The 68,099-nt window shown below is 35.7% G+C and overlaps 10 protein-coding genes and 2 pseudogenes across 15 annotated transcripts in view; 8 read left to right on the forward strand and 4 right to left on the reverse strand.

Moving 5' to 3' along the window:
• The first annotated feature begins 10,821 nt into the window (after nt 1-10,821).
• On the forward strand, nt 10,822-12,614 carry LOC104700028 (uncharacterized). Its single transcript, XM_019226971.2, has 5 exons — nt 10,822-10,939; nt 11,265-11,472; nt 11,595-11,701; nt 11,830-12,090; nt 12,201-12,614. Exons 1-5 carry the CDS (start codon nt 10,850-10,852, stop codon nt 12,543-12,545), a joined length of 1,011 nt encoding a protein of 336 aa, XP_019082516.1. The 5' UTR covers nt 10,822-10,849; the 3' UTR covers nt 12,546-12,614.
• A 279-nt stretch (nt 12,615-12,893) lies between these two features.
• Nucleotides 12,894-16,155, forward strand: LOC104700029 (uncharacterized protein YNL011C). 2 transcript variants are annotated; one of them, XM_010415475.3, is made up of 13 exons: nt 12,894-13,187; nt 13,460-13,576; nt 13,664-13,796; nt 14,164-14,260; nt 14,388-14,431; nt 14,519-14,675; nt 14,840-14,911; nt 15,013-15,096; nt 15,242-15,343; nt 15,418-15,465; nt 15,533-15,658; nt 15,746-15,838; nt 15,921-16,155. In XM_010415475.3, exons 1-13 carry the CDS (start codon nt 13,016-13,018, stop codon nt 16,008-16,010), a joined length of 1,335 nt encoding a protein of 444 aa, XP_010413777.1. In that variant the 5' UTR covers nt 12,894-13,015; the 3' UTR covers nt 16,011-16,155. The 2 variants fall into 2 exon arrangements, 1 of the variants encoding a protein (XP_010413777.1); XR_015562372.1 differs by having other exon boundaries at nt 12,922-13,187; nt 15,010-15,096.
• Nucleotides 16,156-19,996: 3,841 nt separating this feature from the next.
• LOC104700030 (senescence-specific cysteine protease SAG39-like) lies at nt 19,997-21,895 on the forward strand. 3 transcript variants are annotated; one of them, XM_010415476.2, is made up of 2 exons: nt 19,997-20,544; nt 21,032-21,895. In XM_010415476.2, the coding sequence occupies exons 1-2, from the start codon at nt 20,088-20,090 to the stop codon at nt 21,613-21,615; spliced, it is 1,041 nt and encodes a 346-aa protein (XP_010413778.1). In that variant the 5' UTR covers nt 19,997-20,087; the 3' UTR covers nt 21,616-21,895. The 3 variants fall into 3 exon arrangements, with proteins under 3 accessions (XP_010413778.1, XP_087312838.1, XP_087312839.1); XM_087456712.1 differs by having other exon boundaries at nt 21,059-21,895; XM_087456713.1 differs by having other exon boundaries at nt 21,062-21,895.
• A 2,290-nt stretch (nt 21,896-24,185) lies between these two features.
• On the reverse strand, nt 24,186-27,724 carry LOC147940765 (uncharacterized; annotated as a pseudogene).
• A 3,801-nt stretch (nt 27,725-31,525) lies between these two features.
• On the forward strand, nt 31,526-34,751 carry LOC104700031 (protein trichome birefringence-like 37). The gene is made up of 5 exons (XM_010415478.2): nt 31,526-31,976; nt 32,070-32,241; nt 33,661-33,842; nt 33,970-34,128; nt 34,213-34,751. Exons 1-5 carry the CDS (start codon nt 31,621-31,623, stop codon nt 34,499-34,501), a joined length of 1,158 nt encoding a protein of 385 aa, XP_010413780.2. The 5' UTR covers nt 31,526-31,620; the 3' UTR covers nt 34,502-34,751.
• A 37-nt stretch (nt 34,752-34,788) lies between these two features.
• Nucleotides 34,789-36,875, reverse strand: LOC104700032 (peroxidase 19-like). Its single transcript, XM_010415479.3, has 3 exons — nt 36,520-36,875; nt 35,896-36,096; nt 34,789-35,589 (listed from the first exon to the last, which is right to left on the reverse strand). The coding sequence occupies exons 1-3, from the start codon at nt 36,775-36,777 to the stop codon at nt 35,011-35,013; spliced, it is 1,038 nt and encodes a 345-aa protein (XP_010413781.1). The 5' UTR covers nt 36,778-36,875; the 3' UTR covers nt 34,789-35,010.
• Nucleotides 36,876-39,835: 2,960 nt separating this feature from the next.
• Nucleotides 39,836-41,614, forward strand: LOC104700033 (uncharacterized). Its single transcript, XM_010415480.3, has 4 exons — nt 39,836-40,252; nt 40,341-40,420; nt 40,505-40,563; nt 41,111-41,614. The coding sequence occupies exons 1-4, from the start codon at nt 39,947-39,949 to the stop codon at nt 41,413-41,415; spliced, it is 750 nt and encodes a 249-aa protein (XP_010413782.1). The 5' UTR covers nt 39,836-39,946; the 3' UTR covers nt 41,416-41,614.
• Nucleotides 41,615-41,627: 13 nt separating this feature from the next.
• On the forward strand, nt 41,628-46,833 carry LOC104700034 (apoptosis inhibitor 5-like protein API5). 2 transcript variants are annotated; one of them, XM_010415481.3, is made up of 17 exons: nt 41,628-41,923; nt 42,059-42,159; nt 42,338-42,499; nt 42,697-42,796; nt 42,891-42,956; nt 43,160-43,251; nt 43,693-43,767; nt 43,865-44,014; nt 44,589-44,654; nt 44,742-44,807; nt 45,095-45,205; nt 45,348-45,437; nt 45,523-45,629; nt 45,810-45,924; nt 46,015-46,080; nt 46,188-46,294; nt 46,377-46,833. In XM_010415481.3, exons 2-17 carry the CDS (start codon nt 42,070-42,072, stop codon nt 46,582-46,584), a joined length of 1,671 nt encoding a protein of 556 aa, XP_010413783.1. In that variant the 5' UTR covers nt 41,628-41,923; nt 42,059-42,069; the 3' UTR covers nt 46,585-46,833. The 2 variants fall into 2 exon arrangements, with proteins under 2 accessions (XP_010413783.1, XP_087312978.1); XM_087456852.1 differs by having other exon boundaries at nt 41,770-41,923; nt 43,865-44,053.
• Nucleotides 46,834-47,271: 438 nt separating this feature from the next.
• LOC104700035 (sodium/calcium exchanger NCL-like) lies at nt 47,272-49,757 on the forward strand (annotated as a pseudogene). Its single transcript, XR_015560996.1, has 8 exons — nt 47,272-47,703; nt 47,806-47,978; nt 48,119-48,161; nt 48,248-48,429; nt 48,516-48,655; nt 48,763-49,024; nt 49,123-49,416; nt 49,508-49,757. The product of XR_015560996.1 is annotated as a sodium/calcium exchanger NCL-like (transcript).
• A 9,446-nt stretch (nt 49,758-59,203) lies between these two features.
• On the forward strand, nt 59,204-61,916 carry LOC104700036 (sodium/calcium exchanger NCL-like). Its single transcript, XM_087456851.1, has 7 exons — nt 59,204-59,802; nt 59,886-60,070; nt 60,163-60,220; nt 60,304-60,485; nt 60,583-60,722; nt 60,814-61,411; nt 61,506-61,916. Exons 1-7 carry the CDS (start codon nt 59,373-59,375, stop codon nt 61,752-61,754), a joined length of 1,842 nt encoding a protein of 613 aa, XP_087312977.1. The 5' UTR covers nt 59,204-59,372; the 3' UTR covers nt 61,755-61,916.
• Nucleotides 61,917-62,057: 141 nt separating this feature from the next.
• LOC104700037 (protein SPEAR2-like) lies at nt 62,058-63,860 on the reverse strand. Its single transcript, XM_010415482.3, has 5 exons — nt 63,200-63,860; nt 62,946-63,056; nt 62,769-62,854; nt 62,533-62,680; nt 62,058-62,408 (listed from the first exon to the last, which is right to left on the reverse strand). Exons 1-5 carry the CDS (start codon nt 63,569-63,571, stop codon nt 62,229-62,231), a joined length of 897 nt encoding a protein of 298 aa, XP_010413784.1. The 5' UTR covers nt 63,572-63,860; the 3' UTR covers nt 62,058-62,228.
• Nucleotides 63,861-67,688: 3,828 nt separating this feature from the next.
• LOC104700039 (RING-H2 finger protein ATL39-like) overlaps nt 67,689-68,099 on the reverse strand; it is a 624-nt gene continuing 213 nt past the window's right edge. The window contains exon 1 of the mRNA XM_010415483.3: nt 67,689-68,099. This exon is cut by the window's right edge and continues 213 nt beyond it. Coding sequence (XP_010413785.1) covers nt 67,791-68,099 — 309 coding nt within the window. The 3' untranslated portion in view covers nt 67,689-67,790.

Below are 68,099 nucleotides of genomic sequence, written 5' to 3' on the forward strand. Positions count from 1 at the left end.
CTCACAAATAAATTTGGATGCCTCACGGGTTTTCTCTCACTAGCCTTTGACTTGGTTTTTCTCAAACTCTTGCTCTCTTTTTGGTGAATTGTGTTTGTGGGATCGCTCATGGTGTTTGATTCCTTCTTTTTCTTGAGAATCAACTGATCTTGATAAACTTCATGAGGAGTCAACGGAACTAAGATGATCTTTTTGCCTTTGAACTCAAAAGAATAACGGTTGGTGAAACTATCATGGCTTATTCTTCGGTCAGATTGCCATGGTCTTCCCAGAAGAATATGACTAGCTTCCATATGTAGAACATTGCACAACCTTCATCTCACCATCATCATCATTAAGCCATTGTAGCTTATATGGCCTTGGATGTTTCTCCATAGTTAGCCCAAACTTCTTAACCATTGTCTCACTCGCCAGATTAGTACAATTTCCGCCATCAATTATGAGACAACACACCTTATCTCGGACATGACACCTTGTATGAAACAGATTTTCTCTTTGCTAATGCTCCTCAATCACAGTCTAAACACTAAGTGATCTCCTTGCCACCAATATCTCGCCTTTTGCTGGAATTTCTTCAAGTTCTTCTAGTGAGTCAGAAACCACCTCTTCATTTTTTTATTTGATCTTTCCATTATCCAAGAGAATCATGGTTCTTCTGTTGGAGCATTCATGTGCATAGTGTCCTCTCCCATGACACTTATAACACGTCACATCACAAGCTTAGGTTCTGGTAGCCTCAATTTTGTCCTTGGTAACTTGATTGGCAACAAATGGCTTTGCTTCAACCTTTGGGAGAGCAACTGACTTTTCTCCCTTCTGGTAACTTGGTTTTGGATTAGATGAACTAGATCCATAAGTTATATGTGTAGTACTTCTACTCTTAATTTGTTTCTCCACCAAGATTGCTTTATGTAACATATCTTTAATCTCCACATAATGCTCCATCTCAAGCCTATCCTAGATATCTCGGTTTAACCCACTCATGATTCTAGCCATAGTCGCTTCTCGGTCCTTAACCACATCAGCTCTAATCAAAAGAATCTGCATCTCTTGATAGTAATCCTTCGCACTTCGACTTCCCTGAATCAGTCTCCTTACCTTTTTATGCAGATCACGATGGTAATGACCGAGAATGAACCTTCTCCTCATTATAGCCTTTGAAACTTGCTTTCTTGTGTGATGATGATGGATGATATGATATGATGATGAATATAGAGATGGATGCAAGGTGTTTCAATTATCCTTATGTAGTTGTAGCATAAAGGATGTCAAACCATAATGAGTGTGATGCAAGCAATCAGGATGTGAATACTCATCTAAGTCAAGCCAAATATAAAGGATGTTTGTCACTAATAACCTAATGATGATAATGCAGAATGTTAAGCTACTAAAACAAGATGCTAGATGCAAAGTAAACATAATGATCAAAGCAGTAATAGAATGAAACAGGAACAAGAACAGAAATTATACTAATGCTAAACAAGTAATGCCACATGATTAAACAAAAACTAAATGAATGCAACAGGAAATGCAACTAGAATGAAACAGGGAATGAAACAGAAAGATGCAGAACATAAAACAGGAACTCTGGAATGAGCTCGAACAAGCACTCGATCGGATGCTCGATCGAGTGGATGGTCGAGTTGATGAGCGAATGTCAGAAACATAGCAAATATTGAAACAGAGCAAGCAACAATCAATTAACAGGATTTAAAACAGGGAAATCAATAAACAAAGAAAGGTCTTAAGGATGGATTCATGGGATGGACTAAAGCTATGGCTATCTAAATTGGTCAACAAACCTCAATCAGCAATGAGCTATCTCTAGACAATGATCTTCTAATACATGTTAATCCATTCTCATGACAATAACAATCAAGCCAAGATACTTCTTAGACCTAATTCTCACTAGCTATTACATATCAAACCAGGCATTAAACAACCAGATCATCAATGTCAAAAATCATAGTAAACATCTAATCTCTTAGCATGCTTCATGATAATCTCTAGTATTAGCCTTATCTAACAACTTAAACATTGGTGTGATGCTAAGAAGCTTAAGATCTACCCTTACCCTCTCAATATAAGAATAGCATAGAGCATATCTAACCCAGAAGAGATATTAAGCAATCAATCTTGACCAATCCAAACAACCATAACCTTTATCCACCCTAATCCATCCTCAAGATCCTAAGCCACTACTCACAATCACAAAACATGATGAACAAAGTCATAAACCCAGAAATCAATGAAACTTGCATGATTATAAAGATGAGATGAAGATCTACAATATTGAAGAAGAAATCAAACTCAAATTCTTAATACTTTGAAAGTTATGGAACCAACAAGTATCAAAGATTTCTTAAAAATAAGCAAAAGTGGCTAAAAGATCTAAGCAATAAAAAGCAAAAAGGAATAATTCCCAAAAAGGTAAATACTAGGTCTAGAATTGTACTCTAAAAAGTCTCTCTCCTTGTGGCTGCAGGGTACAAGGCCTTTTATAGGAAAAGGAAGGGAAGCCCTAGAAATGCTAAAAGACAAAATAGGTGGGCGGCTCGGTCAACTCGACCCGGTCGAGTCCTTCTCCGCACACGGTCGAGTGCGTGGTCGAGTGGACTTCCGGACCTTGATTCTTCAGCTCCAAACCCCTTGTTTCCTTCTCTTGACAGCTCCAATCTTTCTCAGCATCACTTCCATGCTCCTTAGGATCCAAAATCACCTGTTTATGCAAGAAACTATGCAAATGCAATGCAAATCTACTCTACTGCATAAACAGTTCTAAAGCTACACATTAATGGACAAATGAGATAGAAAATCATGCAAAATATGTGAATATGCTAAGGGAAAACAAGGTAAAATATATGAACATCAGCCTTCATCTCGGCCCAAGTCTCGATCGGATATTCACCATTACGTCTAGGTGAAGTCACCAACTGATCCCACCAGCTGAACGCATACTCACTAAACTCAACAACCGCCATTTGCACCTTATGATCTCAGAATAATGCTAAAAATTGAAAACTTTTTCTACCTTCTTCTCCCACTCCAAGTAGACATCTGGATCATTCTTCTCGATGAATGGTGGAATTTTAAACTTTAGTCTTGCAATGTCGTCATTGTTTCTTTCTCTGCTTTCTCGTGTCTCCTTTGGCCTCCTTGAGATGAGTTTCCACTGCGATAGTAGTATTCTTCAGCTCCTTCATCTCTTGGCATTCTTAACTGCTCTCCTACTCCTCTTGGTTGATTAAACAATTTTTGTAGTTGCCTTTGTTGCACCTTTTCTTGCACTCGGTCCATCCTCTCATGTACCGCATCCATCTCAACCCTCATTATCCTCCGCATTTCTCCCAACAATGCCTCCATATGGATATTTGGAAATCTCTCAAGCTGTTCTACATCACGTCGTCATTTCTCTGTCAGCCATATTTAAACCTTGCAAGATGGTCAAACTCATAAAAAAGAATCCTCACAAGTGTTTACTCTCAAGTGTTTCACTCACAAGTGTTTACTCTCAACCCCCAAAGTGTGTTCTACTGATTCTCAAAGGTTCTTTTAGAATGGAAACCAATCAAACCCAATGTGTTTTCTCCGAGGCAACCTCAATAGATTCAAACTCAATAGGATACCAAAATGGACAAGAAATAGAATGAAAAAGATAATATAGAAATAGATAGACCGAAATAGAATAAACTAGAACGGTTTCTTCTCTCTTTTTTTTTTTATTTTTTTTTTGAATAAAACGTGTTCTTTTTTTTTATTGAATAGAACTGAATGCAAAAATAAATAGATGAAGATGGAAAGATAGAAGATGAAAGAAAGAAGATGAAAGATAGAAAGAAGATGAAAAGATAGAAAATGATGGAAAGAGTATGATAAAATGATAGAATGATAGAATGCCAAACTCAAGGGTGTACTCTGATACCACTTGATATGATTTTTCCAAGGAATCGGCACATTCGAGTTAGTTGATAGAGACACATTGATTCTAAGAACGATGAAGCCTCAAGAGTAAGGATGGTGGAACGAATGGTCGCACAAGAGTTGCGGTAAGACTCTTGATATACCAGTCTGATCCTCTAAGCCTCGCCCCAAGAAGATCAGATCTCTCAGTCTCGCACCAACAAGATCGGTTTGTTGACTGTTGGAATCGCACAAAGCAGTCGGTTTTGATTGTTGGAATCACACCAAGCAATCGATTTTGTTCACAAATAATAGAAGAGAATCACTCTCACAAAAGAAAGGTTTTGATAAAAAGTTGGTTGTTTATTTCATTGCTCTTACACGAGTTTATAAAAGAAAAGAAAACTTGAAAATAAAGCTAGATATTAATTATTCTTGAAAACTAAAAACAATAAAGATAGATAGTTGAATGAGAATTTAAGTTTTGGTGTTCTCTCTTCCTCCAAAGTGACTCTTGAACACTATTTTCGCCACTCTCTTTTGACCATAAAATAAAATGATTATTTTGGGATTTTTTGGACTTGAATTAGGCTCAAAGTGGGTTGAGCTTGATAGACATCATTCCCAATATAATTTTTCATGCTCTTTCTGGCAAATAAGCTCTTGAATTAGCCTATTAGGTGCATTCCTTAGCTGTTTAGCCTTCGCTCAAGTAATTGATCCTTCAAATACAATCAATAGTTTCTCAGTTACAAACTCCTTGGATTCAAATTCAGGTACAAATTATTCATGTTCAAGCTCAGCTACAAACTCCTCCTACTTAGCTCTATCCACGGTCACGTCACTTTACTAACCCTTTTTTTATTTTATTTTTCTCTAAAGACTATGATCGTTTTTTCCGAAACCCAATTGTCAAAACTAATCTTGTTTAATTTTGAATTATTATAATTTTCCTCGCATGGTTTTCTTATCTTAACTCAGTAAACACACATTTGATGGAATTATAATTATTATTACGGTTTTGTTTCCCGAGGCAAGATTAAAATAAAAATAAAATATTTGAGGCATTTGGCTGGCAGTCCGCAATAGACTCTCCATTGGAGATCGAATTGCGCAATGGTCTCGGGCAGACATGGGGGAATATGTCTTTTGTCACAACGCAAGGGAATCCTGAGATTACCTGTTTTTCTCTTATCACTTTTGCTCTGAGGTGTGGCAAGCTACTGCAAGGAATATATACAAGTCCCGATTCTCCACGAGCTGGAATTCGGTGGTTGCTGCAGCATGTAGCAACTGGCAAGATCGAAAGGTATGTTATCTAGCCCGCTCTGTTATACAGGTGTCGGTGTATACATTATGACATGAGCAAAATGGGAGGAAGCATGGTGAGCCACCGAACCCTACCTCTCGCTTTATTCAACGAACAGATAAGCAGATCAGAGATCAACTTCTTGCGATAGGTCTCATGGTGATTGGCGTTACGACGATGGATTACTCATATGGCTAGGCTTTAGAATTTGATATTGTATACTTATTTAAACCCATAAAGGAAGTGCTGCACTAGTTGTACCAAATTTTTCTTTTAATATAATTTACCATTACATTAAAAAAATATTTTAGGTAGACCAAATACAGCAATCAGGCTAAAAACACCAGCTTAGGCGCAGTGTAAAACGAGCCCGTAAGAAAATGACTAGTTCGGGAAGCCCATGTTAGAGAACCCATAGCTTCATTCTGAATATTAAAACTTAGTAAAACCGAAGGGATATATGTTGTCATTTTGTCCAAAATAAAAACAAATATATGTTGTCATTTTTTTTTTACTTGTTCTTTTTAATTTTGTTTATCCAACTTACTGATTTTATCAATCTTTCTATATATCAGAGTCAGATGGCGAGTATGTCAATTGCTTCGACAAAATGAAGCAACCAGCGTTTGAAAATCATATGTTTCAGTTTCAGGTATTATAATTTTCTTGTTTTTAAAAATACTTTAATTTATCATCGATAATCAATATAATTTATATTTCCACGTTAATACATTTTTTTTATCAGAGCTAACATTATTTATTTTAAAAAATACAGGAAGTGCATCAGAAATTCATAAAGCGATCGAAACGACTCAAAAAGGCAAAAGACAAACATGGGAAGCTTATATCAGCATCTGCATCGCCAAACGTCCGGAAGGGATGCAACCCGCCGACACAAGTAGTTACCACACCGGGCATGAGGTAATAATTTTGAAACATTACATTTTCGCCAATATATTCAATCCCCAAAATCGATTTTATTCCTATCATGTTAACAAATTAAACCTCCTTAATAACTTATTAACTATCTAAACAAATAATATCATCTTAACTATTCTTTTTGATTCTTAAGATCGCTTGCAATATATATTCACCGATCACCATTAATGTATTTATTTAACGCCGATCTCTTTGGTTTACTAGCCCAGTAACCCATCAATGGCCATGTAAGTAACTAAACTGATGTTCTGACTTGTGACAAAAAAATGAGTCGACCAAACCAAACAAAACGACATTTTAAACTGATTATACTACTCTATCTACGTGTATTTACTAACCATTTAATATTTTACTAACTTGATTGGTATGTCTTTCTATCTCTGTGTTTCTTATAACACAAAAAGTGAGATAGTTTTACAAGAGAATAGATTATTTTTATCTTCTAACTAATATAACTAGACTGATCAGAAAGCATCTCTAATGTACCATTTTTCTTTTTTTAAAGATGTACCATTCTTATTGATTACTTTGTATATATGTTTGATTATTACATTATGCGATCATGTGTACTTTGCAAACCACACCAAAGTTATACGGAACAAAAGCGATAGTGAATGTCTGGGATCCGACGATAGAAAAAAAAGCAGAAGAAATGTCTATATGGCAGATTTGGATTGCGTCGGGACAATACAAAAGTGGTGATCTTAATACTGTTGAAATTGGTTGGCAGATAATTTTAAAAGGGGTATATATATACATCTGATATTACGTTTCATATTAGTTTTCTAAATTTTAGTTTAAGCAATAAATATATGTATGTCATTATAAACGAGTAATAATTATTCAAATATGTAGGTTCTGCCGACGTTGTATAAAGACAACAAGCCTAGATTATTCCTGTTTTGGACGGTAAGTTTGACCATTTTTTAATTCACCATCAACTTTAACTCATATGATATGAGTTATATGTTTTACGCAAATCATAAATAATAATTATTAATAATCTGAAATTATATACATTTATATTATTAATCTGAATTTTAAGTTCAATACTTTAGACTCACTTTAATACTATTACTATACCTATTATTTTATTTTTATTTTGGCAGTTATTAATATTATACCTACTTTATAATGAGTAATACTATATAGAACTTTAAATAAAAGACTAGTTTTTTTTTTGGAACAAAAGAGACTACTTAAAACATAACTGTATAGTGGCCTCTCTAGAAAACCCACTCAGTTTTTGTCGTCCTTACAAATTTGCTTTTAATGTTTCAGATTTGAACTTTTCAATTTCTAATTTCCTTTATTCAGTCATTTGTTTTGGTTAACTTTTACTTATGTTTTGCTTAATTTTTCCTTAAGTTTTGTTTAATTTTTACTGAAACCAAGCCGTTTCTAATTTCAGTATACTTGAATTTGAATATAATCTTAGGACCGAAATTGCAAACAAACTTTGATATTATCTTCTACTCTTATGTTTACTTATGTTTGAAACAGCCAATTTACTTATGTTTTAAATCAATCTAAACTTTGATATTTAAACAAATAAAAAACTTAGAGTTTTTTTTTTTGGAGAATTTGAAATGTAGCTGCTCTTTTTACTAGATATAATTGGCTGTTTCAAAGATACTTACTAAAATCATCTACCACAAAATATTTTGAAATAGTTTTTTCACGATAATAGCAAAAATGTTAATTTTATAGAGTAATGCATACAAACTGGATGTTATAACATCCGATGCCTGGATTTTATCCAAATGACTAGTAGTACTGTATAGGAGGATCCATTACTCCTATTTTTTCCTTTTGGGGAAGCCAGTTTGAGATTACCATCCACGTATGGAAGGTTAGTTTCTCATCGTTTTCAATTGATAAATAAATTACAGGATCAGAAATATGGAAACTGGTGGCTAAGTTTAGGGTCCAACAACATACCAGTGGGATACTGGCCAGCAGAGATTTTTACGACATTGGCTGACCATACGAGCATCGTACAATATAATGGGGCGGTAAAATTGTATATTCGCACATATGAGATCCAGCCACTTGCCCAACGAATACTATTTCTGCAACTTGGATTGAGATTGTAGAATGTAGATATCAACAATCAATTCTAAATATTACAATGTGAATAATGGAATAGTCATTTCTTTTGTGGGGGCCAGGGTTTAATCGTACGCATTCAGGTGTCGTTCCCTCGGCATATGGTTCAACTTCCATTGTTTTCTTTGTAGTTCTTTTTCTTATCGTTTAGTATTTCCTCTATATGCTATAATAAGTCTTGGTTATAAGAAGATTTTTTATATAATGAATGGGTGGCTTTCGCATGGTAAGTTTGAGTATCCCAGTAGGTTAGCAACTAACAAATATGATTTTGTTTTACCAAGAAAGAAACAATCCAGTTAAAAGTCAACTAATTAAGCAATGCAAACATGATACATATTTTTTCTGTTTCAATGTCATCAAAAGTGGGGACTTCCAAAAGTGATAAACACTTGTTCTCCTCCTCAATGCATTTGATCTTGTCTAAGCAAAGTGGAGATGAGTTTAGAAAAAGTACTCACACTCTCATCTTGTCTGAACTATGTGTTCAAATCGTTTGGATTCTTAGTTATCTCCACTAGTTTAGTAACTGGAACTTTGAATATCGTCGCAAATTAACCTCACTCAGTCATAATATGGCCTTCAATTTTCACTTTTGATCCTATTATTTGGAGGGTAGAGAGTATTAGGAAGCACAAAAATATTGTGACTCTATATGAGTTAAGAGGATTGCTAGTAGCCTAGTAGTCGAGTTTAGTTTCAGAGTATCATTCATACAATAATTGATCGCTTGTCAAATACATACAATAACACATCCCTGTTTTTGGTTAAAGTTGAGCTGATGGTATTCACCGCTTCACTTTAAAATCAAACGGTTATGGGCACATCCGCACATGGTTCATATTTGAGCTCAGTCTCTCTTTAACATCATTAATAATGGTCGAAATGTGAAATTTCCTTTAGAATTTTCCGTAATGCGAATTTCATTTTTAACTTGAACTTGGTTTGGAGAATCTTTGCGCTTCTGATTTGTAAGATAAATAAGAGTAATACTGAGGTTCACCCCTCTTCATTCACCCTCTTCTAAAATAAGGAAATAAATTCTGTACATATTTATTATAAAATTAAAAACTTAAACCGCTCTTTTATAAACCCAAACCGATATATAATTTCGTTGTAATTGTAAAATCTAAACCCTAACCATCTCATTTCTAAACCCAAACCGACATATACTTTCGTTCTGATTGTTAAATCTAAACCCTAACCATCTCATTTGTAAACCCAAACCGACATATAATTTCGTTCTAATTGTAAAATCTAAACCCTAACCATCTCATTTGTAAACCCAAACCGACATATAATTTTGCTCTAATTGTAAAATCTAAACCTAACCATCTCATTTGTAAATCCCAACCGACATATAATTTTATTTTAATTATAAAATCTAAACCCTAATTCTCATTTATAAACCCAAACCAAGACAATATTTAATTTTCTTTAAATAAAAGTATACAAAATTTGTTTCCTTAATTAGTTTGGCTTTTTAATTTAATTTTGATTTATTTTTTAATAAAATATTATATATAACATTCTGATTGGTTGAGAGTGGAGGGGGTGAATACAAAGGTTCACCCCTACGGGTGAACCTAAGTATTTTTCGATAAATAACCAATTTTACTATGAAGAATACTTAGGGGTGAACCTTTTTGGTCACCCCCTCTTCTCTCAGCCAATCAGAATCTTCCATCTAATATTTTATTTAAATCAATAAATCAAAATTAAATCAAAAAGCAAAACAAATTATGTATACTTTTAATTAAGGAAAGTTAAATATTGACTTGGTTTAGATTTTTAAAATTAGAACGAAATTATATGTTGGTTTGAGTTTACAAATGAAGTGGTTAGGGTTTAGATTTAGATTTTACAATTAGAACGAAATTATATGTCGGTTTGGGTTTATTAAAAAGCGGTTTAAGTTTTTAATTTTATAATAATGTATACAAATTTTATTTTCTTATTTTATAAGAGGGTGAATGAAGAGGTTCACCCTAGGGGTAAACCCAATTATTGTTCTTTGACTATTCGCTTTAATTTTTTTGGGTTAAATTTATTTATTCTTTGTTTAATTTTATCATACAAATTTGTTATTTTTTCATTGTTATTAAAACATACTTAATGTTATATTGGCAAATCCTATTCCAATGTGTGCAACCGAGACAAGGAAAAAAAAGAAGAAAAAAAAAAACGTCCAAATCCTATGTGTTATAGAAATCGTGAACTCTAAAAAAAAAAGGAAAAGAAAACAAGTTATAATAAACCCAACTCTTGTTTAACCTCTTTTTCTATCTCTCCCGACTCCAGTTTCTCCAAATCAAATCTTCCTTAATTAGAAATTCCTCGCGTTTGTGGTTTCGTTTTTCAATCGTAAGTTTTCTCTTAGTGATCTTACAAAAAAATTCAGACACATTCGATCGTAGTTCTCGTTCTTATTAGGGTTTCCACGATCCACTCCTCTTTTTTCGTCGCTTACAATATAAAATCAAGGAGAATCTTTGTTTTTGCTAACTAATATTTAAGAATTATAGGGGACTGAATTTTTGAAACTCTCTCACACAGGGTTCATTCGGTACCAATCAGTTTAGACGGAAGAAGATGGGAGGCGTTGAAGATAGCCAATGGGTTGATAAGTTTATGGATGGAATCGGATTGGCGTTTACCAAGATTGACGAAACGATACAGAAGGTCAGTATTGTTCTTCTCCTAGTTAATTTGGTCTTTATACGATGTTTAATTAATGCCCTAAAAATTAATCAGTTTATGGTTCTGTCTACACATTGTGAGCTATAAATTAGCTAAACCTAAATAGTCAAGAGAAGAGTTATTTATAGTTTTTTCTAGCTTAGTCCCATCGTATATTGTATGAAACATAATCACGGTCTAATCCATTAAAGAAACCAGAAGTACTATTCAGCTGATGATGGTTAGATACTTAGATCTCTCCAAAAATAGTTTGAGAGATTGTCAAAACTTTAATTCGATTCGGTTTTGTTTTCTATATATTTTGCAGGGTATTGAACTCTGGACAGAATTGACCAGAGTTGACGACCAGCCTATCCAAGACTTGACCGGACAGCCAAAAAGTGGTGAATCTGGTGAAGAAAATTCCTCTCAAGATCCTGCCGCTGAGGTCAAAGAAAGAGTACCGGTTCAACATTGCTGGTCTATGTGCCTTTCTGAGGTCGAAGATAAGCCGAGCCAACATTGGGCTATGCGTGGTATGTATTATATAATATAAATATTACATAGTCTTATTGTAAGTTCCAATTAAAGTACAGCTACAACATGAGTACTTTTATGGTTTCTTGACTGACAAGTATCATATTGTTTTCCTTGGCAGCTTCGAAAATTTCAGAGAGTTTCATTCAAGTACAAAATGTTGCTGGTGATGGTGAAAAAGAAGAAGAAGAAGACGAAGTCGATTCTACACTTTCAGAAGAAGATAATGTAAGTTTAAAGCAGTTTTTTTTTTCTCATATTCATATCCACGCTCATTAGAATAGTAAATCACCGTTTTGTATAAATCATTTGCTATTTTGTTTATTGTCTCTATCTGACTGAATCTTTATGATTAGGAATCGAGTTTGTCGCGGAACCATGAGTATGAGCAGATGTTTAAGATGATTCGTGACATGTACCCCTCCGAAGAAGCAGATAATGATGATGGAGATAACGAAGATTTTGACACGTTTTCCGAAGAAGATGATGAATCATGGGATGACGAAGATGATACTACAACTTCTAAATCTTCCGAAGATATGTCGGAGCTTAATTTGGGAGCCTCGGCGACGAACTATATCCCTGATTCCTACCATCATCACAATGAAGAAGATAATGTAAGTATTTTAATTGTGCTACAGTTTTTTTCACATTATCGTACTCGTATTATGGAATCTAGTTATTTTCACCAATATATAGCTGATTTGGTTATTGTCTTTGTGATTAGGATTCGAGTTTGAAGTGGAAAGGTGATTATCAGCTCTTAAAGAATGTTGACAAGTCGTCTTCCGAAGAAGAAGATGATGAATCATTCGATGATGATGAGGTTGGGGAGTGTCACTCTGAAGACGTCAAAGAAGTGATGGAGATATCGTGGAAGCATATAATGATGAGCAATTCATGTAACGAATCATTAGGGGTTCAGGACTATGAAGATGACGTATCGGACAAGTTACTACTACAAGGATTCGTGGATGTTAGGCAAGAAGAGGAGAATGGGAATAATACGGAATTGAGTGAGGTCGAGACCCTTCTCCCAGAAAGTGATTGGGTTTACGTGACGAGGGACTAGCTAGGGCTCTGATCTTCTTCTTTTTTTGACAATTTTTGTGTGATTTAATTTTGAGTTTTCTACTTTTTTTTTTTTTATATCCGGCTTCAATGATATCTCTCTTTGTGTATCATGTAGAAACATATATTTCTATAAAGTTTTTGGAGTGTTTCATTCGTTTTTCAGATGGACTATGTCACTCCTTTAGCTCTTACAGTTGAAGCAATGTTAAAAGTTCAATAGTTCATAGTTTCATACACTTAACAAACATGTAAACCACACAATCCAACAAAAATCTAATTTAACACTAGTTTTGATTTATTGGACCGAACCAGGAAGAAAACCAAACTAAACCAAATATTACTAAATAATTTGTTTTGTTGTACTTGAAAGATTTGGGTTACTGCCAAATTGAGAAACAACAAATCCTACGCTTTGAAAAATTGACAAAAAGGTGGAGAGATGTGTGATTCTGTTTCAGTTGTTCGGTAATGGCGGAGATTTGCTATTTTGGGGGTCTCGTCCATTACAAGGTTCCATCTCTTTCTCTCTTCCGCAGCAAACCCCATCACTTCAATTCAACATCTCTCATGGCTGCCTCTGTTCCCGCTGAATGCTGCTCCTCCTCCGCCGTGGAGTCGCCTTCTCTCCTCGTCTTCTCAGGTTCCACTTTTTTTATTTTGTGGGTCTCCTTAAAGTTGCGATTTTTTTGAGTGTAAAGATCGTCAATTTGGGTTTAGATCTTGACCAATTACTGTGAATTTGGTTATCTGATGCCAAGTAACGTTCTTGAGATGAGACATTTGTTTTTAATTCTGTTTGTTGTAAAGTGCAAAGCTTTAATCATTGTCTTACAGAGTATACTATGTGCCTTACATTTGGCAATACATTTAAATTGTTTTAGTTACTTTTTTGTGTGTGTTGTTGGGATGAAGGTGGAACTGGATTTAACGGTGTGGTGGAAGAGTTGAAGAAGATAACAACCCGAGTCGCTCATGTTCTTCCTGTCTCTGATGATGGAGGAAGTACAGCTGAGATTGTTCGTGTTCTCGGTATGTTTTATGGTACAAGACCCATATTATATGTTTTAGCTTAAGATTTACAATCGTTTAAGGATGTTATTATCTGCATTGTTATAGGTGGACCAGCGGTTGGTGACATACGTTCGAGGTGTTTAAGGCTGTCTGATGAAAGTACTTCAGAAGCACTTGCTGTTAGGCGGTTGCTCGGCCATCGTTTACCTATTGATGCACATAAGGCCAAGAAAGATTGGTAATTTCTCCAACCACTCTGCTTTCTTTATCCACATTGGTGTAGCCCTACTCTTTCAACTACACTTTTCAGGTCTTGGCTCTAAGCTCGTGTTACAATCGAGCATCTCTTTCCATTACGTTTTATAAAATAGTACACACAGAAGTTAGTTAAGAAAGAACGTATAAATTTGGGAATTGATTAACAGTGAGAAGTCCTGCAGACTCCAAACGTGTCATGTGAATGATGTTTTCGTTGTTCAGGCCTATTTCCTTTGTAGTTAGTCTTCATCTTCCTTGTTTTCTCATTTAATTGGCTAGGCTCTTAGTCAATGCAATGGTGGAGGGTATTGTGTAATATACAGTTGGCTGAGTTGGAACTTTGACAGGTACGATATTGTGGAAGGTGACCATCCTCTGTGGGATGGTGTATCAAGACCCTACAGTGAAACAATCCGCGCTTTCTTGATATACTTTCAGAATGAGGTAATAATGTTAAATGATACTTTCTTGGTTTCATGTTTGATCAATTCCAACTTCTTGATTCTTTAGATTTTTTGCTTCACCTTTATATTCTGTCATTTTCTTACTTGACATGTTAATTACGACACAGATACTTAGACGACCTAATGAGAGATTTTGCTTCAGCAATGGAAGGTATTGAAGATCTTTTTCTCAGCTTCAAGTGTTTATAATTTTGTTCTCCTGTTTAGTAACTTACTTCCAATTGTAACTTTCTTGTAGCATTGGGAACTTCTTCTTTGCTGGAGCAAGGATATTTTTCCAGTCTTTAGATGCAGCGATTTTTCTGTTTTCACGCGTTTCAGAGATCCCTTGTAACAGTTTGGTCCTCCCAGTGATATCAACCAATGATAGGCTTACACTAGGATGTGAACTACAGGTATGAAGCTTGATCTCTGTTTGAATTCCAGCAGTTAGTTTCTAGAATCCCAAACATGGCAATTAATGGTATATTGAGTGTCAGTATCGCAACTAAAGCATCACTTTGCAAAAGTCAGGTGGCAAATTTGATTGCAACCTTACTGTTTTGACATTAATTTGTAGGATGGGACTATAATACGGGGACAGAATGAAATCTCTCACCCGACCAATGGGACTCCGCAGACTGTTGACAAGGTGTTCTTTTAACTTATTACATTGAACTTGTATGATGATCACTAAAACTGTTGACAAAGTGTTATTTTGTTTCTTACATTGTCTTTCTATATTTCTAGTAGAGCCATTGTTCGACATCAGCTCTTCCATCGAAGATAAAGAGAGTGTTCTATATGTCAAGTGAAGGAAATAATCTGCTACATGAGGTTAGCTACTCTGAAAACAATGTGTTATCTCTACTGATTCTGGTTCCCTGAAAGAAGCTCTATCCTATTAGTTCTCTATTTCATTTCATTGTTTTCTCTGGTAGATTTGACATTGCAAATATATGGTGTTATGTCCATTAAATAGGTCTTCCCACCAGTTAACCCAACTGTCTTGGAGCAGTTGAGAAGCGTGGACTGTATCGTTTACGCTATGGGATCTTTATTCACTTCCATTTGTCCATCACTGGTAAGAACCTGTAAAGATGGCGGAATTATAAATTAGTGATTACTGTTATAGACATGTCTTCTTCTATTCTGCAGGTTCTGCTTGGTGTTGGAGAGATTATCTCTTCCAGGTCATGTCGTAAGGTACGCCAAAGCTAATCAAGAAGACTACTGGTGGAAACTTCAATCTGATGTTTTCTCTTGGTCACAGGTACTTCTGTTGAACGGTAGTCAAGACCGAGAAACAAGCGGCTTCACTGCTTCCTGCTTTGTGACTGCTATTGCTGACGCTCTCAATAGGACTCATGGAGATCCTAATATCCGGCTCAAGAATCCCGTGAGTGTTTTTTCTCATTTCACACTCTCTTGATGTCTTTTTTATTAGACGTATACAGAGATCCAAGAACATTATTTTTGTGTGCAGCCTGGATATTATATCAACACACTCTTGGTCCCAAAAGATGGAGAAATAGTAGTAGATCTCAAACGATTGTCTGAACAAGGGATCAATGATGTTGTTAGTATCTCTCTCCTTAACTTCTTTCCAAGTTTATGTGCACAACAAACAAACTCTCAGTGTTGCTTCTTCTCTGTTGCAGAGAGTTCTGGAGAGTGTTGTTGACCCGAAGCACGGTATCTTGTTTAGCCCGAGCGCTCTGATAAACACACTAGCCAGTTTGGTGGTGTAAATAGTGATTCTTTAGGCCAGAGCTAGTTTCTTCATCTACGGAATTGAAACTAAGAAGTTGTTGGTACTGTTTAATTTTTTGATCCTTTTATGACTTGATATAAAAGTTTATGAATGGTCAATGATCATATTCTTAGCTTAGTAAAGACAAAGGCCTCTCGTTCTCTCGGAGTTGGATCATATGTTGTGTGATGGAACAAGTACCGTAAACAGAGTGTTGTTAGAAGAGCAAGATTTCTTCCCTAAAGAATGGTTTTTTTAACATGTTTTACATATAACTGACATAAGTACTGTACTAATTATTAAAGCAGTTCACGTCTTCGAATGTATTAATCGCAATAACTTCTTAGTCTTCTTTTGTAATTCACGAGAGCATCTTGGACTCTTGGTACATTGAATTACTTCAAATTAATTACACTAGTAGGAATATGAATCGATGGAGAAGTCTTTAACATAACCTTTCGACTCCATCATATATATATATATATATATATATCTATACATCTGGAGTTAAACTCATAACCACCCATAGAAAAAGCACTTCACAAGTCACAACAACTGAGTATTGGTACTATTAAGCGTCAGATAAGAAACCAGGTTTGTAGAGCTCTTCCGTGTATCCTTGTTTATGTGTGTGTAATTTAATTATATGAGACTAACACTTATATCTGTCAAATGGGTGGTCCGTCCGTGGGCGAGCCCATGTCCACTTCGTTATGGGCGGTCATGGTCACGACCAAAAAGATGGTCTTAAATGTACAAAAGATCATTGGGCTTGTGGACCAATTGGACATAACCATTTGGACAATGGGCGGCCCAAATTTCTTTAAAATCTAGGTTTTACAATTTGGGGAAAATGTTAATTTCTTCTTCTCTTCTTCGTATCACTCCTCCTTTGAAAGTTTGAGTCATATACAATGTTAGTAACACTGCATATTGTTGAGTTTGTTACTGTTGGTGCGGGAATTGGCACCTTCAACATACCGGTCTAAACCAACAAGGAAACCGATTGTCTAAACTGGGAGTTCGCTCATGGAGATGGATTCGGCCTTTGAATGATGGCCCAATAGTTTAAAGAAGCCCAGCTCAAGAGCGGGAAACCGACTTCCAATTCGCCCGGCGGCTGACCTAGCAAGAAACAAGCAACTTTCCTAATCATGAGTCAACTCATTAGGAAAGTGATTATATTCTGTAATCTATGACAAAGTATAAATAGAGGGATACTCCCTCATTATGAATCATCGAGCAATTAATACAAAAACCCTAGTTCTTCATTGTTTTTGAGCAAAACCCTAACTTGTTTTCCAAGAGATTTCAATTCCCTTTAGCTTGTTAACTTTGATCCGATTTCTTAAGAGAGATAGCTTAATTGAATTTGTTTCCCCCTTCAAACAAATTCATTGTGTGAAACTCAGTTTCTACAGTTACTGTTGCTAAGACTAACTGTTGCTAAGACTAACTGTTGCTAAGACTAACAGTACTTGTACAAAATGTTTCAGAAGAGATGACGACTAATCATGTGAATGTGAAAAGCGTAAGCAGAAAATGTTTCCGTGGTTATTTAGCCAAAGGGATCAACTGGATTTGCTCCAGGCCATTCTTGAATTTGCATCTACGAAGATTGAAGAAAACGTCTAGAAAGAATCTGATAAAGTGCCTTGGAGAGGGAAAAAGTGTTCTTGCTTGCAAACCAAGGAAGAAGCTTGGAGGAAAGCTCAAGGAGATCAATTTGCATTGCGACGTAAATGTTTTAAGCACTTGTGAATCCTCCGGTAGAGAGATAGCATCTTTTTACAAGGCATCTTTGGGGTTAGATGAATCCACTGTGATTGCGGGTTGGGATAAAGTTGACGATGGACCAAAGAAGAGAGGGATCGAGGAAAAGTGGAAGAAGATCAAGGCAATTGAAATGGAGCTTTGTTTGCAAAGGATCGAACTTGTGGCCGACGTAGCTAATGTGATTTACAAAGAAAATGCATCCTCAGAGTTGGTGACATTTTGAGATATAGTTTTGGTTTGGCTTTACTCTTTAATGTATTTTGTAACGTTTGCATTTTACTTTGTGAAACTATGATCCTTTTTTGATGTGGACTGATGTTATGTTCCCCTGATCTGATTTCTTAGAATAGAATCCGATAATTGGAATGTTGGTCTTAAAACACACAATGCAATAGAGTAGTAAAGTCACACCTTAGACTTATCTATATAGATAGTATTTCACCCAAAAAAAAAAAAGATCCATTGAAAAGTCCTGCACAAATATTTCGTCTAGATCTTGGTGATAATTTTAATTCAACACCAATATAAGTTGGATGTTCTATTAGATAAAATGGCACAATGGTAATGTTCACTAAAAGGTAATCCTTGAGTTTATAAGTTGGCAATTGTCTTAGATAAAATTTTAAGCCTTTTGATCCTTTTAGATAATGTATATGTATTGAACTCGTAAAAATTCAATATCAAAAATTTCTAGTTGAAAAAGATAATGGCAGTTACTTAAAAATATTATAATTATTAAAAAACTTCTAAAGTGACCACATTTTATTCTTATATTTAATATTTCGTTGTTTTTAGCTTTTATGTAATACATATTTTTGGTCATACGTCACTCGTATATAAGTCAAGTAGAGAGACATCCATTTGAGCCCATGCTGCATTGCTCCTTCGTTGCGGATATGACAAACAAAACAACTTCCTAACAGAATTTATTACAAAAATATGTAAAGTACACGCCAAAAGAAAAGGGAAAAAAAAGTGTAGTACTCTTTATGACTTATCCTTTAACATAAACTATTCTATTTTGGACACGAAATTATAGACTACGACGATCCTAAAAAACAAAAAGGGAATTCATATAAGGTGTACGTACGTAATACCGAAATGGAATGATAACAAAACAGAAGTAAACTATAAAATTGTTGGTGCGGAAATTGGCACCCTCATCATACCGATCGAAATTCGATTAAAGAAACCGGTTATTTAACCGGGAGCTCAACCCTAAAGAGGATTTCATCTTCAAAGGCCCGATAGCGTCGAAAAGCCCAGTTCCAAGGTGACGAACCGACATCCCAGCTCGCCCAGCGGCTGACCTAATAAGAAATAAGAAACTTTCCTAATCAGTTCCACCGTAATATGGAAAGTGGATATATTCAATAGATCTAAGAAAACCTATAAATAGAGGGCAACCCCTTTGTTGTAATATCATCCAGCAATTAATAAAAACCCTAATTCTTCATTGTTCTTGAACAAAACTTAACTTATTTTCCAAGAGATTTCAATTCATCTTTGCTTGTCTACTTTGATCTGATTTTTTAGAGAGATAGTGTTATTGAATTTGTTTCCCCCTTCAAACAAATTCATTTTGTGAAACTCAGTTTCTACAAAAATGCATGAGGTAAATAGCTTATTTGTTGAAATTTCTTTTAAAAGATCATTAATTCGTGTTCCGATAGTAGAACGAATCGTTCTTTAGCTCTTTTGGCTTTGGTTCGGAAGAGCCATGCATGGAAGAAATCTATAGTTTTGTAATAATTTAAAGAAGAAATACTATATATCTATAATGGAAAGTTTCTTATCTATTTTAAATTGGAAAACAAAATCCATTATATTGTGGAACTTGCTCAGAGCACAAGCAAAAGGGAGGACTCCAAGTGGGTGAAAGAAGATTCCGTCTTCATTTAGAAACTAAAAAAGCGGAGGGAAAGGTATACGTCGTCATTATACGTTCTTTGTTTAACCACTTGAGCAAGAGGTTTCCATTTCTGATATATAGAACCAAAGAAACCAAAACCACAAATGAACCCAAAATACAAATAAGGAACTTAAAATATTGGGATATATACAAATAGGGAAGCTTTTTCTTCCAAATATCACGGCGCAAGTAATGCGAAGTATTAACATCACCCCAAATGGATTCAAGTCAACTTGCATTTGCTTTAATACGATTGGATCTCATTGTTCAATCCTAAATCTATAAATACGCTTCCTTCTATCCTCACTTCATCACCACACTACACACCATTAATCATAAGCCCGATAAAAAAAAACTTAATTCTCTCCTCTATTCCCCAAAACCAAAATGGCATTAATCATGGTCTTGGTCATGGTTTTGACCATTCTAATTTTCACGAGTTTCAGAATCTCTCAAGCTACGTCTCGTACTGTCACCTTTCAAGCTACGTCGTTGGTTGATAAACATGAGCGATGGATGGCTCGATTTGCTCGTGTATACCGTGATGACCTCGAGAAACAGATGAGACGCGATGTGTTTAAGAAGAACGTAAAGTTCATTGAGGAATTCAACAAAAAAGGGAACAAAAGCTACAAGCTTGGTGTCAATGAATTCGCGGATTGGACCAACGAAGAGTTCCTAGCTATACATACCCGACTAAATGACCTAACTGAAGTGTCCCCATCCAGGGTGGTCGACAAAACCATGTCGTCTAGGTCTTGGAACGTCAGTGACATGGTAGTCGAGAGCAAGGACTGGAGAGCTGAAGGAGCTGTCACTCCTGTCAAATACCAAGGCCAATGCGGTAATGCATTTTTTCCAGACTAATACACTACCAACTGTTATCTATCACACTATACTAACGTATCTACTTACGTCTGATTGTTTCAACCGATATATTTGCATTTGCATATTTACGTATAATCAGATATTTTCTGTTGAGTTTTGAAAACTTTATACTTTATCAAAAACATCATTTGGAAATTTTAAACATAAAGTGCAAAATGCAAACGTAAGATTTTTTCATCTTATCAAGTTAATTTACATTTTTGATTTAGGAATTTTTAAATTATGGTTAAAATGTTTGGTTTTTTGTTTCTTTTGAGTAAGCATAATAAGTTAACATGTATATAATATCTAGAAACAAGTGCAATCCAAAGACGAGAACGTGATTTCCAAGTTAGTTGTAGGATTATAGTACCTAGGGTTTATTGATGATTTTTTCACTATATGTTGTCTTCTATAATTTATATTATGAAAGCATCCAACTTATCAACTGTACATGTGTACAGGATGTTGCTGGGCGTTTTCGGCTGTAGCAGCAGTGGAAGGTGTGACTAAGATCGCCGGCGGGAACCTTGTATCTCTGTCCGAACAACAGCTTCTAGACTGCGACAGAGAGTTTGACCGAGGCTGCGACGGTGGGATAATGTCGGACGCTTTCAACTATATAATCCAAAACCGAGGCATCGCTGCGGAAAACGACTACTCTTATCAAGGATCAGATGGGAGTTGTCAGTCCAATGCAAGACCCGCTGCAACTATCAGCGGATTCCAATCAGTTCCTAGCAACAACGAGCAGGCCTTGCTCGAGGCCGTATCGAGACAACCAGTCTCTGTGTCGATGGACGCGAATGGGGATGGGTTCATGCATTACTCTGGAGGAGTATACGACGGGCCTTGTGGGACTAGCTCGAACCACGCGGTTACATTTGTTGGGTATGGAACAAGCGAGGACGGAACCAAGTACTGGCTGGCTAAGAACTCTTGGGGTGAAACTTGGGGAGAAGAAGGTTACATTAGAATCCGAAGAGACGTTGCCTGGCCTCAAGGCATGTGTGGTGTAGCACAGTATGCTTTTTATCCGGTTGCGTAAGTGAATTTTGTTTTACATATTTTATTTTATACAATGGCTACAATTCAAATGGAAAGTATAACAAAGGGGTATATTATATAGTTCCCTGATTATTAAATTTTGGTTGAGGTGCGGTTTGAGTCCACATCGCATCTTTTGTGCCACATATTTGTATTGTTTTTTGTATTGTTTGTTAAATGTTAAAATTTGTATTGTTCTGCTTACGTCTTCTTGCATGGCGTTAATGTAACTTGTAAGACATGTATTTTATTTGAAGAAAAGAGGACATTATATATTTGAATTTCATCTTCCTATCATTATTGGATGGTAATGTTAATAATTAATTAAAAAGAAATAATAATTTTGTCAGTATAATACTATATAACAATAACAATGACCAACATAATTTAATTTGATTAAAATCAGATACAAATTAGTTTTGACCGATTTCACATGCAGGAAAGTTACACAAAAAATTACAAACCAACATATTTAGTATAAAGTCAGTCCAAATATTATAATTCGTCTAAATTAAATAAATAAATATATATATATATATATATTCTTTTTTTTCGGCAAATCATATATATACCATATGAGTCATATTTTCACTATTATAAATCAACATTTAGTTACATTTTTGGTCATGTGTCATGTGTGTTTTATAGCTTTAAGTCGTTAAAGTTTCATAATCTAATCGTTATATTTATTTTTGGTCCAAAAAAAATAAAAAAATCATTATATTTATTCTGGTCGGATACATACGAATAATTTTTAATGTAAAAATCAAAAGGAATGTGACATAATACTCCATCCTTACATGTGACATTTTTTTCTATCCTTACATGTAAGTATACTCCTGTAAAAATATTCCTAAATTTCTAACTAATTTTAAAACACTAATCAACAAAACAAGATGAATTGGCTTATATAGCCAAGGTTACCTGTCTATAGTGCTGTCTGTGATCATATGTTATAAACAATTTTTTTTCTTGACAATTATATACACACTTGGTTTAAAATATAGAAATGAACAAATGGCGTAAAAGCATGTGAAAATTGATTGGAAATGATTTAAGATGTCCCTTGTGAGAAGTATAGCAACAGAATGTCCCACTAACACCATTGATTCATTCACGGGAGCCCCACGAAAACACACCTAAAATGATAATGTGGATGACTTGAAGGATACTTTTTTTGCTTTCAATATAGTCATTACCAGAATTAGTGTGACATCAAAGTGTGGCAATAATCACTACTAAGATATACCCAACTACGTTCTTATTTTCTTTCTTTATCATTATCTCTATCATTTGGTAGGCGGTTAACAGCTCGATTGTTGACGTTACAGGCAGGGCCGGCAATAAGGGGGTGCAAGGGGTGCATTTGCAATGGGACCACTTTAAATTAGCATAAAAAATAGTGTATTTCAAGGCAAAAAAAAATTTCAAAAAAAATTATATGTAATTAAAGCCCATTTTCTAAAATTGAACAGGGATCATCACAATTTTTGTGATATTTACACCGGCCCTGGTTACAGGTCACATAAGCTGCATATTTCCAAGAAAGTCCAATTTTATTTTCTTTGCATTTTCAGACTTTTTTTCAGTCTTTTAAATATAAGATATAATGTGCTTTCGAATATATTTCTTCGATTTGTTTTTAAGTTACTATTTTTGTTATATAATTAGTTGTTTTATGTAAAAATGTTCATGTTCAAAACCATCACAAGCAGAAAAGATCCACAAGTAAACTGCATGATTTGTATGGGAAATTTAATTCCTTACCCATTCGAACTCTTCAAGCTGAAATTACATCTTGACTTTTACATCTTCTTGAGTTTTCGTTCGTTAGACACTAATTTGGTTCATGATCAACTCCAGTAATACATGTAATAATCATGTCACAAACTGTTTTAGCAATGAGTTTTTTCTTACTATACGTTTCATCGTTTACATGTGTGTGTTAACTGCCAGCAGTCCTGCATTTTTGTTTATCTTTTAGTGATACGAAATTAACCCCTCCATTTGGACCAAAATCACTTTAGTGGAACACCTCTCAGCAGAGCGCGCGTTTTCTCTTTGCAATTCCGTTTCGGAATTTAAACGTCATGCATGTACACATATCTAGGATATATAGAGCGTATAAAGATTGAAGATATAAAACATTTTTTATGAATCTTTGACCCAAATAATTTCGACATTTTGTTTTTTTTGGGGGGGAAACAATAGAAAACAATTGCAAGGGTTATATGAACCAAAATAATACCGTCTTGTTGCCCATTGTCAACGCACAAACAGCCCGATCTAATAGTACCATAAAAGCCACAAACTAATCAGTGTTATATGAACCATGTAAAGAACAACTATATATACTTATATAGGCTATAAATCATGATATTGATTGTATATATATGGTAAGAAAATCATTCGTAGACAAATTCTAGCAGACACAAGTACACAACAGGTTTAAAATTGGCTCACTAGTAACATTTGTGAACCAATGAGGAGCTAAATTTACGGGTGGACAGCCTAAATATTAGTAAATTTGCTTACCTTTTTTTTTTCTTTCAAACAACTGATTTCTTTTAATTAAAAAACTGGTACAGGTGAAAAGATAGAATTCAATGCCGTTTTGACTAACCTATCTGCATTGGCATTCCCATCTCTCTTCACAAAACTAAAGTTACAGATCTGGAAATTACAAGATAGAACTAGGATATCATGGAAAATTCCATAGAGCTCCTTCGAGTGAGGCTCTGAGTTGAGTGTTTTGATTAGCTCTTGTGAATCTGAAGCAAAAAAAACGGTGTGGATGCCCAGATCGATGGCACGCTGGACGACAAGGAGAAAGGCCATGGCTTCAGCCATCAGGGAAGATCTCACATTGAAGGCTTTCAGGCAACCCTGCAGAGGAGGGCATGTAGGATGATCGGAGATAATCCATCCGAGGCCTGCCTCCTTCGTGTCTTCTCTCCAAGCAGCATCGGAAAAGCAACATATAGTATCCGGATCTTAGTTGGCTTGGGGAGCGGGTCCCAGGGTTATCTGGTCTTTCGTATCCTGGATTTGGGCCGAAGAACACTCTTTTGCTAGGACGATAGCTTTGGAGAGGGTTTCTCCCAGTGAGCACTGTTTTTGCTCGAAGATTAGTTGGTTTCGGATTTTCTAGACCATCCACATGATCCAAGGTGGGAGTGGATCGTGGCCAAGGCCTATCGAGGGGAGACAAATCAATTTGGTGGTGGTCTCGATTCCCATCTGGATCGAAGTTACCTGCGAGGAGTGAAAAACCATTTTGAAAGCGGTCAATCCCCATACCTGGGTCGCAAAAGGACAAAGGAAGAGGAGGTGGAGACAAGATTCTTCTGCGCTGCAATGGGGACAAGCTGCAGTCAAATTTATTCCTCGATCTTGTAAGTTCTTGCCCACTGGAAGGGCATTCTTCATCGCTTTCCAGAGTAAGAATTTCACTTTAGGTGGGCATTGCGTGTTCCAGATGTCTTTGAGCCAGTTAAACTTCCGAGGCTGGTCTGAATGGGGGGTTTGTTCCTCTAGTTGTCTCGATGCTTCATGATACCCCGTTTTTGCACTGTATTCTCCATCTTTTGTCGCAAGCTAAACATATTTGTCCTCAGCACCCAACTTACTTGGTCGAAGTTCCAGGATATCCTCTTTGTAGTAAGGGATGATACTATCGATTACCTCCGAGTTCCATGTTTTTGATTCCGGGCATATAAGTTCTTGGACTCTCAGGTTTCGAGATTGCTCAGTTGGTGGGCCTATAGGGGTTACAGGGGAGGTCATTGATATCCATGGTTCGCTCCAAATCATAGTTGATGAGCCAGTACCAATAGCTTTACCCAGATGGGTTTTTAGGAGGTCCTTTCCAATACAAATACTTCGCCATCCATGGGAGGCTGAGGAGGATACAGAGCAGTCAAGGAAAGAGGATTTAGTACAATATTTGCCTATCAACACGCATGCAAGGAGGCAGGAGGGTTTTGTAAGTATCCTCCAACTGACTTTCGCGAGTAAGGCATTGTTACAAGCTGTTATATCCTTGAAACCCAGTCTACCATATCTCTTTGATTTTGTCATCTTTTTCCATGATATCCAGGACATTTCCTCGAACCGTCAGAGGCATCCCACAAGAAACGTGGGAGAGCAGCCTGTATTCGTTTGTAGAAGGAGTTGGGGAGTTTGAAACAGGACATCGTGTATGTTGGCATCGCGGCCAAGACAACTTTCAGCATCACAATTTACCCTCCTGGTGATAAGGTTTTTGAGGACCAGCTCAGCGCTCGTTGCCTTATACGATCGATGATCTGGTTGAACAGGTCCTTTATCTTTCGGCCAAACATTTCTGGTAAGCCTAAATACTTCCCTAACCCACCCACTTTTTGGATTCCAAGGATGTTTTGTGCTGTCTCCTTTGTATGTTCATTTGTTTTGGAGGAAAAGGTAATTGCTGACTTAGCTTTGTTAATCATTTGGCCTGATGCAGCTTCATACTTCTTGAGGATTTACAGGAGGGTTTCACAGCTTTTTGCATCCGAGCGGCAGAAGAACATAGTGTCATCGGCAAATAGTAGATGGTTTATACGGGGGCTACCTGTAGTGACCCTCAAGCCAGGTAAACTTCCATCATCTTGTGTTTTTCTACATAAACCTGAAAGAACCTCGCTACACAAGATGAACAGGTAGGGAGAAAGGGGATCTCCTTGCCGGATTCCTCTCTGAGGAGACACTTCCCCTTGAGCTTTTCCATTTAGTAGATAGGAATACTTTACCGTAGTGATGCATTGCATAATCCATTGTATCCATTTCTTATGAAATCCCATTTGCTTGAGCACCAGTTCTATAAACTCCTATTCAATACGGTCATACGCTTTGCTCATATCGGTTTTAACAGCCATATAGCACCTTTGTTTTGCATCCGAAGTTTTTAGATAGTGTAGGGCCTCATGTGTGATCAGAACATTGTCCGAGATTGCCCTTTTTGGTACAAACGCAAACTGAGTTTCTGAAATGATATCTTGCAACACTGGTTGAAGGCGTTTGGATAGGATCTTGGAAATGATCTTGTAAAATACGGAGCATAGAGCTATGGGAGGGTAATCTTTCATGTTCTGAGGACTCTGGATCTTTGGAATCAGTCTGATATGAGTGTTGTTAATACTTGTCTGCAGCTTTGCCGAGGAGAAGAACGATTGGATTTCCAGGGTGATATTTGGTCCTACCAGGTCCCAGTTTGATTGGAAAAAACTAGCAAAGAAGCCATCTGGGCCTGGCGCCTTGTCTGCATGGATGGAGAAGCAAGCTTTACGGACTTCTTCTTGTGTTGGTGTTTCAATAAGGCGTTGGTTGGTCTCCTATGAAATGCACGGTTTAATGGCCTCTTGAATAATCACCCTCCTCTCTCCTTCCTGGGAGGTAAACAAATCTGAAAAATATTCAGAGATAACTTGGATGATTCCACTCTCCTCGAACACAGGTACCCCATCTTTGTTCTCTATAACTGAAAATTTGTTTATGGCTGCTCGACCACGGGTTACTGCATGGAAATAACTGGTGTTCTTATCGCCCAGGACAAGCCAGAGCTGGCGGCTCCTTTGTTTCCAAAAGATTTCCTCAGCCTGGTAAGCCAGTAATAGCTTGTTGTTGATGGAGGAAATGAGGTCTTGGTTTGGAGCCTGATCAGACATAGCCATATCTAATTCCTCTTTGAGCTCCTCGATCAGTTTCATGCTATTTTGGTGTGATACTTTCGACCAAGCGATGATAGCAAAGCGGCATCTAGAGATTTTTTCCTCAACTTCCTCTTCTTCATCAAATTGCCATGTTGTTTTAATTAGAGAGGTGACTTCCTCATTACCCTTTAAGCGTCTATCATATCTAAAGATACCTCGTTTTTTTTTCTTTGATAGATCCAGGTGGGTAAGAAGGGGTTTGTGGTCCGATCCTTCAAATTTCATGTACTCACACCGGCTAAAAGGGTAAGCTTCTGCCCATGCTCCATTAGACATAGCCCTATCCAATCTACAATGGACTAAATGGTTGTTTCTTTTGCCTCTCCAGGATAGGAAATTGCCAGAGTGTCTGAGATCAAAGAGGTCACACTCGGACATAAATTATCTGATGTCCACAAAGGAACCCTCAGACCTTATAGGTCCGTCTTGTTTCTCTGAGGAGTCAATAATATCATTAAAGTCCCCAGTGAGGAACCAAGGGTTAGATCTGTTTAAGTCCAACGAAGTAAGTTTTTCCCATATCAGTTTCATTTTCCCTCTCTCCGGTTCACCATAGAGGAAAGTGGCATAGAACTGTTTTCCTTCGGCTTTTATTTGAGTATCAATATAGTTTTGACAACTTGATATGATCGTTAACTCTACATCTTTTGTCCAGTACAGGGCTAAGCCGCCACCTCCCGGACTGTGGGGAGCTACCAGGTGGTGATGCGGGTACCTTATGTGATTTATTTTCTTCAAGACATTCTCATCGTTGTTTTTGGTCTCCATGAGGAAGATGACTTAAGGTGAGATTTTGGAGTGGATCCCACCAAGTCGCTGGGCTGTTATGGGGTTCCCCAGTGCACAACAATTCCATCTCAAAAGCTTTAAGGAAGAGGAATTGGTGGATTATGAAAATCCACCTTATTTTTCACCATAGCCGGGATGATAGTCATTTTTGTTCCTTCGCTACTTGATGGTTGTCCATGAATTCCACCTCTTTTGATTTTTTTTTGGTTTGATGCTGGTTTTTGATAGGAACCACTGGGGTTTCCTTGGATAGGTATATCTTGATCAGAGGAGTTCTTTCTCCTTGGTGAGCTCTGGATTGCGCAAATATTCCTTTTGCTGGATTTCACTCCTAAAAGCCTAAGAGGGCTCTTATTAGTGGGTTTTTTCAATGGTGGTCTTCCTCGTTTCTTCTTCCCAGAACCCTCTCCCACAAGCGACATCCTTGGTTGCATCGGGGGGTCCTGGTTCGGATTCTGGAGTCTATCCGAGAGGGTAGTAGGAGTTTCTGCAGTCCCAAGGTTCGCTGCTATTGCTGCTACAATAATTTTTGAAGCAGTATCCGCTGTTAAACCTTTAGCTTCTCCCTGAATGACTCTACATTTTCTTGCAGCACTCTCAATGGGATCCACACAGCTGATATACTGGACCGTTACGTCTCTCAGATCACCAAGGACTTTCTCAGTTGTTGGGATTGGTGGAGGGGTGGCTGGAGTAACCTCAATAGAGGACAGAGTTCTTTCCAGTGGAGGACATCTTGGTCGGGATGAATCAGATCCTTCAGTTCGGTGGGGTTTTCTGGAAGGGGATTTTCTCTCGCCACTGATAGTTTGATCGGGGTTGGCTGAGATCTTGTTTTGTGTTGCCACTAAAGGGAGGATCTCTCTGCGAGGCTTTAGATCTTGAGTAAGATCGTTCTCTGTGGGGTTGCCTGCTACCCGAAGGGTATCCATTGGAGTTAGAATGGTTATAGGCATAGCCTCTACCATGGGAACCCCTCGATACCTGGTGATGGTCTAAAACCGGAGTCTGAGAGGGGTTAATGCGTCTCTGGGGAGAAAGGAGTCGACTGAGGGTAATAGTGTTTGAGGAAGGGTGGTTGCGTGCCCTTGGGGGTTGAAAGTTGTCACTTGGTATGTAATAGTTTCTCTGTGGTTCCAGTAGCAACGGTACGTTTTCTCTCGACCTAGTATTCTCTTGTCTTTTTGTAGCTTCAATAAATCCAGGGCAGTGCTTTTTCTCATGCGCTAGACATTGGCAGTAGAGACAGTAGTTTTTGAGATTCTTGTAGGCTAGGGAGACTTTTGCTTCTCCTCCTTCAGGTAACTCAACTATGGTGTCTTTTATGATAGGTTGAAGACCGTCAGTGAGGATCTTTAGTTTAGCTGAGGTGTTGGTGATCTCCATGTCCAGAAATTCACCAAGTTCCTCTCCAATACGTTTGAGCATATCCGGGTACCAGAAGTATTTTAGGAGACCCTGGATCTCTATCCAAAAGGGGATCATAAAAGGAAAAGATTCAGAGATAATAGGTTCCCATCTTTGTAGAATCACCATCTATTGGTCGAAATGGTATGGTCTGTTGTCAAGTACTTGTAGGAGGTCCTCTTCGTTTTCAAACTGGAACTCGAAGCAGCCTTTGCCAAGATCTGAGCTCGTAGCTTTTCCTTTGAGGTTCCACCGGTTGGACAGGAACGAGAAAAGAGACCAGAGTCTTTGGACTGAGGGGGTTGTAAGCCGGCCTATGAGGGTAAGGGAGTTCTCTTTGATTAAGGAACTAGTATCAAGTTCCGGAGCTCGAATTCTTTTACAGGGTGGGGGAGAATAACCTCTCACATTAGACTTGCCTTTTAGGTAGTAAGGTATTCTATTCTCCATGGTTAACTGGGACACAAGACGGAGGTGGGGGGAGCAGGCCAAGGTTTAGGGTTACTCACTGCTTACAGTGAGATTTTCTATCAACGGGGCACAAAGCTTACACAAAAAGCACAGATTAAGTAGAGAATTATAGGTTACAGAGAGATGTTGAGGCTCTTTGGGAAAGTATTAGGGCGTGGGAGGGCGAGGCTGACATCAGAGTTTTGTCGCCGGAAAGGGATGAGTGACCACCGAAACACACCATGCAACCAACGGACCAGCAGATATTACTCTTTTTAGTTGACTTTGTTAGGTAAGATCTGGTTTTTCAAAAAGCTCATTATGTTTTAAGGTTGCATGGGGGAACGTGCCTGGGAGAGAAACAATCGTTCTAATTGTAAAAATCTGTAAATTTGCTTATCTAATGGGGTGTATTCAACTTGACATTTTAAGTGGTTTATGTAAAATTTACAAATCCTATATTATTTAATTATGAATTTTAATGTATTAAAATTCACTGTTATTGAATTGATAATTTAAAAATCTATTTTAAAATCCACTGTTATTGAACTGATGATTTAAAAATCTAATGTTATTCAAAAACAGTTTGTGAATTTTAATGATTTTTAGATAATCTGGAAGATTTGAGAAGACTTCTTGTTTAGTTAAAAATACATAATTTCAAATATTATGGTTGTAAATGAGATTTGAAAGAATAAATCATATCATAGTATGAGGACTTCTTTTTTTAATGTATCTGGAAGATTTGAAAGAATTTTACAATAAATCATATCAATTTTTTTAAAATCATCAAAATTATTTAAAATTTTATGAAAATTCAAATATTAGATTTGATACACCCCTAATTAATATTGATAGATTATTATTAGTTGTTAAAAAAATCCATATAAAGCTAAGAGTATCTCCACCCTAGGCCTGGGCATTCGGGTACCCGTTCGGGTTCGGATCAGGTATTTCGGATTTTCGGGTTTTTGGGTTTATAGGTATAGGACCCGTTTGGGTATTTCTAGACTTCGGGTTTGGATCGGGTTCAGTTTGGGTATTTCGGGTTCGGATTCGGATTACCCGAAGTTTACAAAACTCAAAATTTTAGTATCTAATTTAGTCTAAATTATTCAATAATACGCAATCTATCTGAAAATTTAGAGTATTTATTATCCAAATTTACTAATAAACAGTTTAAATACTTCAAATTATTAAAAATATCTAAAAATACGAATATTTTGAACACTTATATTATTAAAATTATAAATATTACTAATATATTACTATTATATATTAATAATGTAGTTATATTCGGATATCCGTTCGGAGTTCGGTTCGGTTCGGGTGCGGGTTCGGGTTTTCGGATTTAGAGATTCAGAATCCGTTCGAATATTTTACAATTTCGGATACGGGTTCGGATCGGGTTTTTCAGATCGGGTTCAGATCGGATCTTCGGATCCGGGTATTTTGCCCAGGCCTACTCCACCCAAGAATCTCTTCACACTACTTTATCAATGTACAAATACATACACGTGTAAGTATGTACGTGTGTGTATATATAAACTCGAATCCATCACATAGTATATTCAAAAAAAAAAAAAAGAAAAAAAAAAAAAAAGAACCCACATTTTCCTCCTTGCAAGATGGGTTTCAAACTCATCTCTCTTTTCCTTATTCTTCCACTTCTCATACTCACAATCATGTCGGAAGCCGACCAGACCATGGCTTCCAACAAGAAACCGAATGTGAGCCAACGCAACAGAACGGCGTTGGCCGCCGCTGCCGTGGGAGGGGGAGGAAAAGAGGTGATGAAAGGAAGGAAGCAGACAAGTGGTTGTAACTTGTTCCAAGGAAAATGGGTTTTCGATCCTTCTTACCCTTTCTACAATTCTTCCACGTGTCCTTTCATCGACGGCGAGTTCGACTGTCTCAAGTTCGGTCGACCAGACAAACAGTTCCTCAAGTACTCTTGGCAGCCTGATTCATGCACCGTCCCAAGGTATGTAACATGAACGTCTGGCATACGTACATTTTAACATGAAGATGATTGTAATGATGGTTATGTAATGTATGTAAAATGTATAAAATGAAGGTTTGATGGGGAAGCGTTTCTAAGGAGATGGAGAGGGAAGCGAGTGATGTTCGTGGGTGACTCACTGAGTCTAAACATGTGGGAATCGTTGGCATGTATGATATATTCGTCGGTTCCAGACACGAAGACCACTTTTCTCAAGCGTGCCCCACTCTCGTCTCTCACTTTCCAGGTCTGTGTCTCTCTCTTCTCCCTCCTTCATTTTTTTGCCTTATTATAATTTAACATGCGTCTTTAGATAACAACAAAATCTAATAATTCACCATCACGAGGAGACTTGTCATTTTGTGGAAATCGAGTTGGTCACGGGCTATTCTAAAAGGAAGCCTTGTTGAACTTTGCTTTTGATTTTCAATGTAAAGTCGTTTTGTGAAAATGCTTGACATCCAAGGTATTATGATTTTGTCTGCCTGATCATAGCCTTTCTTTTTCTTTACTTATTTAAGTGGAAAAAGAATTGATACGCCACTCAAAATTGTGGATTTTAAAAAGTAAAAGTTTCATAAACAAACAATTGTTTATTTTATCTTATACAAAAAGAAATATAAAAAGTTTTTTGTTTTTTGTTTTTTTGTTCTTACAATATTTATCAAAAAAGATATTAAGAGATTTCTATATATTCAATGTTTATTAAAAAAATATTTTGGAGTTCTTCATATATTTTATCTTTTCTTTATCAACCTATATATCTTTAGAAGCACGACAATGCTAGTATATAGTATCAAGCAGTTCTGATTAACTTCAATTGGTAAATAGGTGCAGACATATAATATCAAACCTTGCTTTTTTGGCAAACTTTTCATATACATTGTTAATTTCACGACTCTCTTTTTCTACTAAAACTTTTTTTTTTCCTACTAAAACTTACTATCAACCAATTTTTTTCTTGTTGTTAAAGTGCTAATTATCAATCATCTTTAGAAAAAGTTTCTTTGAGGAAAGAAAAATCTCTTTAATTTCAATATAATAGAATATAACCATGGACGAAAAACAAGTATATCAAACCATGAAACCAAAGTGTCAATATCAGCCGATATGGAAAAGATATGTGACCTCCAATATTTTTTTTTTCTCCACCGTACACCATTTTGCCTTTGTTTCAGACTTTGACTTGGGTTTTTGGCAATTTCTCTCTTCTCATTGTTTATTTCTTACTTAATAAATAAATTCACTATCATAAAATCAATGAAAAATATAACAATAAAATACATAGGGAAGAAACAAAAAGAAGAGAACATTGCAGGAAAAGGAAGTAGGAGACCTGACAGCTAATGACAACCAATAAACCATTCCAACTTGTTTTCTGTATTCTTTTTTTTTTTTTTTGGCTTCTCGTCGTCTCGTCTACAGAACATGTTATCTTGAATTACCCATTATTTCGTAACTTTCTTTTAAAAGATACCTCTGTTATTCATGTTTTACTGAGAAAATAATAATCGTCTAAACAAGTAATTTCTTCATCATCAAAAAAAGATTTGAAACGAACTGTTGCTCAAAATTTTGTAACATTTTTCCCAAGTAAAATATTGTACTATATATTAAAAGACTATAAGAATTTTCTCAATCCTTTTTATTTGGATACTAAAAACAGGAATACGACGTCACATTATACCTATACCGAACACCATACCTAGTGGACATCTCCAAAGAAACTGTAGGGCGTGTGTTAAACCTTGGAGCCATCGACGATGGGGCTGATGCTTGGAAAAACATTGACCTTCTCGTCTTCAATTCTTGGCACTGGTGGACTCATAAAGGAGTACAGTCCCAAGGGTCCGTACCATATTCTTACACTTAAAAATCAATCATTTTATATACAGTATAGTCTAATTTGTGATGAAGACATGGCTTAGTTAAACCAAACTCATTTTTTATTCTTCTATTGGTTTTGTTTTTACAGGTGGGATTTTATAAGAGATGGGTCTTCATTGACGAGAGACATGGACCGTCTTGATGCTTTCAACAAAGGACTCACAACTTGGGGCCAATGGGTTGATCAAAATGTTGATATTTCGCAAACCCGAGTTTTCTTTCAAGGCATTTCTCCCACTCACTACATGTAAGTTCACCACACGAATATACATATATATGAGGTTTAAAACTGCGGTTTTGAAGGTAAAATACCTCTTTGAGTAATTAATAGGGGAAGGGAATGGAACGAGCCAAGGAAGACTTGCAACGGGCAAATGCAACCGCTGACCGGATCAACATACCCAGGTGGTTCACTTCCTGCAGCAAGCATTGTGTCTCGAGTGTTGAGCTCGATGAGAACGCCCGTTTACTTACTCGACATTACAACTCTGTCTCAACTGAGAAAAGATGCTCATCCGTCTACATATGGAGGGGATGGAGGAACTGACTGCAGTCATTGGTGCCTTCCTGGCTTACCGGATACTTGGAACCAGCTTCTATATGCGGCTCTTTCGATGTGAAGAACTTGACTTGGTACACACTTGCAATGTATATTACATTCTTGGAAGTCCAGAAGAAATAAAAAAAAGAAACGACTGACATTTTACTTGGAGAGATGTGAAAATTACAAACAGGATATATGACGATAAAGTTGTAAAGTGTTTTATATTGTTTTCTTTTGAGGGGTTTTGAAATTATAATCTAATCGTCTTCTATTGTGATTGCAAATTTGCAACAAAAATTTGATATAAGAGTAACACAATTATATCATTGCTTGTGTATTTGTTGATTATACTGAAAATGATTGGATCAACTAGGTAGCACAATTTGACAGATTCTTAAACTCCAAATCTGGCTTATAAATGATTTCTAAACAAATCTTGAAAGTTCACCGTCAGCGATGCTTTCTAGAAAAAACCTTATTCTATGAACAAAACAATCAAGAAAATACACAGGACAAAACACATCAAGATCAAGACAAAAACCCTCACACTGTCACACAAAACAATAAAGTTAAATACTATAAAATCTATAAAAAGACTCGACAATCAGTTCGTATTTCCCCATGTTTCTTCCCTCTCTTGACACCAATGGAACCCATTTTATCCATAGTCCCTCCATACGCCTTGAGAAACCTCTGCTTATCTCTAGCCATCTCAAGTACAATGGGCTTCGTCCTAGGGTCAAGGAAAATGGCTTGATCCGACTCGAGAAAGGCCATCTTACTTCCTAGTCCTGTGAAATATCCATTGTCAAACACAAACGGAGTTGTAGCATCGAGCGGGAGTACGACGCCGGTGCTTCCACCATAAAAAGGACACGACATACGGAGCTCCTTGAGTAATCTCGGGTCGAGCGTGGGGTCGGGTTGTTTTGAGCCTTTGAAGTTGTAGAGACGACCAACGAAGTTTTTACAATGGGCAAAGCCGATGGTGTGAGACCCGGAAAGGACAACAAGTTCCTCTACGGTTAGGCCTTTGGACGCGAAGAGCTTGATGAGTTGATCAACGGTTGAGTTTGATCGAGGTATGTTTGGAGGGACGTTCGTGGCCGTTGATCTTTTGCCGTCCCATCTTCCTTTTTTCACTTGATAGTAAGGTCCACCTGCCTATTTGGAACCAAAACAAAACATTAGTCAAATGACACGTCGATATACGTTAACCATCGGAGTGGGCACAATACACTTTGGTTTATTCTACTTAATTATGTTTAAAACTCGGTTTTTGATAATTTAGTCAAAACCGTCTTGGACAGTGGACAAATACAGCATTGTTATAGCCTTCCGGTTTGGTTGAAATTTGAGATACATTTGAACCGATTCTAGGACTACAAAAATCTGTTTAGTACCGAATTAGTATATGAACACCAAAAATATTATTATAGTAATTAGTAGGAGTAAAGTTGGACTTTATACCAGGTGGATGAAATCTCGAGCGGCGATGGCGAGGATGTCAGAACAAGAGACGAGAGAAGGGCAATGAGACTCAACTAATGCCTTTGCCTTGTTGATACTCTCAAATCCTTCTTCTCTCAATTCCTTATTCTCATAAGCGTCTCTTTCTGCTAATTTCTTGCTTCCTTTCTTTGTTTCTATCAATATCGACCCATCACAGCCCTTCAAGAATTCAATTTCAATTTATCTTGATCATCAGTCGTCGTAGTCCATAATCAATTACTAGTTTGCAGGCATGAGATGTGTATTGTTATTTGCTAAGCAAATAGCACATGTTGTAACCAAATTACTGTTGAGTTTTTAGTTGACCAAAACTGTTGAGTTTATTGCCTAAAATGCGCCGAATCTTGACTGCTGTTTGCTAATCTGCGCTACGTTTGAAACCGAACCCGTGAAACATATTGTCGGGATTATGTTCCGTATTAGTGTTTTGACTTTCCAATTACTACTGCGGTACAATTGGATGATCATTAAAATTTGACCGTGCCAGTTAGTAATTCTAAAATGCAAGTTCTGCTATGAGTGCTATAGATCGTACCTAAGAAAAAGAATGCAAGATTCAGTTTTGGTAAAAAAAAAATTGACCTCAACGAAGCAGTCGTGGAAGAAGAGGCGAATGGTGGCTGGAGCTGAGATGGGAACTTCTTTGAACCGCTGAGAAGTGATGGAACCGACGAGATTTTCGAGCTGAGGACATTTCTTGGAGTAGTAATCGACGGAGAGGTCTCTGTGGTGGATTCGCCGCAATGCCGGAGGCTGAGAGGTTGTGGGGGTAATCGAAATGGTTGATGCGAGGAAGAGAAAAAAGAATATTGCGGATAAAAAAAGAGATAGGACATGCATGGTGGGGTTGTGAGATACTGTGATTCTGGACAAACTAATAAATAGTTTACAGTTTTTTGTACTGTTTACATAGTGACAACAGAAACAACCTAAGTCAAATCTCGTTAAGTGACAAACAAGTTGATTTTTTTATTTTATTTTTAAACAGAAATATTTTGTGAGATAAGAAAAGAGTGACACTCACCTTTAGTGCGTTGGGAAATTTATAAAACATATGGCTTAGTAAGATCTCATTTTTTCTGTGTAATTCACTCAAAAATGTGGAATCAATCATGGTTTATTAACTTTATAGATATTTGCCGACAAAAAGAAAATAACCTTCTCGATCTTTTGAGTTGAATGCGTGATAATGTATTCCACTAAATGTTACACAATTTTTTTTCTTTCTGGAAAAGGATTAATATGTAATGCGATCCTGTAATTTGTTAAATGAGATGGAATAAATATAAATATGTAAATAGTACTCCATTAAATATTAGGTTTACATGTTGTCCCGTGATTACATATGATCTAACTAACATCTCTTAAAAAGATCGTTTTTGTATTGTTTTATGTGTTGTATATAATACCTGTATCTGGTAAGGATAAAAGAAGTGAACTCACTATCAAAAATTTAGTGTTTGTATCGATGCATGTTTGCATTCAAAGATGATCGTTCGATTTAAAAAAACAAAGAAAAGAAGAAGATGATCGCTCGATCTATTATAAATTGTCTGGATCAATATCAACTAGTGCTTAAACAAAACTAAATTAAAAACGTTTGTCTGAAAATCAGACTGACATATCCATAGTTAAAACTTAAAACTATTGAGAGAGTAGAGATTGATACAATAACACACATGACCATGTTAAGAGAGAAGATTCCAATCACTCACGGGCGAACGAATTAAAGCAAAAACATTGTGGCAAAGATTCTTGCTTTGCTTTGACTAAACAACATTATATTGTGATTGGATCATTTTTTGTTTTTGTACGTACACTGAAGCTAGCTAGTAGATTTTTAAAATCGTGCAACATAGTACTTTTTTTTTTTTAATTTTAAATTATATTTGAAGAAAAAATAAACGTTTTACAAAATTTAGAGTAAGAACCATTTTTAATAATCTCCTAAGAGATAAAATATAGGAAAACAAATGACCCAGGTTAATAAAATCTTGGTGCGAACCATTTTTGCAACATCTTTACTTATTATATTTTACTACATAAGATTATACTGACAATACTGCATCAATTGCTATGTGAATCATCTGACAAGCCATTATGTTAGTACGCACCTGACTCAAGTGTTGATCAAGTTGAAGGTCTAATCCATCATTCATTTTGTTTTGGAACTCAGGTTGCGTTTGGACTACTTTGGTTAGGTCTTTAATTGGACTATTAGAATTGGACCCGTGCTAAAGCACGGATTAACATTTATTTTATTTATATTGTAATTTTTATTTAAAGTGTTATATATATGATTGTTTTTTTTGTTTTTTTTTTGCTCAAACACTATGCCATGAAATCATATGTTGAATATAACTTATGAAAATAACATCTATTTTGTAAGATCTATTCTAGTAAATCTAGATTTTGACCCGTGGTATACTGCAGTTTAAGTTATTTGATAAAATATTAATTTATGTTTGTTAATTTTATTTGATTTGTTTACTTTTCAAAATTATATATTGTATTTTATTGTTAATTATATGACTTAACCTACACTATACCGCATATTAATTATTTTGTTACAGTATTAATTAATCGATTTAATTAGATACGTCTATTAATCTAATAATCATATTGTTAACAAAATTTATCCATGTAGCACCAAATTAATGACATTTTAAGTTTCAGTTAATATCTACTCAAACATGTCTAGCCATATAAACCGTCATGTGATATTTTAATTCATAAAAATCTAAATATATTTTTAAAATTTAAAATGTTTTAAGAAAGTTTCTTTTTTTAGAAATTGAACTACTTATAATATTTGAACTTCTTATAAAGTTTAAATATTATTAATATCTTAAACAGTTATAAATGTTAAATGTTTTAATAATTGAAATATTAATAATTTTTAAAGTTTTTAAAAAGTTCACAAAATAATGAGATGATATTTTACCCGTCTAGCACAAAATTAATGACATTTTAATTTTCTATTAATATCAACTCAAACATGTCCTGCCATATAACCCGTCATGTGATATTTTAATTCGTATATATTATTAAAATTTAAAATGTTTGAATAAATTTTATTATTTTAGAAATTGAAATATTTATAATATTTGAACTTCTTATAAAGTTTAAATATTATTCATATCTTAAATATTTTATAAAAAGATAAATGTTTAAATAATTGAAATATTAATAATCTTTAAATTTTTTAAAAAGTTATACATTTGAATTTTTAAAGTTATTAAAAGTTGAAATTCTTTAAAATAAAGAACCATAATAAAATGTATAAATTTTTTAATTTAAATGTCTGATAAATCAAGGTTTCAGCTCATTCGTATTCAGAATCATTTTGGTTTTTTTTTTATTAATATAACTTTGAATCTTTGCCTAGTTTTCTTAGGTGATGTAGGACATTTTGTATATTTTTTTATTCATCAGTGTAGCAACATATGTCTGTTTAAAAAAAATTTAAATTACATCATATGCAGAAAAAATCATAAATTTTATTAACTAAATATATTAGATAAAAACTTAAAATAATTTAAGTATAAAATAAAATAAATATAAAAGAAGAATCACATATTTTTGTTTTAATTAGATTGAGAGATTTCATTTTTTAAATATTACCTATAATTAATTTATAGATTTAGGTAATTATAGTTAAAGCTTGCCTATTTATAATTACCTAAATCTATATTATTTTTACTTACAAAAAATCAGTCTAACCCGTAAAAATCAGCCTAACCCGTAATTATATAAGGGATACTTATAAAACCAGCGCATTATTACCGGTTCAGAAAAACACGAAGCTACATAAACCGGTTCTTCCGGTCGAACCGAAGTTAACCCACGGAATTGCGAACCGACGACGTTTCCCGTTAGGGTTCTAAAACAATATGATATTTCCAAACAATGGACTTCTGTAAATTTTTGTGGATTAGATCTATTTTGCATACAACGTGTTCGACAATATTCCTCTGAGAAATTCATCTTCATCATTTCGTTGAACACCATGAAATTGAGAAGAATCCTTGGTTCTATTTCGAGTCTGGCTAAAGATACTAAGCTCTCTTCATCTTCTTCGTATAGACAAATTTTCACTTCGCGTTCATCTTCATGGCAACGAGATGCCGGAACTAAGAAGCTCTCAGAAGTTTTACCTGGAAATCACAAAAAATGGGCTTCGCTTGGTTCAGTCAGAAATTCGCAATTCGCATCTGGGTTTACTCCTTTGCAGCCGAAACCTTTGGATTCAATCATGGATTTAGCGAGAGCCAAGACTAAATCTCCCGAAGAACTCACTTCCATCTGGGACGATGTAAATCTAAAATTGGTCCTTGGATGTGTGTTTTGTATCTTTGAATTGCATTTCGTTGGATCTTACTACAGTTTTATTTTTGTGTCAGTATCACTTGGGACGAGGTCATATTGGGATAACGATGAAAGCTCAGCTTTATCGATTGTTGGAGCAACGAGCATCCGAATGGTAATAACAATATGATTGTCCTTGTTCTTGCTAACATAAAATCTTGATTTTGATCATTCTTCTAATTGAACGTTACAATTGCAGCCGATACTTTGTCATTCCATTGTGGAGAGGCAATGGCTACATTACTATGTTTGCTCAAGGTTCAAACTCTAATCCTCCATTATCTTATCTTTCATTTCTTGTTGTGATAATTATTTGAAAAAAATGGTTACATAACATTGTTTGCTCAAGGTTTGTGGTAGCTTTTATCAGGGACTCTTCAGTTAAGTTAGTGAGATTAGCATTTAGAAATTAGCAAACCCCCTGATCTCAAGAACTGTTTATTGTTTCGGTATGTGAGGCTGAATCTTGCTAGATGTAACATTTAGTCCTCCTTTTGGTGTCATAATGAGAAATTCATATGAATTGGTTACATACTTTACATGACATTGTTAGCTCTAGGTTTGTGGTAGCTTTTATCAGGGAGTTCGATTGAAGTAGTGAGATTAGCAATGAACATTGTTTTACTTATTCAGGACAAAAGTTAGTAACCTACTGATCTCAAGAACAGAGCTTTTTACTGAGGGTATGTGAGGCTGAATTTTGCTAGACGTACCATTATGTGAGTGGGTTCATTTCCTAGGAAAACGAAGAGCTCTTCGGTTTATGATCTTATTCTTATGTAAACGGTCAATTTTATTGTGGCAGTTCAAGCACCTCACATGATTTTCACTGGTCTCGAAGACTACAAAGCAAGAGGAACTCAAGCAGCTCCTTACCTGACTGCCACATTCTACACTGAGCTTTCAGAGACAAAGGACTTGGTGTTTATCCGAGGAGATGTTGTCTTCACAAGCAAACTCACTGACGAAGAGGCGAAATGGATCATGGAGACAGCTCAGTCTTTTTACTTGAACGACTCTCGGTACAAGCTGCTCGAACGTTTCAATAAGCATACTCATGACTTCGAGTTCAAAGATGTGCTACAAGCTCTAGATATGCCTGTTCTGTGATTTTTTTGCTTAATCAGGAGGAAAAAAAACTTCTCTGATTTTTTGAGTTCTTGAAAACACTCCTTTTATTAGAATTGCTTTTGTAAGGTAATAAGACTATTTATTATTCATAACAAAACAAGTTTGGCTGAGATACTTCTCTTGTGGCAAATATCAGATTTGAGAGATTTTGTTCTTGAATAAACAAATTTTGAGTAAAGGACTCCTTTTTCAAATCGAGAAAGTGATGATGTTATTCTTCAGGTGGATTATATCAACAAATAAAAAACATCGGGGGTGAATTTCAAAGAATCGATAAATTCATGTCGCGTTTCTCAAGTTTTATAAATATGAAACGAAGGCGTTTTAGGTATTAGGCCCAACATCTACGACACATATATTATTATTAATTAAGCTCTCGCTCGTCTCCTTCAAGCTAAAGGGGAAGGTCATCGGACTCGTGAAAACAACAACACTCGGGAACTATCTCAAATCTTTCTACAGTCTTCTTCCAAAACCCCTACACCATGTACGCTCTTCATCTTCATCTTTCTCCCGCCTTTTTCCCTGTTTACAGAGACGTGGTTACATCTGTATAGCTTTTTCAACTATGTGTTTATTATATACTCATCTGCCTCAGTTTTTTTTTATTCTCGCTCTTCAGCTTCCTCCGTAATGTCAGAGAACCAGTCGGAAGAAGTTCAGCAAATCGAGAAGCTCTATGAGTTCAGTGAGCGCCTCAATGCCTCCAAGGACAAGTCTCAGGTTCGTCTCAATTTTTCCAACTAGGGTTTGAATTTAATTGAAATTGAGTATTCCCTTGTTTCTGCCCCGGATTATGAAATTAGGTTAGTATGGAAGATTGATTCGAATTTAGGCTTCTCTAGGTTTGCTATTGTTCTGATTTTTCGCAGTTTACTTGATTTCGTTTCTCGTTTTGTAGAATGTTGAGGATTATGAAGGGATTATCAAGATGTCCAAGACTAGTATGAAGGCGAAGCAGCTTGCCTCGCAGCTAATTCCACGCTACTTCAAGTTCTTCCCTAGTCTCTCTACTGAGGCTTTCGATGCGCATATGGACTGCATTGATGATGGAGATCTTGGGGTATGTTCCCTTTGTCTCCTTACAGATGGGATTTATCCTGAAACAACACATTCTTAGTACTTCTTTGGCTTCCCAAGAGAATGTTTTACTTGTCTATGCACGATTTTTTTTTTTTTAGTTTTGCTTTCTTGTGGAAACTGTCCTTTTGGTTTGAGTTAAACATGTGTTTCTTTTTTTTTTTTTTTGTGTGTGTGTAGGTGCGTGTTCAAGCTATCCGCGGGCTCCCGCTGTTCTGTAAGGATACACCAGAGATTATATCTAAGATTGTTGATGTTCTTGTGCAACTTTTGAATACTGGTAACTCTTGAGATTTTTGTTACTGGTGTATATACCTATTTCCGTTTTTTTTTTCTTTTTCTCATCTGACTTGGGAGGTTTTATGATTTTGAAGAGGAACCTGTGGAGCGTGATGCTGTGCATAAGGCTCTGATGTCATTGATACGACAAGATCCGAAAGGTAGTGTTATCGTTGTTCTATATGAAAATACTGATTCTGTTTTAAAAATTTTACTCTTGATCATGATCAGGCGTAGGTTTAAGTGAATAAATTACTTGCTATGGTTGTAGTCTGCTAAATGATCTAAGATTTTCAATATGATATCGCTACTGACTCTGCAATTCTCTTGTGTTTTGCTAATTTTTTTGTCTCTTTTGTTACAGCATCTTCGACTGCCTTATTCACGCATGCTGGGGTTACTCCAACTACCGATGATCAAATCCGTGAAAAGGTCTTGAGTTTCATCAGAGAAAAGGTAACTATATACCAATGGCTTTTCCTATATGCAAGGTTCCCAGAATAGCGTTGCATGACTTAATTTGATATTTATATCTCATTGTTTCCACCAAGTTAGACCTATTGGGATTTTATTTAGACCAGTAAAGTAGACATGATGTACAAACTCTGCTTAGACCAGTCAACCAGTAAAGTAGACATATTGGTTCAGTTGCAAGATGTACAAACTATACTTAATCAACTAAAGTGGCTGATATCTAGTGCATGTTTTAGTCATGTCTCCTCCTTGACATTGTTTATGATTTAAAAGAAGTTCCCTTAACAATAACAGAGGAAGTGATATGAAAATGTGATAATGGTATGGATATCTATTATATTAGGAAAACAATCATTTGAGGGGTTTGTAATACCATAAGAGCCTATATTCATTGTATATCTTTTTATCTTAATTTATATGTAGGTGTTTCCTCTTAAAGGGGAGCTCTTGAAACCTCAAGAGGAGATGGAAAGACATATAACAGATTTGATCAAACAGGTAAGACCTTTATCTGGTGTTTATGCAGTTCCTTTTGTTTCTTCTATCTGCCTCTTCTTCTTTGTCATTTGTTCTTGACTTTATTTGGATTTCGCAGAGCCTAGAAGATGTAACTGGAGGGGAGTTTAAAATGTTTATGGATTTCCTGACAAGTTTGAGTATATTTGGTGGCAAAGCTCCTCAAGAAAGAATGCAAGAACTTGTGGAAATTATTGAAGGACAGGCGGATTTAAATGCACAATTTGAAGTAAGTTTGTGGTATTGCATCTTAAATGCACAATTTGAAGTAAGTTTGTGGTATTGCATCGTTCAATCTGGTGTTAGTTGGTTGTGTTGCATCATCGTGAAGATACACCTACATTTCTTGATTGTTTGAAATGATAGTACTATTTATCCCGCTGTGTATCAATGTTCTTTTTAGTTGCATATCACTATTCAGTTTGACATGTTCTGTGGCAGTAGTATATATCCATCCTTTGTACATACTCCATCCTGTTGACAAAAAACTTAGAAAAATGTACCACTCGCTGCATTCTTTCTCTTGAGTGATGTTATTTTCCCTTGAACTTCAGTATATTCTTTGGTCCTGGTTTGAAGGCAAGGAAACACACAAAATTGTTAAATTGATAGTATGACCATAGTGAGTTATGCAGACTTGATTATGCCTACTCTGATATTATGACAACACTCTATATTAAATTTTCCTGTATCCCCCATATGGTGAGTATAATAGTTCGAAGTATAAGTTGGACATCCAAATTTATATGAGAATATCCTTGCACTATGGTATTATTCCTGATTATAAATATTGGTTTTCGCAGGTTTCAGACACAGATCATATTGACAGGTTGATATCATGCCTGCAACTGGCTCTTCCCTTTTTTGCGGTACGAACTTGGAATAAGAACTGCTAGTAGCTGGATAGAGTCCCATTCTATAAACTTATCTTACTAACTTCGTTCTCTTCTGAACAGAGAGGTGCTCCCAGCAGCAGGTTTCTTAGCTATTTGAACCAACATATCATGCCTGTTTTTGACAAGGTATCGTGGTATTTCTTTGCTTTCTTATTTCATACTTGTGTTTATATCAGCATGTGATCCCTGTGTGCTCTTTTAGGCATCTGTTATCTACTCTCTTAGACATAATGAAGAATAGTTTATGGCACTAATGGTATGAAAGCTAGTTTCTTTTAACGTTTAGTTAGTCCATATTTGTAGGTATTTGTGCTTGTTTCTCTTTTGCCTTCTTTCATGTCAATATCTGTATCACTCCAAAAAAGGAGCTTCGTGGCCACCATAATAACTTCGAGTTCTTTTTTCTTAACTAGCTGCCGGAAGAGAGGAAACTTGATTTGCTCAAAGCTCTTGCTGATATTTCTCCATACACAACTGCTCAGGAAGCAAGACAGCTGCTTCCTTCCATCGTTCAGCTTTTAAAGGTACCTCTTTTAAGTGCCAGTGTGTCATGATTCCTTTGAGAATTAGTTTGTGGTCATTCTTGCTTATATTGTATAAGTTCACTTTTGAATGTAAATGCATTACATGCAATATTATGAAGAATGTCACACTCTTTGTTTTCAGATATACATGCCTGCCAGAAAGACTGGAGAGGAAATGAACTTCACATACGTGGAGTGTTTGTTGTATGCGTTTCATCACCTTGCCCACAAGGTAACCAATAACCTTATTTGTGATGTATCCCGTTCTTTTTCTTTCTTCCTTGTTTTACTTATCTGATTATGTTGAACATATATAGGTTCCAAATGCTACAAACAGCTTGTGCGGGTACAAGATTGTGACCGGCCAGCCGTCAGACAGATTGGGGGAGGACTTCTCAGAGTTGAACAAAGACTTCACTGAGAGGTATTGTTAATTCTTTGATATGACATCCAAAATTTGCACGCTGAAACTTCAGTTTATCTTCGTTGTTTAGAGACAATTTTGTTTTTGGTAATCTAAGAAAGAAGAGGTAGAAGAGTTCCTGGTAGTTTTAAATGATATCCTAAAGCTTTTGTTTTTGTGATTTGCCAACCATTGGTGCAGATTGACCGTTGTTGAGGATCTGACCAAGGCAACATTGAAAAAATTGACTCAGGGAATGACTGAGCACAACAAAGCCATGTCGGCTGCTAAGACAGATGAAGAGAAGGCGAGCATTGTAAGTACATTAACCTGGAACTCCCTTCTTTTTAACCAGTGTTGTTTGCTTTCAGGACTAACGCACCTTTGTGATCTTTATTTTTTCCAGAAAACAAAGAAGCAGAATACTACAACTGGACTTAGGACCTGTAATAACATATTGGCAATGACAAAGGTGAACATCACAACATCTGTCTTTTCCCTTGTTTTTCTTTTGTTTTGGTGGAAACATATAATTTGATGTTATAACTTAAACTTGGGGAAATTTTTGATATGAAACAGCCATTACATGCAAAAACGCCTCCTTTTATCGGAGACACTAATCTCAACCTTTCTTGGAAAGAAGCAACAAAGCCGTTAGCCTCAACCACAACAAAAACAACAATCGGGTTTGTTGCTACGTCTACTCTAACTCCAACTTTCTGTTGTCTTGTATATCTGTTTGTAATTTACATTTCCAATAATTCACAGAGGAAAGCGGCCTGCTAATAGCAACAATGGAAGTGGTAACAATGTCTCAGCAAAGAAAGGACGTGGTTCAGGTGGTGCTATGCAGAGCCAGCTTGTGAACAAGGCCTTTGAGGGAATATCATCCTATGGTGCTGGTAGAGGCGGGAACCGAAATTGGGGAAGACGTGGAGGTGGTCGAGGAAGAGGACAAGGAAGAGGTCACTGGTAATAAAAAAGCTTCCATGAGAGGATTCCATAACTGTGTTTCTGTTTCCGTTTATTTGTAAGTGTCTTTGTTAGGACAAGTTTTGGTTTCGATACATGGTAGAGTTGGGAGACTTCTCATATCAGAATAGACCCTTTGTGTGGTTTTCTCTGTTCACTATGGATGGAGAAATTTGAATTAGAATCTCTTTTGTTAATTTCATTGTGTCAGAACAAAATTCGAGCATTAATGATGACCTTAAGACCTTAAGTATATAAATTTAGTATTTTAGCCCTCACATACATAAGAGAGGGATTACTTCCGTAGCACGTCTTTGGAGTTGGCAATGTCTCCGCCGGAGACTCTCCGGTAAGCGCACTGTTTCTTGTCCAAGTGAATGGTTATAGGCTCATCAACGCTCTTACTATTATATTTATTACAAAAGAACATGTTTTAAAAACTTACCATTCATCATCTTAATAATTTGGTTAATTTGCTTTATCTAAGATTCAAAAATTCATTACAAAATTTATATAATATGACTCACCTACCGCGAATTAATACTGTTCACGTTTTAAACATGATCCTATCAGTCTTCATCGTACTCGTTCAAAAATTAACCTTAAAAAGAGTCTTTGTTTATTATATTTGTAAGATCTTGTCTAATATGTGGGGTTTCGTGTGCTTGTATATATACATATAGAGGGAAACCATCCGACCAAATTACTCACTAAATCTTCGAGTTTACTTCCATGGCAGGTCTTACGCTCTTCTTCTCCTTTCTCTCTCTACCTTTGATCATCTCTGGTGTGAGCGCTCGTGTCATGAGTCCTGTCCCTCTGAATACTTCGTTCTTGATTTCTGATGGCCTCCATGGCGCCTCTGATTATGATTCTATCACTCTCGATCCTCCAAAGAACGTGTCCGGGACAGCGTGTGTTCATGTATACGGGTTTCTTCCATGTTCAGACAATGTTGGAAGTTATATCTTCCAAGTTTTCTCCTTTGGGTGTCTCTTGATCATCGGTGACTATTTCTTGTCTGAAGGAAGATCGAAGCTCTTTCTAATCTTCGAGGTCGGGTTTTATGGTGGTATCGTCTTCCCTCTTCTTACAATGTTTCCAAGAATTGTCCTGATGCTCTGTAAGGATCCTCATTCTTTAGTTCACTCCAGGAAAACATCTGAAAACATATACTCGAGTTTAAAACTTTTCTCTCTTTTTTTTGTTTTGGTTTTGATCTCAGCGACTGGACTATCATTGAGCAGCGATGTTGCCAACTCCTTCATCATAGGTGACAACGTTGGTGGAGTTACCGTGGGATATACTGTGTTTGCTCTCACAATTCAATGGGGAGCTTGTGTTGTGTTTATCATCACTGGCCCAAGTTCTGACCAGTCAGTAAGAACAGCAACCACTGTAAGATTTTCATATTGTTTCTTTTCTTCTAGTCTGGAATCTGTTAGCTAGTTTCTTGAGACTCAAGGATCTCTTATGAGCATATATATTTTTATAATTCGTTCCTATCGTCAAAGAATGTTCATCAAAAAATCATACAGGATGGACATAGCCAAAGAAAAAAGATAGTGAAAAGCCTTGTTGGTACGCTCAGTTTCTTAGATTCCTTTTTCTTTCTTCTCTTGACAATATTTTTGGTATTAAAATTTTTGTGGTCTATCTCTCTCCAGAAGCAAGCGTAGAAGCGGATCCTAAGAACAAGAAAGCAGCAGGGATTATGTTGTTGAGTCTATCTCCCTTTCTCATGGTGACATTTTCAGCGTTCTCTGAATCACAGTCTTGGAGTCACATCATTGTGTTGATCGCACTGATAATCTCTATTTCTTCAACCGTTGTCTACTTTATTTACTCGGTATAAGCCCTTTGAAAAACCTAAGCAAAGTCTAAATGACATTTAATACTTCAAAAAGTACTGACACATTTGTGGTATATTCGCAGTATTCTGATAGGGTTAACCAAGGGAAGAGCTTAGATCACACGAGGTTTGAGCTCATGTCAGAAGTTCATAAGCACTTACATAGGTTTTCACCAAAAAACCTTATAGAAGGCGGAGAACTAAGTAAAGAGAGCTTGAAAAGGTTGTCATATATAATAAGACTCTTACTTCTGTTCTCTATATTTTTGGAAGCAAGAATTACTTCATTTTAAGCTTTCTTACATCGTAAATCACTGCTTATATCTTTAGTTTGTTCGAGAAAACTGATACGAATAATGACGGGAAGATACAAATATCTGAGCTAAAAGACTTAACCATTGAGTTGTGGAACTTTGGGAGAATGAAATGTGACATCAATGAGCTCGCTAAAGAGTTTCTTGAGGAATTTGATGGAGACAGAGACGGTCAATTGAAAGAGAATGAATTCGAGGAAGGGATCACAAAATTTCTCAAACAATACAAATTTAAGTTTGATAGTGTCGAGGACGAAAGAGAAGACAGTAATCACACTGTAAGTCTAATACATATGTCACATATCATTTCAAGAGAAATGCCATTTTGGATATTTCTCTACTTTGACAATGTTTATGAAATCATGATGTGTTGCAGGAGGAGGTCGGAGTTCTTAAGCTAGAAAAAACGAAGCAAACACTTGTCACAAAACTGCTCTCTATGGAAACATTGGGAGCTACCATTGAAGTCATCGCAGGGATCCTAATTGTACTCTTTCTAGCTTAACCTTTTATGATGAACATTGAGCTTTTATCGGTCTCAGCTGGAATTCCTTCTTTCTACATCGTGTTCGCGATTATCCCTTTGGCTAGAAACTTAAAGAACACTCTATCCACACGCTTCTGTCGTGGGAAAGACAAGAAACAAATATCATCCAATACTTTCTCCGAGGTTAGTTCAACTACATATTCACAATTCCTTAACTTGGATAACACGTTAAGATAACTCGAAATTTTAAGGGCATTTTTGTTGGTTTCCACAGATTTACAAAGATATTACAATGAATAACCTCATGGGAATTTCAATCATATTGGCAATTGTATACACAAGGGGGTTGACATGGAATTACTCAGTGGAAGCTCTTATCGTTGTGGTCATTGGCCTCATAATAGGCTTACCGGTCTATATGAGATCGACTTACCCCTTCTGGATGTGTGTATTAGCCTTTGCTGTGTACTTTTTTATCTCTTCTCCTTATCTATCTCCGCTTTCATTTTCTAGACAAGAACTAAGTTTACACCACTAGGTGAGACTGAGAGTAATAAGGCAACATTTCAAAGAGTAATGCCATCGGTGTCTTTCGTAGTTCTTGCACATTTCAGTTGTTCTGTTTGGTTGTGATGTATGTGATCTATGTGTTGTATATGTGAAAGCTCGTCTTTGGAGACATTGTTGTTGATTCTTCTTCTCCAATAAAACCTATGAACACAACTTTGTTTCCTTCAAGTGTGAATTCCCATATGAATCTATTTTCTTTATTTATTAATTATGGACATAATTTTAGAATTTTATATTACTATTTGAATGTGTGTCGAAAATTCGTATCTTTTTGTGGAAACAGCTTAACTAAATTAGTCGGAGTATTTTCTTTCACGAATGTTATCATTGTTATAACTTGCATATATATAGAAGAAACTTAGCATATGTTCTTCGCTGATTTAGAAGAACAAAAAGTATAATGTAATGGTTATTTTGAGAGCAAGTGGTATTCGCAAATTTAACTCGGAAGATTCAATCTTATTGGGCCAATAAACTGACCTTCCCTTTGCAAACACTGATAATAACATATTCTAGTGTGTAAGTTGGATCCGGCAGCACTATCTTTATTATATTTTTGACGTGATCCGGCAGCAGTATCTTAGTATCTTGATGATATTATTTCTTTTTTACTAATGTTATAATATAACAACTTGCATTCTAGCTAACATCAGTCCAATAATAATATTACAACTCGAAAGAAGTGCACACAATACTTGTATTTAAATTTAGGTCCGATAGGCGTCAAATTTGTTCTTCTCCGAATATCAAAGTTTTGATGAATAAATAAGTCACATTGTGTTTCCCAACACATAATAGATCAGAGGACAACTGTATCACAACTGTTCATGTCCACGTAAAACTTATCCAAAATATATTAAAATAACCCATAGTTGAACCCCCCCCCCCCCCCCCCCCCCCAAAAAAAAAACCCATAATAATGTCAGAAATTCCATAATTTGAATTTAACCTAATGTTGGAACTACCAAATTTGATGTCTTTATGAAAGTATTGTGATGAGAAAAAAAAAATGGATCGATCATAAGAGATAAACAATTATGACGACAAAGCTCTTTGGGTGTTTTAAAGTGAAAGGCTGATCAGAAGATATAAACTTTTGGTGGTATATGTACTCTACTTGACTACTCTATTCAATTTGGATATTAACTTTTTGATCTATATATGTTTTGGAATCAACTGGAAATTTGTTGTTAAGATAACGATTGAATCTGGATATTCGGTTAAATAGATGATTTTCACTGTAAAATATTATATATATCTCGTATTTATCAAAAACTTGCAGTACTAAAAAAAAGAGAGGACATTTGCTTCTTGATTTGTAGTCAGCTTTTGATAATTATCGAATACGGTGGATCTAGCAACTGTATCCACTTGGTCAAAATGTAAAGTTAGAATTTAACTAATAAATATTATACCATTTATTAAACATGTAAGTAAAACAAATAAAACCTGTTTTTATATCTTTTAAATAGTGGTTTTAATAAAACTCACGTGATCGTGGCCATTGGTGCATGGAGAAATGTGATTGCACGTTGTTCTTAATTTTTTTTTGTCAACTATTGTAGATTTTTGAATTCGAATAGTCCACGAACCATCAAATATTTTTGAAGTACTTTAAAAAAAATGAAATTTATCTTTTTTAACCAAACATTAATTAAATTAAAAAATAATTTCAAAATTGGTTGTCCAAACCAAAAGATAAGAGTTTACAAATGAAGTTTCAGAAATTAAAGATCTTGAAGAACAGGCGAGCAATCTGCCCTTACGTTGAGCTCTCGTGTGATCCGGATTAGTGTGAAGGAAGGAAAAGATGATATGAGCAAAAATAACTCCTCCAAGAGACTCGAAAAAGCAGGCCAATCATCAGGCGTTTGCACCATCGCCACTAATTCTGTACAGTCCGTCTCAAAAATCTGACAGGCAACTCCAACCGCCAACAGAGACTCCATAACCCAGATCAGAGATTGTAACTCCGCGTGTAAGGATGTAGGACCGCGTCTATGACTCCGTGCGCCCAGAAAAAGCGTCGAATCTACACCACTACAACACCACCAACCCAGACCTTGAAAAGGGTCTGAACCTTTCCATGAACCATCAATCTGACACCGAGGAAAAGATCCCTTGTCCTCCAACATTGGCGGAGGATGCAGATAACTCCCCGAGAAAGAGTTGACTTCCTCCCACAATAATTTATCATTAGTCGCCTGAACTAAAATATCCACCGGCTCGGCCTCTGAACCCTGGTAAACTTTTTTATTCCTATCCTTCCAAAGTGACCAAAGAATCCAGGGGAGACGACAAGCTATATCAGAAACCCTCGACTGGGAAGCCGCCCGCCAGAAAATAAAATCTAGATTTGCATAGATTGAAGCATATGGGAAGCCATCTAGAACTAACAATATCGGGGACAACGCCCAAACATCTCGCGAACGAGGACACTTAAAGAGAGCGTGATTTATAGTTACTGTCGCAGACGCACATCGTTTGCACAGAGTATCACACCGAACACCCCGATGCGCTTGCCGTTCTAACACTGGGAGAGTACCCGAAGCAATCTGCCAGAAGAAGTGTTGAACCTTCGGGGGAACTTCAAGTTTCCACGATTGGGCCCGAAGGGCCATACATTTCGGCCCGTATTCAACATCCGCCATTAAATAACAGGCTAACCGATATCCTGATTTAACCGTATACTTCCCTGACTTGGTAAAATGCCATACTAATCGATCCGGTTTCTGAACTTTACTGACCGCCATACTCCGAATAATCGGTATATCCGCCGGGTCCAGAAACTCCTCCAGGATAGGCAAATGCCAATCCTTCGTGAAAGGATTTATTAAGTGGTTAACCATCAAACTCGGTAGCAAAAATCTTCCCCGACCATTTGCTGGACGTGGCCGAATATCTGGTATCCATGGGTCCCGCCAAACCAAAATAGAACAACCCGAGCCTACCGCCCACCGCGGTCCATGTTCCACCAAATCCTTAGTTGAAAAAATACTCCTCCATGCAAAGGAAGGATTATTTGGTTTCTTGGCCATAAGAGGATGTTTATTTCTAAAATATTGGCCTTTCATCACCCGAGCCATTAAGGACGTTGGATATTGAATTAACCGCCAAAAATGTTTCGCTAGCATGGCATCGTTAAATTGTTCCAGAGCTCTGAAGCCTAGTCCCCCTGCACATTTATCTTTGCACAATTTATCCCAAGCCACCCAATGTAGACCTCGAGCCTTATCATTTGACTTCCACCAAAAAGTGGGAATAACACTCGTTAATTTAGACGTCAACTCCTGCGGCAATTTATAACACGACATAACATGGGTAGGAAGTGCCAACGCTACCGAGTTAATCATAATCTCCTTATCCCCTTTCGATAAATACTTTGCATTCCAACCATTGACTCGGTCATCCAACCGATCCTTGACATAGCCAAAAACCTTCGTTTTTGAACCTTGGAGGTTTTCAGGAATACCCAAATAAGAACCCATACCGCCCTTTTTAGATATACCAATAACTGATTTTAACTGATCCCTTATCTTAGAAGGAACCTTCTTACCACACATGATAGAAGATTTCTCTAGATTAACCTCCTGCCCTGAAGCTAGACCATAATTGCTGATTATTTCCATGACCGTCTGATATTCAGTCGCCTCTGCTTTACAGAAAATAGACTATCATCATCAAACAACAAGTGCGAAACGGTAGGACTATCACGAGCGATTGTGATACCCGTTAATTTCTTCTCCCGTTCAGTCTTTTTAATATTCGCTATCAAGATCTCAGTACAAAATATGAACAAATGGAATTTATTTATCTGTATATAATAAACAATGAATTAATACGTAATAACATTAATACTTATAAACCATCAATAATAAGTTTAATACGATTATTTATACGTATATAATAAGATTAATACATATTAACCATCAATAAACAATCTTATTAAATAAAAAATTTAATACATTTATAATGAATTAATGATTATTACTTACTAGAAAATGAAGTTTCTATTTAATTATATATGAAATGTACAGATGTAATTGTTAATATATGTCTTAAAAAATAATATTCATAATATTACGGTTCAACTACAATTTATAATTTATATATGTTATATAGTATTTCATAGAAGGGTCATGAAAAAGAGGAAAGTTAAAGTACATATTATTAAATATTTGTTATTACAATATATTGTTGAAATTATTTAAACAGTATGTTACTATAGTAATAAGACCATTACTTATAGCAAAGTCAACTATATATGGTATTTTTGTAAAATAGTTAAGATTAATTATATTTTTTTATATTTTTTTCTTTTTTGAAAAATAAAAAACTGATAAATAATCTAGAAAGAAAAATGTAAGATCTTACTTAATTATTTTGATAGATAATTTTATGTTGTCCTAAATATTAATTTTATTGTCATCATCTAAAAGTAATAGTTAACGAAAAATAGTTTTATATATGATAAGTAAATTTTAAAGTAATTTATTAAAACGATATCACAAAACAAATATCTTATACAATAAGTTTAACCAGTTTTTATAAAAAAAAATCTTGAAAAGAAAAGTGTGTGAAATTTAATATTTTTTATTTTATTTTAAATATAAATAGTATAATTAACAATAAATTAATTTTTGAAATTTTTGTTTTCTGTTATATCATAGGGTGATAAAGCAATTATGTTATGATACCATTATGTTTTTAGTATATATGTTTTAAAGACAATCAAACTGTAACTTATAAATTACTATTAAATACAAATTTGAGTTGCGTATTTAATACAATATATATGATTATTGAATATAATGTGAGTTTTTTTATATATTAGAAGATCTTTTATATTTTTAAATTAGTCTATCATAAATTAATTTGGTTTCAGTTTTTATTTTGAAATGTATGAAACCACTTTATAGTAATAGGTCAATTAGTTACAGCAAAGTTAATTAAATTTTGTATGTTCGATAAATAATTAAGATAAATTAATTTATTTATAGTTTGGTTTTTTTAGAAAAAACTGATATATGTTCTAAGAAAAAAAGGTGTAAGACCTTACTTTGATAGATAAATTATGTTGTCTTATATATTAATTTTATTGTCACATATAAAAGTAATAGTTAACAACAAATAATTTTATAATATGATAAGTCAATTTTAAAATAATTTATTGAAACGATATCACAAAACAAATATCTTATACTCTAAGTGTAACTAATTTTTTATAAAATTCATGAAAATAAAAGTGTATCAAATTTAATATAAATATGTTTTTCTTCTATAAATTGTCTCTATTTCTAATAATTTTAAAATAAATAGTATAATTAACAATAAATTAATTTTGAAACTATTGTTTTCTGTTATTTCATGGGAGAGATAAAACAATTATGTTATGATACCGTTTTTTTTATAGTAAATATTGTTTTAAAGATAGTCAAACTGTAACTTACAGAATACTATTAAATAAAAATTTGAGTTGTGTCTTTAATACATTCTATATGATTATTGAATATAGTGTGATATATATATATATATATATATTAGAAAATCTTCTATATTTTTAAATTAGCCTATCATAAATTAATTTGGTTTCAGTTTTTACTTTAAAATTATGAAACCATTTTCTATTTTTAATTGGTTTCAATTTGTTTATATTTTTTAGTTGGGTTGATCAGTATTTTTTTTTAGGTTTTATGGTGTATGATTTCATAATGAAATATATTAGATGCTAAAACTAACAATTGGAAGGAATATATTTTTGTAACAATATTTGAAAAATTTCAAAAAAACAAACTATACAACAATTATCTTTTTTTAACAAACTATAAACCACATAAGATACAAATAAAATAAAGTCAAATAAAAAAATAGAATGTTAAATTTAAAATTAATGATGAGAATGACATGTGTCACAAAAGTAGAGTGTCAAATGTCACATTGTTAGACAAAGTTAGAAAAAACCTTCTCTTATTATATAAGACAAGGTGGGTGCCCGCGCTACGCGCGGGTTACTGTTTTCGTTTGTGTTATTTATTTTTTGGTTTCGTATTTTTGTATTTTGACGTCTGTTTCTGATATGTTTTGTGTAGATTTTTATATTATATTTGTTAAATAGGAGTCGTCTTAATGGATGTTTCATACTCTGCAATAGATGTTTGAGGAGTAGTAGGATTCCAATTCCTTCTTCTTGACAACCGCAGGAACAACAATAGCAAACACCTTTTTTTCACCCGCAGCAGTTGCAACAACAACTACTATTACTAAATCAACAACTTGTTAAACAATTATATTTGATCTAAATGGGACATAAGTTATAGAATAGTAATGGTGACCCAATGCTTAGCGCCTAGAAATACCTAGTTGGAGTTTAGGCATTTACAACATAAAATATTATATATATGATATTATGTAAAAATATATATTAGAGACAATTTAAAAATAATAAATCATAAACAAAAATTAAAAATATAATATTCAATTTAGATTAATAACATATGAACGTTAATAATTATATATATGAATATAAAAATCATAAATTTAAATATATGTAGTCAAGCATTAATAATTTATAATTAAACAATATTATGTGATTTTATGCAGTTTGTGTCAATTATGTTTCGTCACTTAAATGTTAGTTACTAAATGGGTGTGTTAATTTGAAAAAGAGCTTTGTTGGCAAAGCGTTAATTGAGCAGTTATGGTCTGTCCCGGAAAACACCACGACACTTGTTTATATATCTTAAATACTTTTGCCACGTCTAAAAAATTTGGTTGTCGTTTCGTTCGTTATAACGCTCGATTCTGAAGAGTTTATTTTTTAAAATGTTGCCCTTTCCAATTTCTTGTTAATTAGCATTACTGATAACGTATATACGACTAAGTTGTATTTACTGAAATATTTATGTTAGGAAAACAAATTATTCACCACAAGGCAAGTATCCAAAAACGATTCAATTTTTTGATAAGTAACTGAAAAACCCAAGCAAACACTCCAATTACAGAACCACTCAAAAGGCAAATTACGTTCTATAGTTTTTAGGATGCATATGAGGAAATATATTAAGGAAGGGGATTACATGGTATGGATCGTTTAAGTAACAAAGCAAGCGATGTATTTTTACTGATACGCATTTGAATAAGTAAAAAAATGATAGAACAAAACCCACCATCGTTGTGACAATTTCCCATGCAGCCACGCTTTGTCATGCCTACAATCTTGTGTAACATCACCACATATCACTAATTTCTGACCCATAAAAATTCAAATTTCAGCACAAAGGCAAAGCCAACTATTTTGTGATACCTCCTCTGCTAGAGTTTCATGTCTGAGACTGACCCACCGATTATTTTATAAGCCATCCAAATGTATTCTCTTTACCTAGAAACTGGCAGTGATGACTATGAAGTCTATGATAAAGAGATCTTACAAGGTTGAAAGTGACTTATGATTGGCTAAGATATCTCCTGTCGACATTGAAAGTGAATTGCCACTTACATATCTAGACAGTAACATTTCAAAGTTTAATACCTAGCAAAAAAGAAGTATGCTAGTTCTCACAATCTATGGTTCTATAATAGCAAACTCACATATACGAAAGAGAACCCATTGCAGATATGGAATATGGAAGGTTACCACTTAGGTTGTTTCTCGACAGATATCTGCATTACAATTTCTTTCCACTGTTAGTTTGAAAGTGAACACTGTGAGTAAATACTATAAGAACAAACACATCTTTACATGCTTGTGAGATTCGGTGGCAATTGATATGGAAGTGTATCATGGATGGTGTTACCACTAACATCCCTGTAACCAAAATGAGAGAGAGACCACAGTTGTTAAATCAAAATCTTAAAAACACACAAAGATCAAACAAACAGAAAAACAGAGTAAATTCCAAAGACAATACAATTTTCTTAGTGACATTAGCCTGGAAGCAAGTATCCAAGAGTGCCAGAGACTCCTAAATCCGATATATCTCTGTTCCAATCACGACAACAACAAACATAAGACATTCCAGAATGAATCAAATCCATGCAAGTGGAAATTTTAAAAAGTTGAAAAGCTGATTTTCTTACATAGTGACAACTGCTGAGCCTTCACAAGGAATCCCTTTCCATAACTCTCCACATGGATCACCACCACCATTTTTCCAATTGGTTAGCTGTGAAGGACTATTAAGTGAAGTATACAAAACCTGAAGTTCTTGAACTGCAATAAAGACCAATAAGAAGAGAACAACCCAGATGTCAGGTGACAAAAACCAATAAAGGATCTTTTGCTTCTACTCAATTTGTTCGGTTTCACAAAGGTTTCTTCGATTCAGAATCCGGATTCTAATCTGGATGACTGAAACCAATACATCTAAATCAGCAATTTAAAACAATTAAGACCAAGATCAAATCAAATACAATGCAAACAGATCAAGAGAAAACATTGGGAACTTTGAAATCTGAGTTTCAAAACGATTAGCGGAACAAGAAATACAAACTCGAGGAGAGCATAGCAATCTTCACCACCGCAGTAAATCACTGACGAAGATTGGACGAACAAGGAGAGAAATAGAAGAATCGAAGCCCAACACCACCGCTGCGTCACAAGCGACGCCATTCCTGGATTAGCCGTCATCAGCGAATCTATACTTAAAAAAAAAAACAGAAAGTGAGCTGCAGAATACACGTGACACAGTCTTAAGTGCTTAGGTGGCTTAAAGACGATCTCAACAAGTTTTAGTGAATCGGAAACTCACAGAGAGATCGATATAGGTAAGAGAAGGAAGGATGCCAGAGACAACGGCGGAGCGGAGGGTGGTCAAAATGCCGGCGACGGAAACAAAAATAACAACACTCATATATGGTTTTACAGAATTATAGAACATACCCAGAAAAAATTACAACACGCTGATATAACCCTTTTTTTTTATGACTGACGGTTAAGTGCTCGGTGAACAGATTTTAGGCTAGACTAAGAAGATTTGAAGCAGAATCACTTGGATTATGGTGGAACAAAGTAGAAGAAATGAAGCATGATTGATCAAGTCGGACCATGGTTTCATGGCAAAGAAGACGAGGAGGAGATCAACAATTTGGGATTTTTTTAAAAAACTGAATTGATCTTTTATTTTTTATTTTTTGTTTTAAATTTGACCAGCCGAGCATTTGTGTGAAGCCAAAGTTTTTGATGTGCACCTGGGCTGTGAGTGGTTTGACACTAATGGGCTACATTAGAATTAGGTCCAGATTTATTTTCGTTTATTTTGTTAAAAGGAAAAGTACATGTATCACTTTCTTGGGTGCTGACGTGTCAAGCTGAGGGAAAGAGTTAGCCTACTTTTAAAGTATAGATTAAGTAGCCATATTGGGTCAAGTATAAAATATTAAAATGGTTTTGTAGATCTCGATTATATAAGCAACAAAAAGATTGTAAGAACAGTTGCCATTTCTGAAAATTGATACTCTTCTTCTCTTCTCTTCTCTTCAACCTCAGTCACTTAACAACACACTCTTGAGTAGAAAACTTCCACAAAGCTTTTAGTTATATATTTCGTTTTATCACAGTGAAATCAGCTCACATGCAAACATCCTCATTCAGGAGGAGGCCTATCCACCCACATTGCCCATTTACTCTCTTCTTTTTCATTTTCTCTTTGGCTCTGATCATATCTGGTGTGAGCTCTCGTGTCTTAAGTCCTGTCCCTCCGAATAACTCGATCTTGATCTCTGATGGAGTCCATGACGCCTCGGATTACAAGCTTCTCACTCTCGATCCTCAAAAGAACGTCGCCAAGGCAGGTTGCACTCATGTCTACGGGTTCCTTCCATGTGCAGACAATATTGGAGGTTATATCTTCCAAGTTTTCTCCTTTGGGTGTCTCTTGATCATTGGTGACTATTTCTTGTCTGAAGGAAGATCAAAACTCTTTGTAATCTTTGAGGTCGGGTTCTACGGCGGTATTGTCTTCCCTCTCCTTACAATGTTCCCAAGAATTGCCCTTATGATATGTAAGGATCCTTCTCACTAAGAAATGAGTTGAAAATATAAACTTTGACAATCTTAACTTACTTCTTGTTTTTCTTGATCTTAGCACCAGGACTAGCAGCGACACACGAAGGTGCTCTCATGATTGTGGGAAACAACGTTGGAGTTACAATAGGACACACAATTTTTGCTCTGACAATGCAATGGGGAGCTTGTGTTGTCTTTGGTTTGACCAGTCCTAATCCAGATCCGTCAATCAGAAGAGGATCATCCATCAAAAGAACAACCTCGGTAAGAAAAGATTCATTTGTTCTAATCTGTTTAGTATAAGAGTTTAATAACAAGTTCTCATTTTAATAAATATGATCTTTTAATATATACAGGACACAAAGAATCCAAGAAGGGGGTTTTATAGGATGAAGATATTGAAAAGTGTTGTTGGTATGTTAAAAAGACTTGCAGATTCATTCTCTTTTCTTTTTGTGTGAAGTCTGTTTGATTTTGCGGTTTCTTGCTCTCTGCAGAAGCAAGCGTAGAGGCGGATCCTAAGAACAAGAAACCTGCAGGGATTATGCTACTGACTCTAATTCCATTTCTCTTGGTGACATTGCCTGATTTATTTGATGCACAACCTTGGAGTGACATCATTATGTTGATCACACTCATAATCTCATGTTCTTCAACCATTATCTACTTTGTGTACTCGGTATGAGCTCTATGAAACAAGAAGTAATGCCTATAACGCTTGCAACTGATTTGCTTTGTTGTCTTACTGGTGGATTTCTTTTGTGGGAAACTTACAGTATTTTGATACGGCAGACCAAAAGAAGAGCTTAGATCACGCCAAGTTTGAGCTCATGTCTGAAGTTCATAAGCATTTGCAGAGCTTTTCTCCTCGAACACTTATTAGAGATGGACAACTAAGTAAAGAAAGCTTGAAAAGGTTCAATTCTGTTTTTGTCTTAATCAATAACTATTTCAGTTTGCTCTGTTTTCTGCTTTCTTACATTGCAAGTTTACTGCTTTTTCTCTAGTCTGTTCGATAAAATCGATAGGAACAAAGATGGCAAGATTCAAATCTCGGAGCTTAAAGACTTAACCGTAGAGTTTGGAGTTTTTGGAAAGATGAAATGTGACATTAATGAGTTTGCAAGCACTTTACTTGCGGAGTTCGACAAGGACAAAAATGGGGAATTAGACGAGAACGAATTCGAAGAAGGGATAATGAAACTACTGAATCAATACAAATTTGATAACCAAGACACTCCAAGAGGGAACACTACATGCATTTACAGAACAGCCTCCGATTCCGTGCATGTCAAGAATCTGTCGCAGGGCGAGGAAGCTGGAGTTTTAAAGCTGGAAATGCCAAAGAAAAGTCTTGTTGCTAAGTTCCTCTCCCTGAGAACCTTAAGAGCTGTGATCAAAGTCATCGGTGGGATGCTAATTGTCGTCTTTCTTGCTAAACCATTTATGGTAAACATTGGACTCTTATCGTATTCAGCTGGAGTTCCTTCTTTCTACTCCGTATTTGCAGTAATCCCTTTGGTTAGAAACTTAAAGAACACTTTATCTGCACACTTCTGTCGAAAGAAAGACAAAGCAAGAATCGCATCTGAAAAGTTCTCTGAGGTTAGTTTACTTTCTACTACATTTTCATTACCACATTACATTGATTGAAAACTTTATCTTTAAGAGCTTTTTGTTTGTGGGGTTCTGCATGCAGATCTACAGAGATGTTACGATGAACAATCTGATGGGAATGTCGATAACATTGGCGATTGTATACACGAAAGGACTGAAATGGGACTACTCAATAGAAGCTCTTCTTGTTGTGGTAATTGGCATGGCAATTGGCTTACCGGCTTATGTGAGATCTACTTATCCGTTCTGGATCTGTGTATTGGCCTTTTCCATGTATATCTTTTCTCTTGTCCTTATCTATATCCATTTTCATCTTAGGGGTCAAAGCTAAGCTTTCACCTTTTAGCTATAATCAGACTTAAAGTCTTATCATTTTCAAAAGTGTTTATCCGTTTTCATATTGTGGATGAGAGCTTAATAAAGGCCATGTTCCTTTGATTAAACTCTGTTTTTGACAGTATATGAACGGCTATTAAGGTTTGGATTCCTGTTTTATCTTAAGCCATAATTATATCTTAGATCATGGTGATGTCTGAGCTTCATATCCACTTGCATAGACAGCTTAACCAAGATTTCAAGAAACAATTGGGTTTGTTCTGTTTGTCCATAGTATCATTGTTAACGACAATAGCAGTTTTTATTAGGAACTCAAGTGAAAGATTTTACTAAGACTTTTCAGTGTTACAAACAAACCTTCTTGTCAACAAGTCTTGGTTCGTCCATGAATCACAAACTAATAGAGTTGTGGGGAAGTTAATTGATATATATCCAAAGATACAAAAGACTAAAGTTGTTTCTAAAGTCACTATAACTTAAGGCTGAGATCGATTCCATGATCAGCGGCTGATTCATACTGGTCCCAGGATTGTCGTTCTCGGTCAGCATTGCTCCGATCTTCAGAGGGTATGAAGCTATAGAACGGCTTATTACTTCTCCATTGCATATCCTTCTCATCAAAGTCTTTCAGTTGTTGTTGTTGTTCGTACTAAAACCAAGATGATTTGATGAACCGGTGTAAGCAGCTTCATCAAATTAAGAGATGGATATATATAGCAAAAAATTATAACAGGAAAAACCTCGGGTAAACCTCGGGTAAAAATTTTAGTTACCTGTAAGCCAAGTGGGATAAACCTCGGGTAATGACGTGGAAAGCTTGGAATGGAAGAATTAGGTGAATCAATGGCGATGGGATTGCTAATTGTTGTACCGAAATCTTGAACCGGACTTATACCAAGCGACCGGTTTTGTATCGCGTCCCTTAAACATATACGTTACACATTCAAGATTAGGTTTTTGATATATCAAGAAAATGAGCCGAGCCAAAAAAACAAAAAAACAAAGAAACCTTAAAATTGTTGTTGTGGTTGGTCCAACGCTAGGTTCCGTGGTGTCAGAAAGAAAATGCCATGGCCTCTTCTTCGCATTGACCATCTATGGAAAAATATCAAAGAAACAAATCAAAAACACATTAGAAAACGTTACGTCTTATTATATAGTTTATGGAAATAATAAAACATAGTACCTTTTTATTTTCTTCCTCAAGAAACTGAGAGACAGAATTGGTTTGGTTTGAAGGGGGCTCTATGAATTGATAAAATCTCCCTTGTCCTAGAGGTGGATTCGGGAGATTCATCTTCAAAAATCATTAAATTTAAATTTAATAATAAAAATGTTAATAAATTTGTGACATATTTTTGTATTTTTTTGATAAAGTATTTGTGACATAATTAAAGAAAGAGATTAATCATAAATTCGTAATCATTCTCTCTTTCATACCGTTAGAGACTGTTGCTGCTTCCTCTGAAAAACCGGCGCCGGAGGAACCAAAGATCCGTACGGTAAAGGAAACCCCGGTAAAGACGGCAGTTTCTCCGGCAAAGCAAAGTTAGGAGGAATCATCACTAAATCATGGGACGACGGAGCAAAGAGAGTGTGATGATGATGATCCATGTTTTGTAATAAAGAAAGTGGAGATTTGTGCTCTTCTTGAAGACGGATCTTCTCTAGTTCGGCTACACCAGGTCCTCTTCGCCGTACTTTTTCACTTTTCTTCTGTTTCTTCCGACAAGAACCAGAGTACTCATCATCATCTTCACGTAACTGTAACTCTCGATAGCTTCCACCACTTGTGTTGTTGTTACTACACATTTTTTTTTTTCTTTTTCAGAAATGAAATGGGAGAGATGGTTTGATAGATAGAAAAAGTAAGATCTGGAGAGAAGAAATAGGCTCTTCGTGCGCAGTGAGAAAAGTCATGGGAAGAGTTAAAGAAAATTCAAAAAAATCTCCATGTTTTTAGGTTTCTTTAGATCTTTCTTTAGGATTATATGTATGTATGTATGTATGAAATGAACTACCTGGAGGAGAGGAGATAGAGAATCTACATCGGTTTCCGTGATTTTCTCTCTGGAAAAAATATTGTGATTCTCTTCCACCTAGAAATTACTTTAATATTGTAACTTTATAATCATTTTTTTGAAGTTTCGCTTTCGTGAAGAAATGTGCATAATTGTTTGATAACCCTCATAGTTATTGAAGATTCACATATTGATCTCTTTATTTCTTAGTTCAAAATTTTACTCAGTGAAAGATTTCTTTTAGGAAAAGTGAATCATATATGTATTGTTAATTTATAATAAGAAGAAGGGCCTATATGAAAATTTTATAAGTGGAAATTTTATTTTCTAATTCAAGAAGCTGGCGAGGATCAGAGAACATTAATGATTAATCGGAGATTTTGGGGATATTCATTTATTTTGGATCAAAATGAAGATTATATAATGGTCCCAAAAACAAAAGCTGTCCACAATATAAAACCCACTTGTGAAATATTATTAGTCAATAGGTTTCTTGTCTTTTACTCTTTATTTCTGTTAAAATGTTTAATTTGGGTGATTTTTTTAATTTTTTCAAACAACCTTTATGCAATATGTTCAGTTGTTCACTCATATATAGTTTTTTTTTGGGTTTAGTGTTAAGTGCTGCATCATATTTGTAGCATAGAGTTAGTTTTCTCTACTTGAAAATGCGGTTGTCATTTCATCTTTATATTGGCTTATATGGCCCCATTACAAATCCTTCGTCACAGTTTAAGGAAAAATAATTAATTTAACTATCCGAATGTGTGTGTGTGTGTGTTAATTTTCACTTTTTATTATGGTTTTGAATATGTAAAAATCAGTACATCACAATAATGATGTTGCATCATGTATATCTTTGCGTCATCTGTATCAAATTAGGCTCCTACCTGTAATGGCCTGTACCCTACGATCCAACGTAAATCACGTGCTCGGACATTTTCGGAAATCAATACTTTATGATACTATATTATCGACTAGTGATTTTGTGATTCATTTCGATTTTAGAGAACATTACATTGGTATATCCCTATCTTTTCGATGACAGCGCGTTCGACCGCTGTGATTGATGTTAATAATCCCAAAATAAATAAATTATTAACTTTAGTAACAAATCATCTGAAATTTAGGTGTTGGCATGCATGCAGGTTCAACCATTATAGGGATTCGACAATACATATACAATAAGACCTTTTTTTTTTTTTAATTGCAAATATCATATAAATATAAATAGTTTAGTAATACAAATTATACAGCCTGTGTAGTTGGTTTTTCGGCAAAAAGATAAAACAAGAAAGCAACAAGACAAATTAGAGAAAGTACTAACTTCGTTAAATCCATAAGCTCATCAACTTCTTGAAGCGCTTGTTGAGAATTCTGGCAGTGATGGTGTTCTTGATCTCACGGTCAATATACTTGAAAAGTACCGATAGCAACACAGGAATCTGATTGTGGTGCAGGTTATTACGTTGTTTCCAGATGGCATACAATACTGATTGTGCAATCAGTTTACGCAGGATAGGTGGCGACCTGTTGTTCTTAACCTTCGTCCAAGAGAGTAAATCAGACCATGTAAGAAAAGATATGGGTGGCTGTTCCAATCTCCTGCTCACTGCATTCCATAGGAACAGAGCGTAATCACACGACAACAACAAATGATCTCTTGTTTCAGCATGAGCGGAACAAAGAGTGCATGATGTATTGATCTGCAGACCCCAGCGCTCAAGTCTGATTTTTGTAGGCAGACGATCAAGGTTTGCAGTCCACATAAAGAAAGCATGTTTAGGTGTGGCCCCTTTGAACCAAACAGAAGTGTACCAATCGACTGTAGCCGCTCTTGGTCTTAGCACAGACCAAGTTTTAGCTGAAGAGAAGCCATTGCAGTCTTTGTTATCTACCATCCATTCATAATTGTCTGAACCTTTCTCATCACTTGGCTTTTCTATACTCGTTAGATGCACATGAAGGCTCAGTGTCTGCTCATATCTCGGATCTGCCAACTTCCAACCTTCAGAACTGCATGCATCAGAAACCTTTGCATTTAACTCAATTCTGAGGTCTCTAGGGCCGTGACTGCCAATGGTTTTGATCAAAGGGCCAAGAGGTGTCCAATTGTCAAACCAGAAGCTGGCGAGCCTGCCATTACCAATGTTACATTTGAGAAATCTCTCAGCTAGACCTCGTAGCCTTAGCAGGCACTTCCAATTCCATGAATCAGTGGGTTTTTCAGACAAATTCCAGAAACTTGTTGTATTGGTGCAGTTGTGATGCTTATGCCAGGCAACCCAGAGAGAGCCACTGTTAGAAAACAGGAGCCAAATCATTCTTAAGCATAGAGTTCTATTCCACTCCGCAAACCTCCTTAATCCCAGGCCTCCTTCATTTTTTGGCAAGCAGACTTGAGACCAAGCCACTTTCACCATTCCTCTCTTATCGATACTACCAGACCAAAGAAAACTTGAACATAAAGATTCAATTTTCTTAGTACAACCAAGAGGGAGAATGAAGGTGGATATCCAAAAGTTATCAGTTCCAGAAATTACAGATGCAATCAATTGAAGTCTGCCTGCAAATGATAGAGATCTGGTAGTCCAGGAATTGAATCGAGCTGAAATCTTCTCAATAAGAGGGGCGTATTCTGCAACTTTTAGCTTTCTACTCATAAGGGGCAGACCCAAATATCTAATAGGCAGAGACCCATATGTGAATCCATAACTTGACAAAGCATTGGATTCGAATTGGCTCAAGCCTGCGTGAAAGAGTTGTGTCTTCTCCCTATTTATGTGCAACCCTAACCAGCCTGCAAAGTCCTCTAGAGTTTCATAAATACCATGTAAGGAAGAACTATTCCCATCAAAGAATATCATCACGTCATCTGCAAACATGAGATGGGAGATCTCCAAATCAGAAGTTCCTTGATGGTAGGATATATAACCCGATTCATACCTTGAGTGCAACAGACCCGAAAAAACCTGCATGGCCAATACAAACAAATAAGGCGATAGAGCATCCCCCTGTCTCAAACCCTTAGTGCTCTTAAAGAAACCACCTGTTTGCCCATTTACTGAGATTGAAAAACTAGCCGAAGAGATACATTCCTCGATCCATCCAATGAAGACCTCTGGTAAGTTGACAGACCTCTAATAAGACCTGTTAATGGCTTTTCTTTTTCAACACTTATTTATTAATAACTCATTACAGGGTAGATACAAATCCAATCACATCTTTTCAGGTTCTACATCTCACCGAAAAATACAAAACTTTCTCTTCTTCATGTTTCCCAAATGTGTGATCTCTCTTTTATATAAGAACCTAAACTTCAAGTCTACAAGACTCCACACGCCTGACATAGTGCGAGTAGTTGCTACTTGCTAGTTAATGAGTCGTACATACGCTTCCAACGTACTGTTACGTTAAGTTTGGATCTCGAGCTTCAAACCGTAAAGCACCAAAAGGGCTTCATTAACTTTTCTTCTACTTCGAGACCTTCTGATTCATAAAGCGTATAAACTTTTGTCTTGATTTTAAAGACTAAAGAGATAACAATTCCCACGAAATTAGTCTTTTAATTAAGCCACCTAGGATCAACAATAGTATTTATTTGCATAGGTTTTTGAGGTCTTCACTATATGTAAAGTAAAAGACCAAAGACTGTCTAATAACAAATTTGATTGATATATTCTCAAAACCCGTTCTATACTCTAGCGTCTCTACAAGAAAGTGGAATTATTATATATGTATACTTACACCAGAAAATCAACCAAATAAATAAATGTAAATATATTATGATACTTCTGTCTAAGATAGTGGACAATGAACCATACTTGGATCTAAAATAAAGTTTGACTTCTCATTTGATCGAGCATCTCAAATCTATGTAGTATGAGTATATGACCCAAAGCCGCATGTTAAGTTATATCATTTGTACATTTCACATCAATCTGAAATAATATTACAATTAGCAAAAATAAAAAATAAAAAAAATATACATTGGCATATATAACCATCAACTATACTATACTTTCTAATACCTTATCCCCACAGCTAGCCATCGGCTGAGCCAGTCTACGACACACAGGACAAGTTGCGTGTGATTCAAGCCACTTACCTATACATTCCTCATCAAACATGTGCATACAATTTGGTAAAACCTTAATCACAACATTCTTGGGCATTAATCCTAAGCAAACAGGACACTCGATCTCCTGATTGTTGCTCTCGGGATCACTATTATCCGGTTTGTAAGAGAAGGTGGGAAAGGCGGCAATCACGGAAGCACTAAGACCTTGGCACGGTGGCTCTCTTCTTCCGTAGTGCTC

This window comes from Camelina sativa, chromosome 7 (genome assembly GCF_030686135.1).
Source record: "Camelina sativa cultivar CO46 ecotype springtype chromosome 7, ASM3068613v1".
Lineage (NCBI taxonomy): Eukaryota > Viridiplantae > Streptophyta > Magnoliopsida > Brassicales > Brassicaceae > Camelina > Camelina sativa.

Excerpts from the sequence above, each read along its gene's own strand:
- LOC104700028 (XM_019226971.2), top strand. The coding sequence starts at position 10,850 with ATGGGAGGCGTTGAAGATAGCCAATGGGTTGATAAGTTTATGGATGGA. Across the intron at positions 10,940-11,264 it reads TTGACGAAACGATACAGAAG|GGTATTGAACTCTGGACAGA; the intron begins GTCAGTATTGTT and ends TATATTTTGCAG. Across the intron at positions 11,702-11,829 it reads CACTTTCAGAAGAAGATAAT|GAATCGAGTTTGTCGCGGAA; the intron begins GTAAGTTTAAAG and ends CTTTATGATTAG.
- LOC104700029 (XM_010415475.3), top strand. The coding sequence starts at position 13,016 with ATGGCGGAGATTTGCTATTTTGGGGGTCTCGTCCATTACAAGGTTCCA. Across the intron at positions 14,261-14,387 it reads TGATATACTTTCAGAATGAG|ATACTTAGACGACCTAATGA; the intron begins GTAATAATGTTA and ends ATTACGACACAG. Across the intron at positions 14,912-15,012 it reads CTCCGCAGACTGTTGACAAG|AGCCATTGTTCGACATCAGC; the intron begins GTGTTCTTTTAA and ends TATTTCTAGTAG.
- LOC104700030 (XM_010415476.2), top strand. The coding sequence starts at position 20,088 with ATGGCATTAATCATGGTCTTGGTCATGGTTTTGACCATTCTAATTTTC. Across the intron at positions 20,545-21,031 it reads CAAATACCAAGGCCAATGCG|GATGTTGCTGGGCGTTTTCG; the intron begins GTAATGCATTTT and ends ACATGTGTACAG.
- LOC104700031 (XM_010415478.2), top strand. The coding sequence starts at position 31,621 with ATGGGTTTCAAACTCATCTCTCTTTTCCTTATTCTTCCACTTCTCATA. Across the intron at positions 32,242-33,660 it reads TCTCGTCTCTCACTTTCCAG|GAATACGACGTCACATTATA; the intron begins GTCTGTGTCTCT and ends TACTAAAAACAG. Across the intron at positions 34,129-34,212 it reads ATTTCTCCCACTCACTACAT|GGGAAGGGAATGGAACGAGC; the intron begins GTAAGTTCACCA and ends AGTAATTAATAG.
- LOC104700032 (XM_010415479.3), bottom strand. The coding sequence starts at position 36,777 with ATGCATGTCCTATCTCTTTTTTTATCCGCAATATTCTTTTTTCTCTTC. Across the intron at positions 36,097-36,519 it reads TCCACGACTGCTTCGTTGAG|GGCTGTGATGGGTCGATATT; the intron begins GTCAATTTTTTT and ends GAATTCTTGAAG. Across the intron at positions 35,590-35,895 it reads CTCGAGATTTCATCCACCTG|GCAGGTGGACCTTACTATCA; the intron begins GTATAAAGTCCA and ends GGTTCCAAATAG.
- LOC104700033 (XM_010415480.3), top strand. The coding sequence starts at position 39,947 with ATGAAATTGAGAAGAATCCTTGGTTCTATTTCGAGTCTGGCTAAAGAT. Across the intron at positions 40,421-40,504 it reads GAGCAACGAGCATCCGAATG|CCGATACTTTGTCATTCCAT; the intron begins GTAATAACAATA and ends TTACAATTGCAG. Across the intron at positions 40,564-41,110 it reads CATTACTATGTTTGCTCAAG|TTCAAGCACCTCACATGATT; the intron begins GTTCAAACTCTA and ends TTATTGTGGCAG.
- LOC104700034 (XM_087456852.1), top strand. The coding sequence starts at position 42,070 with ATGTCAGAGAACCAGTCGGAAGAAGTTCAGCAAATCGAGAAGCTCTAT. Across the intron at positions 42,160-42,337 it reads CCTCCAAGGACAAGTCTCAG|AATGTTGAGGATTATGAAGG; the intron begins GTTCGTCTCAAT and ends CTCGTTTTGTAG. Across the intron at positions 43,768-43,864 it reads TAACAGATTTGATCAAACAG|AGCCTAGAAGATGTAACTGG; the intron begins GTAAGACCTTTA and ends TGGATTTCGCAG.
- LOC104700036 (XM_087456851.1), top strand. The coding sequence starts at position 59,373 with ATGCAAACATCCTCATTCAGGAGGAGGCCTATCCACCCACATTGCCCA. Across the intron at positions 60,723-60,813 it reads AGTAAAGAAAGCTTGAAAAG|TCTGTTCGATAAAATCGATA; the intron begins GTTCAATTCTGT and ends CTTTTTCTCTAG. Across the intron at positions 61,412-61,505 it reads CATCTGAAAAGTTCTCTGAG|ATCTACAGAGATGTTACGAT; the intron begins GTTAGTTTACTT and ends TTCTGCATGCAG.
- LOC104700037 (XM_010415482.3), bottom strand. The coding sequence starts at position 63,571 with ATGTGTAGTAACAACAACACAAGTGGTGGAAGCTATCGAGAGTTACAG. Across the intron at positions 63,057-63,199 it reads AGCAGCAACAGTCTCTAACG|ATGAATCTCCCGAATCCACC; the intron begins GTATGAAAGAGA and ends TGATTTTTGAAG. Across the intron at positions 62,409-62,532 it reads TTATCCCACTTGGCTTACAG|TACGAACAACAACAACAACT; the intron begins GTAACTAAAATT and ends TCTTGGTTTTAG.